We start from the raw sequence: 72089 nt of genomic DNA, 5'->3' as shown, positions 1-72089 counted from the left end.
AGGCACTCAAGGCAGTAAGTAAGTTTTTCAAATATTGCTAATTACATTCTCAACCCACCCTCTCTCGGGACAGCAGACTTAGAAGCCTCTGCTGAAATGGGAGGTAGAAGCCCTTTAAATAAATGGCTAGCCTCACAACAACTTTGTGAGGTAGGCCAGGTTGATAAATAGCAACAGGCCCAAGCTTACTCAGCAGATTTGCAGCCGAGTGGGAATGTGAACGTGATCTCCATAGTTTAAACCTAGCACTGCAACTCAGCCTCCCTCAGCCTGGTGCCCTCTGGATGTTTTGGGCTACAACTCTCATCATCTCTGACCATTGGGCATGATGGCTGGGGCTTATGCAGTGCAAACCATCAGAAAGGCATGCAGTTGGGGCGGCAGCTCTAGCCTCTATACCACATTGGCTCTGGGTTGGGCTTGATCACTTGCATGGGTGTATTTTGTGGTCCTTTGTCACAGTTACCAGTGTGGTGTAGTGGTTAAGAGTGGTAGACTTGTAATCTGGTGAACCGAGTTCGCGTCTCCGCTCCTCCACATGCAGCTGCTGGGTGACCTTGGGCTAGTCACACTTCTTTGAAGTCTCTCAGCCCCACTCACCTCACAGAGTGTTTGTTGTGGGGGAGGAAGGGAAAGGAGAATGTTAGCCGCTTTGAGACTCCTTTGGGTAGTGATAAAGCAGGATATCAAATCCAAACTCCTCCTCCTCCTCCTCCTCCTCCTCTTCTTCTTCTTCTTCTTCTTCTTCTTCTTCTTCTTCTTCTTCTTCTTCTTCTTCTTCTTCTTCTTCTTCTTCTTTGCCTTGTTCTTATTCCTTCCTCCCCTCTTTCTTCCCCCTTCCCCCTTTCTCTCCTTTGTTGTTAAACCAACCACCCAAAGTAAACCAACAGCACTCCTTCTGCTCTGGCATTGGCTGGCTGAGGCTTAAGATGGGCACAAACTCAAATTTTCTGTGCTCGTATCTTGGCCCAAAGGGGCAGCTGCTACCAACTGTCCACATTTCTAGTTCCAAGAGGGGACAACTCTGGGTCCGGATCCAACAGATTCAGATCACGCGCACCTCTTAAAAAAAAAAAGGGAATGGCCAAATTATCATGTGTGCCCACCTTTCTCCAGTCGCCAGACCCTGCAAGTTCACATGTGGCATCTAGCCTGCTGCCAGCCACCAGGGGCTTCTTCTAGAGAACTGGCTTGGCAAGTGATGCTGCTGCTGCCCAGGCCCACAGCTGAGCATCAGGAACTGCTCCTGAGCCATCTGGCAACACCATCTCAGCCCCACCACCATTACTGGAAAAATGCCCCAGAGGCCTAAACACTGGTGCCTCTCCACTGACAGAGGTTCTGCCAGCCATACCGGAAGGCGTGCACAACTCCGAGGCTATAACAATAGACCACATACAACAGTGGAACGGCAACAGTATGCTCCATGATATTTGAGGCACTGACAGTTTTGTGCAGGTCAAAACCAACTGCTAATGGAAGGGTTAGAAATAAAATTAGAATGATGTACATGCCAAGAAGCAAATAAATAAATAAATGCAAAACTGAACAACTGAGCGGCAGTATTTCTGTGCTGCGGTGTGAGTTAATAGCAGAAAGCCTCTCCAGTTAAGACAGGGTGGTGTGTAATGTTATGAGTTTGTGGGTGCTAGGCTCCCCTGAATCTGTGTGTCCAGGAGGTGTTAGAATTTAACCAAGGCTTGGAGAGTTAAACTGGTGCCTGGGTCCTAATCCCTGGACACAGTTTATTGTGTTCAGGAAATTGCCTGAGGTGCTGGGCCATTGGGAGAAGAAAAGGAAGGTGATGAGCCATTAGCAAAGCCAAAAAGAGGGGTCTCTGTGCCAGACAGCAAATGGGAGGAGCCCCTCCCTCATCTCAGGGTTAGTTAGAATAAAAGGGCAGAATTTGAAGTAGAGTTGAGAGTTGGGTGGGATGTGATGTGATGTAGAGAAAAAAAGGTTGCAGGCTGGTAAATGCGGCAGACTGGAGGAAGAGAGCACAAAGATTGATTTCTGTTTGAACCTAAGGCTGCAGCTATGGGAGAAACTAGACTCTCTTGGGGGTGATTATGCAGCGAAACCCTCCATCACAGGCTTAGGTTGTAGATATGTGTAAATAAACCATATATCATAAAGACACCACAGTCTCCAGTGTGCCTCATTCCAAAAGGAAACATGAACCCTGGGTAAAGCTCCTTGTGCCCCTGGAATCTCACACTTCTCAGAGATTGGGGTGGTGTGCAACAGTACGAAACACCTGCATTTGAAATTAGTTTTGTATTTTGCCTCAGGTGCCAAAATGTATTGGGCCGGCCCTGCCTGGCAGCTATTGCTAATGTGTAATAAGTTTTGTTTGAGTGGGATCCCTTCCAGCTTCAGGGCTGAGTGCAGGAGTGCCAACTTGAATAAAATATTGGGGGGGGGGGGTTCCAGGTAAGCCCTGCCCTGCATAATCAATCACAAAATGTGGCGCATGAACCTTGCATTTCCAGTTGCAGGGCCATTTTGTGTTGGGCTTGCAACTCAACTCTTTCCCCTCTAGTGTCCTACCCTTTCCACAAATCTGATTTAATAAAATCATGTTAGAACTGTAATTGTTTTTACATATGCAGTTGTCTGGTTTTTATGTATGCAATTGTTTTTATGTATGCAATTGTTTTTATTGTTTTTATACATATATGGAATTGTTATTGTTTGTACTAAATGTTGAGAGATTTTTACACAGCCACATTTTGAACATGCGTAGGTTCTGGCTGCAGGTTGCAATCCTCATGTCCCCCCCCAAAATTTTTTTTTTATTGCAATAACAATGTATCCAATGCTAGTCCTACTCAGATTATTATTATTATTATTATTATTATTATTATTATTATTATTACTACTACTACTGTATTGTTGTTGTTGTTATTATTATTATTATAATTATTATTATTATTATTAACAGAGATAACCAATTATACAGCCTCCCATAGACATCTGAAGGCAACCCTGGATTGGCAAGCTTTTAATTTCTGATGTGTAGTTTTTAATAATCTGTTGGTACAAGAAATAAATTATTATTATTATAGACTCATTGAAGAAGAGTTTGGATTTGATATCCCGCTTTATCACTACCCGAAGGAGTCTCAAAGCGGCTAGCATTCTCCTTTCCCTTCCTCCCCCACAACAAACACTCTGTGAGGTGAGTGGGGCTGAGAGACTTCAGAGAAGTGTGACTAGCCCAAGGTCACCCAGCAGCTGCATGTGGAGGAGCGGAGACGCGAACCCGGTTCCCCAGATTACGAGTCTACCGCTCTTAACCACTACACCACACCGGCTCTCACTGGTGTTCATTGGCATAATTTATGTTTAGTTGCGGTTCCTGCATTGCAGGAGGGTTAGTCGAGATGACCCTTCCAACTCTACTAGTCCAGTGTTTTTCAACCTTTTTTGGGCAAAGGCACACTTGTTTCATGGAAAAAATCACGAGGCACACCACCATTAGAAAATTTTAAAAAATTTAACTCTGTGCCTATATTGACTATATATAAAGTAATTCTCTTGAATTTTTCAATTTTTCCCACGGCACACCAGGCAACATCTCGCGGCACACTAGTGTGCCGCGGAACAGTGGTTGAAAAACACTGTACTAGTCTATGAGTCTATGTTTCTGTGACAACAACTGTAATAACGTAGGTGACTTAAATATTTGCTGGTGTCTGGGTAAAAGAAAAGAAAAAGGCAGCATGATTTGCAAGCCAGGAGGCTGCATTACTTGGGGAGGTGGCAAAAAATTGCTGGGCAAGGCAGGGAAGCTGCGCCTGAAGGCTGGCCCAATGGGCTGGGTTTACCCCTGAGCCACAATGCCTATTTCTCCAGGGATGTGCACTGCTACGTAAGGAAAGGAGCCAATACTGTAGGTGTATTTCTGCACCTGCACACATTGCTTGGGTGCAGGGAACGAGGTGGCAGGAGTCAGCAGGCAAGGCAAGGCAAGGGAGGGAGGGAGGGACAACCAAGTTCATTCCTGGCTTACATCCCATCGTGCCGCACCCGACATGGAGAGAACATAGCGGGACGTGTTGTTGTTGTTCAGTCGTTCAGTCGTGTCCGACTCTTCGTGACCCCATGGACCAGAGCACGCCAGGCACGCCTATCCTTCACTGCCTCTCGCAGTTTGGCCAAACTCATGTTAGTAGCTTCAAGAACACTGTCCAACCATCTCATCCTCTGTCGTCCCCTTCTCCTTGTGCCCTCAATCTTTTCCAGCATGAGGGTCTTTTCTAGGGATTCTTCTCTTCTCATGAGGTGGCCAAAGTACTGGAGCCTCAACTTCAGGATCTGTCCTTCTAGTGAGCACTCAGGGCTGATTTCTTTGAGAATGGATAGGTTTGATCTTCTTGCAGTCCATGGGACTCTCAAGAGTCTCCTCCAGCACCATAATTCAAAAGCATCAATTCTACGGCGATCAGCCTTCTTTATGGTCCAGCTCTCACTTCCGTACATTACTACTGGGAAAACCATAGCTTTAACTATACGGACCTTTGTCGGCAAGGTGATGTCTTTGCTTTTTAAGATGCTGTCTAGGTTTGTCATTGCTTTTCTCCCAAGAAGCAGGCGTCTTCTAATTTCGTGACTGCTGTCACCATCTGCAGTGATCATGGAACCCAAGAAAGTGAAATCTCTCACTGCCTCCATTTCTTCCCCTTCTATTTGCCAGGAGGTGATGGGACCAGTGGCCATGATCTTAGTTTTTTTGATGTTGAGCTTCAGACCATATTTTGCGCTCTCCTCTTTCACCCTCATTAAAAGGTTCTTCAATTCTTCCTCACTTTCTGCCATCAAGGTAGTATCATCAGCATATCTGAGGTTGTTGATATTTTTTCCGGCAATCTTAATTCCGGTTGGGGACGTACACAGAGATAAATGGCATTGTTGCCCAACAGTGTGGGAAGTCAACAGCAATTATGCATGTAGCTCTCCCCCCCCCCCGGGAAACGATGACTGGAGAGTGCTAGGAGCTGTTCCTCTAGAGGCACCCACCAGTTTGGGCTGCGTCCCTAGTCCAGCAGCATCTACCACTAGTGACATTTTTGACACAGTTGCAGACAGGCTTCCTGGAGGATTGTAATAGCTTCTGACACCAAAGCTTCCCAGTGTTTCATGACACTTCTCCTGTATCATCTGAATATATTACCGCATGGTTAATGTAAAATGGTGGTGCCCTGTTAAAATAAAATGTTGCCAGAACTAATCCTTTTGTCCCTGCGAGGTTTCTGTTTTCATTTTGTGCTAGTTTGCTTTGCCTCTTCATTAGACTGGTGAAAACTTGGTTGACGTAGCTATGAAATGGAATGAGATATTTTGCAAAGCATCGGCATCTGTTTAATTCCTAAAGACAGTATAATTGAGCTGGAAATATAAGAACAACAAAAACAACTAGGGGCGATGCATCTGTTTGTCAAGGCCCATAGTTTCTCCTTCCCACCCCATGTAACTACTGAGCTCGCTTTTCACCTCCCCAGCTCCATTTCTGAAGCCACCTCTCTCTTCTATTCTGCAACCCACTTTGCACCCCTGTTTTCACCTCCGCCCTGTGTTCATGCCCCTTCCTCCTTTTGTGCAATCCCCCCTTGCACACAAACAACCCCCATGGCAACTTCATGGATCTTCCTCCTCCCACATAGTGCAACTGTTCAGCGCTAGGGCTGGGCAATACTGTATCTGGTTTTCAACATCGTGATAACTCCCCGATGGCTGAAATAAGGATGGAGCTATGTGGCTTCACGGTTTTTCCTGCATCGCGATTTTTGCATAGCACACACACACACACACACACACACACACACACACACCATGATTCGCGATATATTGCCAGGTGAAAAATTATGAAACCTCTATCACAAAATGGACTTCAAACTGATTTTGGACAATATATCGATATATCGCCCAGCCCAAGGGCCGGATTTAGGTTTGACGAGGCTCTAAGCTACTGAATGTAGCAGGGCCCTTTATAAGTCCAGCTATCAACAACAAATTGTCACTGTCTTTTTGTGCTGAATATATGCTATAAGGCAATTTATGGACCTAATAGGTATCTCAAGCCATTTGCACATGTTGTCACGCAACCAGTCCATGCAGAATGTAGGCACCCTATATGTAGAAATGAGCAAACCAGTGATATTTTAGGGAGCAGGCTAGCAGGCGGGGCCCATTACGTACATCATAGGGGCCTACACAACACAAAACACTGTTGCTGTATGTAGGTTTTATTTTATTTGTTTTTTTATCTTATGTTTTGGAAATGTACATCCAGGTTTTTCCCCTTAAAATTTTTGGGGAGCCCCAAGACAGTGGCACACTAAGCTATAGCTTGTTTAGCTTATATGTAAATCCAGCACTGCCCAGCCCTACTCAGCACCTTTTTCACCTTTTGCCCAACTATGAAGACACCCCCTTTTATTCTTCAGATCCTTTCATGCCCCTGCTTTCATCTTCACCCTAATTCCCATACCTCCTACTCTCTCCATCTTTGCAACCTCATTTGCACCCCCATTTTCATCTCACTCCTTCCCCCCATCTTTCTTACTTTTCTCAACACTCCCTTGTACACAGGCAGTACATAGGCACCTCCAAGGAGGTGACGGATCCAGCCTCCATGGAGAATGCCACAGCTGTCAATGGTACCACTACAGCAGTAGCGGATGAGGCTTCCCTTGGAAGCCAGATCTGCTGCCCCTGTGGATCCTGCCACCTGAGACAGTTGCCTAATGCCTCAGCTTACCTAATGGGTGAGCCGGCCCTGCTTCTGGACCACTTTTTTTTTCCAACTACGGGATGTTTTTCCTCCATGTGCTTTTGATATGGGATTCTGAGCAATATATTTTTTATTTAAATTGAAATCTTAAGGCTATGTCAGATCTTGGAAGCCTACATCCTTCTTGATAATCTATACCTCCTGACATGTCCTACCTTTCTATTTTGGGTTCTGTTGCTTATTTTGCCTTCTGAAAGGCAGTCTATAAACCTGTTAAACAAACAAACAAACAAACAAACAAACAATAAATGAAAGGAACCATGAGAATAATTACTTTTGCCCAAAGAAAAATGACCCACGTGATCACAACTCTCACGGCAGCAATCCAGCTTGTTTTGGAAATGATATTGATTGGACCCTCTTGAATGAAGTTCCGAATTGCTGTAACTGAAAATCCACATGAAATGGAATAAAATAATTACATTAAGAATTAAAAATGTGCTGGAAGGAAAAGGAACAGCTGTTTTATGCCATAATGACATCTGCATTCCAGATGTTCTTTCCAAGCACCAGTGTTTGCAAGTATCCATCGTATCCATGCTTAGCCCACTCCTCTCTTGCAAGGGCTCCGCTCCTTCCACCCTTCTCCTGCTGCCTGCTACCCAGCGTACTTTTCCAGATGCCTCTCTTGACTTTATAAACTTGGGACTGGCAGCTAAGAGAGCCACCAACCACTGTTCTTTCCAGCTGGGAAACAATGCACAGTTGTAGCTCTGCATGCATTCTTTTCCCCTTGCCTGTGGGAAATACTCTCTGTGTTTATCAGCGGACACATACCCATAGCTGTCAAGTCTCCCTTTTTTGGCGGGAAACTCCCTTATTCCAAGCCGTTTCCCACTGCTATCCCTTATTGTTGATATCCCTTAAATTCCCCTTATTTCCAGGAAGGAGAGTTGGAGTCCGGAGACTCCTTGGGTCCCTGCATTTCTCAGCCCTGCCTGCCTACCTCACAGGACTGTTGTGGGGATTAAATGAGGACTAGGACCAGGGAGCTCCTTGGAGAAAAAGGTGGAATATAAATACCTAATAACAGACAGACAGATATATACAGAAGAAGAAGATAAAATAGACGAATGTTTCTCTGCAACAGGTGCTCAGATTAAGCATTGCTGCCCCTAACTGAAGGCAGAGCAGAGCCAACCTGGCCAGAATCCATCAGTGGTCCTCTCCTCCTGCATGAATTTGCCTAATCCTTTTCTAAAGCCATCCAAGTTGGTGGCCATCGCTGCTCCCTGCGGCAGGGAGTTCCAGAGGTTAACCCTGTGTTGCGTGAATAAGTGCTTTCTTTTCTCTGCCCTGATTTCTCTTTCCTGGTGTAAATTAATTTGTAGCCTGGGGGGATTACCGCGGCGTGGACTGTCCCTGAGAACCGTAGACTGTCCCTGGGATGGGTGAGGGTGCTGATCCCTTATTTTCAAATCCGAAACTTGACAGCTATGCACATACCAATGTATATAATTTGAGCAGCGGGACTCCTGTGCAAGTGCACACACCTCATTTTGCTCAGTTGCACAACATTCTCTTCAAGTTTGTTTGGGCTCTGGAGAAATTGGTTCCAGCATCGATGTGATGTCGGGAAGCTGCCTCTCTCTTCCCTCCTGGAGCAAGTTTTCCACTCAGGAAGAGTTACGACGACGTGTGTAGCTTGCAAGCAAACCTGGCATTCTCGCGTTCAATCCCGAGACACTGTTCTGTGGAACTTTTGATGCCGAGAGCTGGACGCACTCCAGAAGTTGGCACCCCCAAGGATCAACATACCCAGAGATCCAGAAAATTTATTATATCGAAAAGGGAGCTAGCGTACGTATTAAATACCTTGATCAGAATCCGTAAAAGAGTTTAACAGGACAAAGGGTTTAAAACTAATTATTCGAAACTTTCCTTAGAATACAGGAAAACAAGTACGTGATCAGGGAAAGGGTGTTTGTGAATGTGCTGTTGGCTGAATAAGGAGAAGGAGGAGATGGAGCCAGAGATCTCCTTGTGCTTACATTACCCGGTTTAGCATCATGTACCTTTATTCTTCTATATGAGTAAAAAACAAAAGACATAGTACTCTATGGAATAATAATAATAATAATAATAATAATAATAATAATAATGCCTGTCAACTGAATAAAGAAATCTTACTACTAATTGTATCAGTTTTAGTTAATAAATAGATGGCATCTGCATGCATGTTCTTTTGAATACAAAAGTTCTAAAGAGAGAAAAAACATTATTTCATTTATTGTAAATATGATAGCAAGCAGCATCTTAGAACAGGCATTCCCCACTATGGGCAAGAGAAGTAGCGATGCCTCTTCCACGATGTCACCTGTTTCCTACAGTTTTTGTAATTTTTAAAACAGAAAATCATTTGTCTGCTGTATGATTAATTGGGGTACCTTTGAAAATGTTAAATCTAAATACTGCAGTTTTTAACCAGAAATTAATGGAACATTGCTGCCATTAGTATTATTATGCACCTAAACTAAACCCAGCAGGTGTTTCAGAAAGAAAAATAATAAAATGGTAAAAGCACCCTGCATGCATTGAAAAAAACTGTATAGAAATATTCTTTTTCCGAAATTATCTGTGCTTCAAAGGGAGGGGAGTTAACCTGAATTCTTTAAAGCTGTCAAGTTTCATTAGGCGTTTTGCCTGTAACCCCATGAAGCATGAGGATCTTGAGATGTGTGGTGGTGAGTTGTTTTCTTCCTCTGGACACAGCTGGACACGACACCACTCACACAATTAGCATTTGCGTTTTTAAAAAGTATTTTTAGAGTAAATAGCAGGCATGGGACTCTGGACCTGGGACCTTGGAGAGGAGTAGTAGTGAAGATTTATTTGGCATCTACAACAATCCTGATCCAGATTGCAGAAGGGTGGGGTGTGGGGTGACATCTGTTATCTGCAATGCAAAGAAAGATGGTGTCTACTTTGTGTTTTTTTTAAAAAATATATTTTTATTTGATTTTACAAATATAAAATTATAACAACACAACCATACACATCCATATTTAAAGATTCCTCCGAATCTCTGGACTTCCCACCTTCCACTCCATGGGTCCTATTATTAACCTTTTCAACTGCATATTATTCAATTGTCCATATTTTATGTCACTCCATTTTCTCCATAATATTTGGTACATTACAAGAGTTGTTGCAATCCTGCTAATGTTTTCATCTGCTTATAGTGGTCTCCAAGATAAATTATAATTTTCCCCATTCTTTTTTAAAGTTTTGGTCTTCTTGGTTCCTGAGCTTTCTGTTCAGTTTTGCCATTTTGGCATAGTCCAACGGTTTACTTTGCCATTCTTCCCTGGTCTTCTTTCCCTCTCTGGGCTAATAGCATCTGTGCGGCTGTCGTCACATACATAAAAAGTATTTCCTGCTCCCTTGGAATATCCACACCTAGAATTCCTAATAGAAAAGCCTCGAGATGATGTCCACTTTGGCCCCCAAATTAAAGAAAGCTCACTAAGAGTGAAGGCACACATTCCAGATGTGGTGGAAGTGGTTCAAAAACATGCTCTGTACTGAAATCAGTTGTTTCAGAATGCAGTGAATGTGTCTCCAGAGCACTTCTGTCACACTTCGTGACAATTAAGTGCTCTTCTCTCTCTCCACATGCTCCAATGGCTCTGTGACAGTGGGCTGCAGGGTTCTAAATGACTTGGGGTGACAGGTGTAAAGCAAGCTCCCATTTTCAGATCTCCCCCCTATACCGGTCTCATGTGGATGGTGGTGACCAGGAGTGGCAGGGGACAGGCAACAGGGATGGTTAGGGAGCGAGGAGGACAGTTGCCATTCCCATAGCAACCAGATTCCTAGGTTTCCTTTAAAAGCAAAGGGTGTTTCTTGTATTTGGAGATATGAGACAAAAAGTGCAGGCACTATTCACCTCAGGTTTTTTCCTGAGACATTAGTCTGCTTCTCCTTTAGTGTTCTACTTTAGGTAAAGGTACCCCTGACCGTTAGGTTCAGTCGTGGACGAATCTGGGGTTGTGGCGCTCATCTCACTCTATAGGCCAGGGGAGCCGGCGTTTGTCCACAGACAGCTTCCAGGTCATGTGGCCAGCATGACTAAGCCGCTTCTGGTGAACCAGAACAGAGCACAGAAACGCCGTTTACCTTCCCGCTGGAGCAGTACCTATTTATCTACTTGCACTTTGACATGCTTTCAAACTGCTAGGTGGGCAGGAGCTGGGACCGAGCAATGGGAGCTCACCCCCGTTGTGGGGATTTGAACCACCAACCTTCTGATCAGCAAGCCCCAGGCTCAGTGGTTTAGACCACAGCGCCACCCACATGGACGAATTCCTGCGGACAGAGGTCTCTACCCTAAGGATTATGGCCATTGGCCCAGATCGAAAAGTGCCAGATAACCTGCAGTGATGTACACATTCCAGAGATGTGTTCTTCTTTTACTTTTACCTGTCTCGTGTCCTTCTGTCCTGGGGTGTGGAACCTTTTTTGGCTGGGTGTGCTAGATCTTTCTCTCTCCTTCCCCCACAGGCCAACTTTATTTATTAACATTTTTTTATTAAAGATTTCTTTGTTTACAAAAGTATGTGCAATGTCTCTTTTTTTTCAAAACAAAATAGAAAATTCTTTCCAGTAGCACCTTAGAGACCAACTTAGTTTGTTCTTGGTATGAGCTTTCGTGTGCATGCACACTTCTTCAGATACACAAACTTTTTTCAAGATACACAAACTTTTTTCAAGTTACATTTAGAATCATAGAATCCTAGAGTTGGAAGAGACCACAAGGGCCATCCAGTCCAACCCCCTGCCAAGCAGGAAACACCATCAAAGCATTCCTGACAGATGGCTGTCATGCCTCTGCTTAAAGACCTCCAAAGGAGGAGACTCCACCACACTCCTTGGCAGCAAATTCCACTGTCGAACAGCTCTTACTGTCAGGAAGTTCTTTCTAATGTTTAGGTGGAATCTTCTTTCTTGTAGTTTTCTACAGATCGGTTTCATTTGTTGAGACATTAGTGTTACATTAGGAAGAAAAGGGGGGAAGAGGTGGAGGGGGGGCATGGTGAGTTGGGGGTGGGGTGGGGTGGCAATGCTTCTATTCTACTTAGTGTATGTGTGGGGTTCACAGGCCAACTTTAGTGGCAGCAGCGCCGCTCACTTGCCAATTGTCTGACATCACAAGTGGGGTGGCAGTCTGCTTCACGAGCGCAACCCCATAAGGTACACGCTGGTGAAGCAGCACCCAGGGTGCTGGTCCCGAGAGTAATGCAAGAGGCGAGGTCCAAGTCCGGTCTGAAGTCCAAGGATTCAACGAGGGGTCAGTCCGATGAAGTCGAGGCAGGGTGCAGGACAGGAATCCAGGCAGGGTCAGGAACACAGGCAGGATCTGGCAAGCAGCAATGTTGGTCCTGCAACCTGGGACAGGGTCTGACCGCCCTTTTATCTCTGGTGAGGTAATGGCCGGTCCCGATCCCCCGATGACTCACCACCCTGTCTCACCTGAAGGCGAGCACTCCTCCTGTGAGTACTCAGGTCCCTCCTTCTCTCAACCCTGAGTCTCTGCAGCTCGGGAGACGCCGGAGGGTTACTAGACCCAGGGGTCGCCTCAGCCTCTGATGGCCCAGCTGCTGGCAATGAGGTATCCTTCATAGCTGTCAAGTTTCGGATTTGAAAATAAGGGATCAGCAGTCTCACCTATCCTGGGGACAGTCACATGTCAGTGGTGGGCGGAGCCAGAAGCAAAAGTGGGCGGAGCAGCAATGTAAACTTCAAGCAGGCTTGAGCTCAGAGCGGAGCAGAGAGGAGGGCAGCCAGCAAAGAGGAGGGCAGCCATGTGCTCCGCGCAATGGAGCCCCATCGTCTTCTTGTCTGATCCCATCAAAACAGGACAGGAAGCAGCAGCTGCTCAAAGGCAGCCAGGCTCCGCCCGCCAGCTAACCTTATTGGCCGGCTGAGGGGCTCAGCGGCAACGGATAGGGGCTGATGCAGGGGGAGGAATACACCCCCCTGTAAGCACAGGAAACGGCTCCCACTTGCTTTGAGGGCTGAGGCTTTTCTCTCCAAGTAGGCGAAGTCTTCCCACCCAGTCCCTGGCCAGCAGGGGAGGAGCTGCTTTCATTAAAAACGGGAAATTTAAGGGAAATAAAAAATAAGGGAAAGCAGCGGGAAACTGCTTGAAATAAGGGAGAATCCCAGGGAAAACGGGATACTTGACAGCACTGGTATCCTCACTCTCAGCACCTGGGGCCAGGGCAGGCTCAGGCCCCTGACTCGGCCCAGCTGGTGCTTGTTACAGGGGAACCTGACCAGACTGAGGCTCTTCGGGAACAGGCCCCAGACTAGGTTCAGCTGATGTCTGCGGCAGAGGATCCGGTGTGGACTGAGACTCCTCTGGTTCTGAGTCCGAGCCCGAGTCCCAGGCCATTACACCCAGCTTAGTTGCACCCTCTTCCCGCCACCCTTCAGCTGACATCACCCAGTGATGCCAGGTGATTGACAGGTGGGCGTGGTTGTGAGCTTTGCAGGCCAAGTTGGGCACCCTGGCAGACCAAGGCTGGCCTGAGACCCAGATGCTCCCCACCTCTCTTCTATCCTAATATTCCTTTGTGGTTGTTGTTTCTTCTCCTCTCCCCTTCTCCCCTCCACCCCACCCTTCTCTTTGTTTGTTCTCTGCTCCTTCCTTCTTCTCCTCTCCCCTTCTCCCTGCCACAGGCTCATGATCTTTGCTTCTCCCCATCTCCCCCTCCCTCCTCCGTCTCTGGAGATGGGCCTAGTGGCCTGGCTGCCATCTGCTGCCTGTTTTGTGTGTGCATGTGGCTCGTGTTTTTTTTTTTTTTTTTTTACAAGGCCGAGATCAGATGGCATCTAATCGATCGTCATGGTCTCCATGGTTACCAGGGTGACAGAGTAGTTGGGAAGAGAGACACATGCTCGGGCCTGGGGCTGTCAGACGGTTCCTGGGAGGAATGAAGAGAAATCAAACCTCTGCCATCACATTTTTACACATTAATGTCTTCCTCAAAATCACAGGCGTGGAGCCGTGACAATGGCTAAGGGTTTGAAACGCACGCTTCTACCGATGTTCCACATCCTTTGCCATTGTCATGGCTCCAGGAGATGTACGAAAAAGGAGACACAAGGGACACAGAGCCCTGAGGACAAGAGAATAATCTACCGTATTTTCCAGACCTGGTGGAAGGTTTTTTTTTTGCAAATTGCGTGTGACTACAGTAAACATTTTCATGCCTCCAGATCAAGAGAGCGGAATCCTAGAATGATTAGAGGGAAATTATCAACATTGGGAAGGGGGAGAAAACCTAGCACTTCCTATTGCCCTTCATTAACTACTAGCAAATTGTCCATGGGACAGATCAGAGGGAGGGGGCCATTTTTCAACACTGTCCCCCACCCCCACCACCCAACCCCAGCTTCTCAGGTGGGAGCCTGAAGGCAACAGAATGACTAGACCACACTATGAAAGGATTCCTCTGCTAATTTGTGCTCTCTGACATCCGTGCAGCAACAGCTTGACAAGATTGCAATTGCAATTGCATCTCTTAGGAAAGCTCGCTGCTTGACCCGACGTTTCAAGGATTTCGCTTCCTTGTGCTTTTCAGGAGAAGGAATTAAATCTCAAGATGAGAAGCTAGAAGCCAATGGGGGCAGTCTTGTTTTCCTCTCGGCCTTCTCGCCCAAAATCACCCCCCCTTTCCCAGCAAAAGTTCTCATTGCATTAGGTATCTTTCTGCTGGAGGAGGACAGAGGAGCAGACCTCAATACAGGGATAAAGAATAAAATATATTGAGAATGTTAAGGGGGAAGAGCAATGTTTTGTGCTGGATATAAGAGATATTTGGGCTGGACCTAGACACATCAAAGAAGCGTAGAGAAAAGAAGGTAGAGAAAAACGGGACTCCATGTCGCCATCTGATGGCACAATGCTATACCACACATACAATGCATATAAATCAGGCATAGGCAAACTCGGCCCTCCAGATGTTTTGGGACTACAACTCCCATCATCCCTAGCTAATAGGACCAGTAGTCAGGGATGAGGGGAGTTGTAGTCCCAAAACATCTGGAGGGACGAGTTTGCCTATGCCTGATATAAATAACTTTTTCTTTATCAGTCTAGCTGAGTCCTTGCTCTCTGACGCCAAGCACAGCCCTTTTCTTCAAAGGGCACTTACTGAGCTCCCAATCTCCAAACCTTACCTCTACTGTTTACTAGGTGTAGATGGTGACAGCAGCCACAAAATTAAAAGACACCTGCTTCTTGGTAGAAAAGCGATGACAAACCTAAACAGCAACTTAAAAAGCAGAGACATCACCTTGCCGACAAAGGTCCGTATAGTTAAAGCTATGGTTTTCCCAGTAGTGATGTATGGAAGTGAGAGCTGGACCATAAAGAAGGCTGATCGCTGAAGAATTGATGCTTTTGAATTATGGTGCTGGAGGAGACTCTTGAGAGTCCCATGGACTGCAAGAAGATCAAACCTATCCATTCTGAAGGAAATCAGCCCTGAGTGCTAACTGGAAGGACAGATCCTGAAGCTGAGGCTCCAATACTTTGGCCACCTCTTGAGAAGAGAAGACTCCCTGGAAAAGACCCTGATGTTGGGAAAGATTGAGGGCACAAGGAGAAGGGGACGACGGAGGACAAAATGGTTGGACAGTGTTCTTGAAGCTACTAACATGAGTTTGAGCAAACTGCGGGAGGCAGTGGAAGACAGGAGTGCTCTGGTCCATGGGGTCACGAAGAGTCGGACACGACTAAATGAGTAAACATCAAATATGTTCAAAAACAAATCATCTGTCTAACTTGGGACCTAACTACAAGGTTTTATCAAAAACGCCTGACGATGACCAACCTGCATTCTCCCTAACCCCACCTCCATCCATCTCCCTGGTAATATCCCCCTAGTAAAAGAAACAAATGACACAATGTCATTCCGTGCTATGTTTATCTGCTCTCTCAAAGGAGATGCCAAATAAATTGAAGCAGTTTCAGAGGAAACACCAAATGCAATGATATCATGTTATGCATTGCCTTTTATGTTGCTGGGGAAATGGAGACACAGGTCAGCAGGGCCGGCCCACACATGAGGTAAGTTGAGGCAACCGCCTCAGGCGGCAGGGTCCACCTGGGGCAGCAGATCCCTATGTCAATGTTCCTTCTCTCTCCACCCACCTTGTTCCTGATGTAAATACTCCCTGAGGCCTTCTTCACTGGCTTGTGACTGGTGGAAATGGGGATGGGACTGTATTTTGCACAAACTCCTGGCATCAGTGCCTGGAGGCAAAGGGCTGGTTTGCCCCCTTGACTGTGTCCCATGTTACAGCCCATTCACCTTCTCCAATACAATTGAAACCACCCGGAACAAACTCTGCATCTTTCTGCAGAGCTTTGCCCCCTTAAACAACAAAGCCTCACCTTGGGTTCTATTTCTTGGACATAAAAGAGTGTGTCAAAGTGAAGGAGCTGGGTGCTATTTATAAAAGCAATAAAAGGGACATTTTACTCATATGCTGAGGGCTAGAGATGGAGGAATGATTCTGCTGAAGCCAGTGAATTGTACATAAAGAGTAGAAGAGGGATCAGAGGAGGAAATTTCTCTTCGGTGTCACTTTGTTCAGCAGATACCAGAACCGTCAACATTCTCTTTTTTAAAAATTACCGGTACATTCTGTTTAGAAAACAAACATAGAACTATTATCTGCAAAGGAACAGGAACCTAAAATAATGAATATGTTGTGGAGGGGAACCAGCCTCATATAAACAACATGCTTAAATCTAATTAATTAATGAAGAGGTTAATGCCATAGAGTATGCTGTTCTGCCAGGCTTAGCTTTGTCCACTTTACCTCACCTGTTGTTCTCTCCCAGACCACCTGAGCTCAATGTGTGAAGAGGCTTGAGCTGGTTGCTCCAGATCAGACCACAAGTCGTCCTTGAGTTCCTGTACCAAAGTTTTACTGCCTGTGCAACTTTTTGTGAATGCTGTATGGAAAAGTGCATGAATCTGACCTTTGAAGAGTTTGTAAGTAAACCATTTTTAGCTTACTAAATGTGTGGTCATTTTCTTTGCCGGGGAAGAGGGAAACTTTGGAAGGAACTTGGAAGAGCATATTTTAAATATCTAACAGTATTTTTCCATGCTATGCTTTGCTGCACATTTTGGGACTTTAAATCTCTACTGGGGTTCTCTCACCAAAGAGCACTTGCCACAAACTTGGACCTTGGCATCTAGGAAGGCTCTTTTTATACTTATTTTTTCATTGAACCAACATATTGCTCATTGTATTCCTTTACACCTTTTTTGTGAAATTGTGGCATTACATGAAAATCAGGCTAATTTCCTACTCAGTCTTCTTTCAGTTACATAGCAGGTGTGTTAACCCAAGGTACATGAACCCAAAGCTATTTGTCCATGTCAAAGTCATGGACAAACTGCACCAGCTCATTGTGCTCATTGTGCCTCTTGCAAATTGAGTTTGTCAGTGCTCAGCCACAGAGGCAGACAAAATGCTACATGATGCTTTTGCCTCTCCTGGGAGAAGCAAACTAGTAAGCCACCTCATAATGGGATCAAGAAACAAAGGAGCGTGAATGAAGAGCTAATTGCATTCATAAAGACATTAACAAAGGAAAGGAAGGCGCTTCTGGCCTCCCTCTCTCTAGATTTATATGAATAAGCAAAAATATATTAAGAATAATTGAAGGTTAAACATTGTCAGGGCAGCTTCGTAGCTATCCTTTGCGTGGAACCTGAAAGACAAAAGGTTTCTCCTTCTGGGATTTTCGCTTTGTATTATTTACTCTTCAGAAGAATGAGAACAAAGGAGGTCAGGTAGATTCACCAGGCTTGTTAACCGGTAAAAGCTGCAATTTGGTACACATAGTCCGGGGCACACAGACCTTTTTATGTGTCTAAAAATATTGGCATGGCGTATGAAGTCTGCTTCACAATAGCAGCCAGTAAGCCAAGACACATACATCTAGTAGAAAATGCAGGATTGTGGCTCTTCCACCTTTACATACCTCAACAGATGAGCAATGGGATTGTGGGCAATGCGTTGAGGAGACAGAAGCAGAGGAAGGGGGAAAGGGCCATTTTCTGCTGAGGATAGGACTGAATTGCTGAAAAAAATTAATCTATTAGTTGGTTGATTCAGTTACAGCAGAAGAGTTAATCTACTCAGTAAACTCAAATACATTTGATAATTCAGCTGCTCTCATTTCACCTTCCAAGCTTACTTCCCTGCATTTCAGCAGTCCTCCTTTCACCCCATCAGGAGAATGAGATAGGCAATTTATTTGAAGGAAGCAAACAGGCGCTGCTGTCAATGTCATCGTATTGAGCCCGAACGTGGCAAGTTTGGGAAGACCCAGCTAGAGCTTTGATTCTCATTGAATAAAATGTGTGTCTTCCGTGTCACGAGCTGACGGAGAGAAGCCCCCAGTCAGGAGGGAAAGAGAGCAGGTGCTGCTAAACCCATTTCCATTTTCCAGACTTGCAACCTTAGGAACCTCTTTAATTCCAGTCATGTGTCATTGGCAGCAAATAGCAGCTTTTGGGGGGGGGGATTTTCCGCAGGAAAATGGCACTGGGAGAAAAAGAGCCAAACGTTCTCTCCAGGCCTGTTATGAACTGACACCCATATGAGACAGGGAGTCAAAGATGCATTTGAAGCAATGTCTAATTTGGCCCTCACTTGGAATCATTTCTACATATATTGAGGTTTCTGTAATGTGCCGAAATATATTTAAGAGCTTTCGTGCTCTCTGCCTTGGTATTATGAAGCGAGCAGTTTGAGTATACATGTTTTTGTGTAGCCTGTACATGGAACACTTGGAACTGAACCCCCACCTAAGATAAGACCATATCATAGTTCTCAATAAACTGCATCATACATATGTGTAGGATGTAACATCACTGAAGCAGTCAAATACAACATTTCCTGTTTGCCCAGAGTTGGCACACAGGGGAATGTTGCTCCAGCCAGGAGGACTTCCTGTCACACCTGTCTGGAGCATCCTCCCCCTGCATGTGACCAGGTAGATGGGCGTGACCCTGCCAACCCTATAAAGGGGCTAGTCATACAGCCATCTTCTTCTTTCTTTTGATTTTCTTGGTGCTCTCTTGGTGCTCTTCTGCCGCTCTCTTGATGCCTTCCCTACATTTTGCCTTTTGCTGTCTGCTGGCTCTCATGAGCTCATCCCTCACAGATGAACCCACACTTTTCTCTGTAACAATAACAACAAGATAAAGCCTGCCTTCAGGACCATACTGTGAACTGAATGTAAGTAAACTTTACCATTACTTTTAAAAGAAAACTATTTTTAAGAGGGAACTAAAGGGGATTTACCAGGAACAATCCAATCTGGACAAGAGAGGCTGAATTGCTTAACTGAAATGATTCTCACGAACCCATCAACTAGCTTCCTGCAATGTACAAGGAAATCTGCTTTGCTACATGACTCACTAGCGTGAGTGAGGAAGGATAATATTCCATCAATATATCCTTTCCTACTATCTTCAACATTCCCACAATATGGACTGTGGCTAATGTCATGTGTAAACAGCTTCAAACACCAACGGTGGAAGCACACAGCAGTCAGAGTAACTACTAATGTGTGTGCAGCCTAAGCCTTTGTTATCTGGCTTGTTTATTTGTAATTGTCTCTAGAAATGGGCAACAAGGCCTGCTGTCAGGTTCAGCCCAGTGTCCTGTAAGGTTGGTGCTCGAGTCTTCTCAGATCTGTGTCTTTTCTGTCCCGCAGTTTGTAGCCTGCTATCAAGGTGAGTGTGCAATTTCCATGACCTCCATGGACCTCGAGTACTACAAAGAGCTTCTCCGTCTGTCACCTGCCACCCTCTTCCCTTTCAAGGTCACATTCCATTCAACAAGGAGATCCCTTCTGTTGGCATCCATTGTTCTTGGGAGACAATGGAGGAGTGCACCTTTGGGGGCAAAGCCAAACCGTTGGAGAGTACCCTCTGCAAATGGAAAGCCTAATTTGCTTTTGCAGCCACATCTTCTGGCTGGGCTCCTCTCTTCTTGTTAAGAGCTCAGGTGGTTCTGGGCTCCAGCAGCATCTCCCTGCCAATCTCCATAACGAACACCTGCTTGGCACAGAGTGCTGTTCTTCACTTAGCCCACCAGCTGGCCTGTTCCAGGCCCAAGCCTTTATAGGAGGCCAAAAGCATCTTTGCACTCACTCCACAGAGTTTGATGGGCACTACGCTACTGGGAGAACCTTTCCGTGCTAACTTTCCATCTGTCCTGCCTTTACATGTCCAAAATCCCAGGTCACAGCTTGCCTGGTGTATTTGGGATTTAGCTTCTCTCTTCTCGGCCCCATGCATCTGCCTTCATTGCACTATGCCAGGTTGTTAGTATTTTGAAAAGAGGGATTGGTTTGTAATTAAACTCCTTGCAAAGAAAACAAGAATATTCCTGCTGACACAAGGCAGGTTCCCAGTCACCTACCCACATGCACACAAAACAAAATGCCACACAATTTTGCACAGATTTATTAATATCAGGGACTACAGAACTCAAGCCAAGAGTCTCGTGGTCCCAAGCTTGGCAAACTACCTGGGACTGTGCATGCTGAAGCCTTCAGCTGCATATGTGCCTAGGGTTGCACAACATCAGCTGCTGAGAGATGACCTGGTGGTATGAGACCAGGCCTGGTATGACTAATGGGAGCCTAGCCTTCTCAGTCAGCAAGCAGAAGAGCAGTCCCTCCTCTTGCAGAACAGGACCAGCAGGGGGAATATCTCAGTACTATATCCCTCTGAAGATGAGAACTTGCTTTATTCAGACCTAATGAAACTCAGGATTACGAGTGTCATATGAAATGGTGCAAGAATGTTGGGACTATTGTGAATGTTGGTACTTTTAAGGGGCCATGAATTCAGTTCAAGATATAATATGTGCACTCTTAAATATATTTGTTGGAACATTCAGACATCATTTTAAATAACTGTTCTAAGAAATATGATGAAATAAAAAACAAACAAACTCTGGTTTTAATTTTTTCCCCACTGAAAGTATTAAATATTTATTCATTCTGCAATGAACACCAGCAAAGCTACATTAATCATTTCGCAGATATCCTATATCAGAAAAAATTATTGGAAGTGATAGTGGGTGGGTATTTAAACAGGCAAGTGAGAAGAATAGAGCTGTGGGCCTGGTTACACCCTAGGCAAAGTTCCTTCACTTCCTTGTTCCTTTGTTGTATTTCCCCCTAGCAGTCCACATGTATACTTTATGAAGTATGTCCTTCTTCCCAAATGCAATATAAGACCCCCCCAATACCAAAAGTTATTTTGGAAAGGGTCTTTAAAGGCCAAATTATAATTATTCCAATTAAAGCAATTTCCTTTGACTAAACTAATATTCCTGTTTCTGCCTTACTGTCCCCAAAGAGCTCTGTAACTGTTGTTCGACTTTGTTTACAGATAATTGGAAAGCAAAACTCGCTTAATTTGGGACAGCAATTAGAACGCCGAAGCAACGAACAACCAAGGAGTGCTTATTTCTGCTATTCATGTCATGTGAGGAACATATACGAGTGGCGTAGTGACATTATTGCCAAGTACTAGCAAAAAAAAAGGAGCTGGAGAGATGCCCATAATTCTTCTTCTCCAAAGACTTTCTATTTTCATGTAATGGCTTCCAAAAGATTCTCCCCCCGCCCCCCGTATTAAATATGTTAAACTTCAGAAATTGAATTGGAGAGAGGGTGTCTTTTTCAGAATGTTCCTTTGCGTGACATGCCTGAAAATTGCGTCCTGTCAGGGGGCTGTCAGTGGCTCCCAGCTGGTGGCCCAGGAAATTATGAAGCCAAGGAAAACTTTCTTACAGTTCTTTTTTATTTCAAACTTTACAGAGAGAGGCTATAGAACCCAGCCTCTTGGATAATGGCGCCGTCCCAAGTGAATCTCCACCGCTCTTTTCTCCCTCTCCCTCTTCCCTGGAAGGGTCAGGATGGGGAGGCGGTCTCCACCCAGAGCCGTCCTTCCCATAGGGCTTAGTGGTGCATCGTGCTAGGGTGCTGGCCTCTCAGGGGCACCCCAGCAAGTGGGGGAGCTGCGCAGCTTTGCCAGCGGCCTCCCCTTTCCCTGCCCACCTGCCAGCTGCGCCCCGCCAACCATATGGCTGGTGGTCGCACAGCTTCCCTCCCAAGCCTCCCAGGGGATCGCTCTCCTCCCGAGGAGGCTTGGGAGGGAAGCTGTGCTCTCCTCCCATGGAGGCTTGGGAGGGGCGCAACTTCACTCCCAAGCCTCTGTGAGGATCACTCTCCCACAGCGGCATCACTACACGATTTCTGTTCTTAACCTGAGATACTATTTCTGGGTTAGCAGAGTCTGTAACCTGAAACGTCTGTAACCTGAAACGTCTGTAACCCGAGGTACCACTGTACTAGTAAAGGTAAACGTAAAGGATCCCTGGACAGTTAAGTCCAGTCAAAGGTGACTATGGGGTTGCGGTGCTCATCTTGCTTTCAGGCTGAGGGGGCCGGTGTTTGTCCACAGACAGCTTTCCAGGTCATGTGACCAGCACGACTAAACTGCTTCTGGTGCAATGGAACACCATGACGGAAACCAGAGTGCACGGAAATGCCGTTTACTTTCCTGCCACAGCGGTACCTATTTATCTACTTGCACGGGCGTGCTTTTGAACTGCTAGGTTGGCAGGAACTGGGACAGAGCAACGGGAGCTCACTCCGTCGCGGGGATTCGAACCACCAACCTTCCAATCAGCAAGCCCAAGAGGCTCAGTGGTTTAGACCACAGCGCCACCCGTGTCCCTAGTAGTAGGTTCCCCAGCCAGCAAATGAATAGTTTTCTCTTCCCCTACCCTCACCCACTAAAAACCTCCCAATTGTGGGGTGCTTTTCTGACCAAAGGATGCCTACCCATCCAGGAATCCATAGGGAGAGACCATTTATCAGTGCTGCAGTACTACAGCCAGCTTCAGCCTTTCATGCAACATTAACCCCCCTCCAAAGGTTCATCCAGCTGTGCCCAGTTGTGTTTACTAACCTCAATTAATTCCAGGGCCTTGATTTTTGATCCATTGTAATCTTAGCACCCCTGAGCAGCAGCCCTGCCCTGTGCTTGTGAGCATATATGAGACACATTCTCGAAACTAGTGGGGGCCGTAGTAATGGTGGAGATATTTTTATAAGAGCATGGTCAAACCACAGCAATGGCCATGGGGAATGGTCTCTCCCCACTGTGCATGCAACGTAGCCCTGTAAGCCTTAATCATTACCCTTTTGTCACTCTGAGAATTATTTTTGCCTGTCTTGCCCCTGCAATCACCCAAAGGCCACGCTGCATGTGTTAGTTACCAGGAGGCTCAAGGGAACTCAGCTGCATCTCTTCACACCTCTGCTTCCCTCATCTCTCCTAAAGCATCTTTTTGCCTCATCAACACAATTCAGCCTAATAAATACAATCGTTAAAGGCATCCGAGATGCACTCTCTGAAACTCCTGCTTTCGCCGAGCCTCAGGTGCTGAGCCCAATGAACCAGTTACAAATGCCAAATCCTTTTAGAATGTCAGGCGCTGAATTTATATCCTACAGCAAATTTATGACATAGTCAGGAGTAGGGCATGTTAATATTATTGAAGCATGCAGGTTTACTTCGCTCATGAAACTCGACTTGATGGCTGTTCTGTGCCCCATATTAAATCAGTGGATTGTCCTAAACTAGTGTCTAGGAGCCGGTGTGAGGAATGCTGTTCATCACATAAAACACTCTACGTTTGAAGGTGAGTCTGATGAATTTAGAAAGCAAAAAAGCAAAGCATCACTAATATGAGGTATGGTCTTACGATGGAGGAGAAAGAGGGGTGGCGTATTAAGTATTTATTTGTCTGGGGGCAGGTGGAGTTTGAAAAAGCAACCCCCACTGCCATATGGAAATGAGCTATCAGTACAATCCAAACCTCCAATATGCTGGAGGTTTAAGAAGAAGAAGAAGAAGAAGAAGAAGAAGAAGAAGAAGAAGAAGAAGAAGAAGAAGAAGAAGAAACCCCTCACCGTTTAAACCCATCTGCTAGCCCAAGGACTGCCTGGAGAGTACAAGTTACATCAACAAGTTACTTCTGCCTGGCAGAAGGACCCCAAACAGGACAGAGACAAGGGCAGTGGTGGAGGAAGCCTCTTGGCCGCCCGGGGCGGCGTGTGGAGGCACCCCCCCTGGGGGCGGGGCGTCATGATGTCACGATGCATGTCGGACGGGTTGCGCATGCGCAGTCCATCCGGCCCAGCCCTGCTGCTCCTGCAGCGACCTGCCAAGCGGGCGGCGGGTTGTGGGGCTGCCCCGTCCGTGCTGCCTGGATAGCTCCATTGGTTAGAGTGTGGTGCTGATAATGCCAAGGTGGCAGGTTTGATCCCCATATGGGTCAGATGCATATTCCTGCATTACAGGGGTTGGACTAGATGATCCCCAGTGTCCCTTCCAACTCTACAATTCTATGATCCTAGGACTTCCTGGGGCTGGTTCACTGAATATAGATTGGGCTCCCTGCATTCCCTCCTCCAACCTATTGACAAGAACTGCTTTTTATGTACCTATATTAACTTAACCAAGCCTACCATGCTGGAAGGGACGTGGGTGGCACTGTGGGTTAAACCACAGAGCCTAGGGCTTGCCGATCAGAAGGTCAGAGGTTTGAATCCCCGCGACAGGGTGAGCTTCTGTTGCTCAGTCCTTGCTCCTGCCAACCTAGCAGTTCGAAAGCACAAAGTGTAAGTAGGTAAATAGGTACCACTCCAGTGGGAAGGTAAACGGCATTTCCGTGCACTGCTCTGGTTCACCAGAAGCGGCTTGGTCATGCTGGCCACATGACCCGGAAGCTGTACGCCAGCTCCCTCGGCCAGTAAAGCGAGATGAGCACCGCAACCATAGAGTCGTCCGCAACTGCATCTAACGGTCAGGGGTCCCTTTACCTTAACCATACTGGAAGTGCCATTTGTAGTAGGCCGAAACCCTTGAAAAAGTCGCAATTGCTACCTGTGAATGATGTGATGAGTAATGAATTCAAAATGCATTTTGTTGTACTAATAGCTGGCCTGCGCCTCAAAAAGAGATATTGTAGAACCGGAAAAGGTTAAGAAAAGGACAACCAAAATGGTCAAGGGACTGAAGCAAATCTCCTTTCAGGAAAGGTCACATTTGGGGCTTTTTAGTTTAGAAAAAAAAGGTGAGTAAGAGGACACATGTTAAACAATTGTGCAGTGTGGATAAAGTGACAAGAGAGAGGTTTTATTTCCTTTCATGTAATACTAGAACTTGGGGGGGGGGGCATCCAGTGATTCAGGACAGATTAAAGAAAGTACATCTCCATATAGAGCATAATTAAACTTTGAAATTTGCTCCCACAGGAGGCAGGACCCAGGTGGCGCTGTGGGTTAAACCACAGAGTCTAGGGCTTGCTGATCAGAAGGTCGGCGGTTCGAATCCCTGCCACGGGGTGAGCTCCCGTTGCTCGGTCCCAGCTCCTGCCAACCTAGCAGTTCGAAAGCACATCAAAGTGCAAGTAGATAAATAGGGACCGCTCCAGCGGGAAGGTAAACGGCGTTTCCGTGCGCTGCTCTGGTTCGCCAGAAAGCGGCTTTGTCATGCTGGCCACATGACCCGGAAGCTGTCTGCGGACAAACGCCGGCTCCCTTGGCCTATAAAGCGAGATGAGCGCCGCAACCCCAGAGTCGGACACGACTGGACCTGATGGTCAGGGGTCCCTTTACCTTTACCTTTACCCACAGGAGGCAGTGATGACCACCAACCTGGAGGCCTTTAAAAGAGGATTAGACAAATTAACGGAGGATAAAGCTATCAGGAGTTACTAGCCATGAGGACTATGTTTAACCTTCACTATCACTGGCACTATGCCACTGAATACCAGTTGCTGGAGATCCCAGGTGAGGAGACTGCCATTGCACCCAGGTCGTGCGAGCCGGCTTTGCACAGGAACTTGGTTGGCCAGTGTGAGTACGGATGCTGCTGTTTTTATCATATGTGGTGGTCTTGTAGTAAGGTTAAAGCTTACTGGGAAATGATATATAATGAAATGAAAAGGATGTTTAAAATAACCTTTGTAAGAAAACCCAGAAGCTTTTCTTTTGGGAAATATAGGGACAGAACTACCTAAACTGTATAGAAACTTATTCATGTATGCTACTACAGCGGCAAGAATGTTACCTGCCCCAAAACGGAAAGAAGTCCTAGTAAAGGAAGAATGGATACAAAAACTTATGGAATATGCAGAAATGGCGAAACTTACCAGAAGAATAAGAAATAAAGATAACTATTTTTTAATATAAAAGAATGCAAATGGTTTATTGAATATTTACTGATAGATTGTAAATAGATAACAAATATTGGCAGGATTATTGTAATAACCTGTGTGGGATGTGAAACACAGAGCAGTTAAGTACAACATTCCTAGAGTGGACATAAAAGGGGATGTCTGGACCAGCCAGTCGGAACTTCCTATTTCCTCCTGGGCTGGGACAGACTTCCTCTGCATGTGACTAGAGGTGGGCGGGCCTCACCTGTGTTGGTAACAAAATACCTCAGGGGAGTTGGTATCTCTCTCTCTCTCTGACTCCATTTGTCGAAGAAGCAACATCTGCTTAGTCTGAGATGCTCTCTTGGCTTACAGGACAAAGGAACTATCTCTTTATGGGATAGATTCCAGGTGTATATATTTTGTAACTTAAGTCTGCCTTCTGGGATTCATTTGTGAACAGAATGTGAGTAAACTATTTTATATACTTTTATACAAGACTGTGTCGTGTCTATTCTTTTTATGAGGGACTAAAGGGGAAATTACCAGGAAACTTATTTTAGAGGCTTATACAAGCCTGGCAAACGTTATCCGCTGCACAAGTTTAAAAGGGGAATGTTACTCTGCTAAATTGTAGAACTTGTTAACACAAGTTGGAAAGGATATAATTAAACAATATATCCTCTCCTGCCTCCCTGAACATTCTCACAACCCGCTGTTTCATCAGAGTATATATTTAAAGAAGATGAATAAATGAGCAAATTAAATTAATTTGGATATGCAGACGATATTAAAAATAAATTTAATGAACTGCATCAAGAGGGGAAAGGAAGTCAAGTTTTGAAATGTTAAAATGATTGTAAAATTAGTGAAATGTATAAACTTGAAAAGTATACACACACACACACGCACACATATATATGTATATGAACAGGAGGCTGCACTAGATGAGCCTTTGGTATGATCCTTCTTATGCTGTTAATTCCAAGTGATGCTGCATGCTATAACATCACCAAAATGCCACCACTTTCTAATTTCTACAAATACGTGATATTTCGATTAAAAAACACAGAGTCCCCACACAGAGCTACAGTTCCCAGCACCTGTAAGAAACTAAGGATTATTTGGGGGAAGGTCTCATTACTGTCAAAATGGAGTACAGAACTTCAAATGTATGGTCTGGATGTGACCTGTAGATGTTTCCAGATGGGGGTTTAAGATATCACAAAAAGGTTATTGGTGGCAGATGTCCACACAACTATACCTTTAAAACACATTCCTTCCCCTCATAAGAGGCTTTGTAGTCTGTGAAGGGTTACTGGGAACTGTGTGTCTCTAAAGGGGAAACTACAGCACTCAGAAATCTTTGAGGGAAAGGATGTGCTTCTAATGCACTTTAAAGGAACATGCGCACAGTCGGGTTTTCCTGTGGAAAAAGTAAATATGGATTAAGGGGATGTTGAGGAATACAGGCTGACATTTTGATGCCAGCACTGATCCTACAATGAACATTCATCTAAGGTGCACCGCTAAATCAGTCAGCTGAAATGAAAAACAAAACAAAAGTATCAGGAATGAACCTGGATGTGCGGGGGGAAAGACTGGAAGTCTACTTCAGTTCTGAAACAGAAAACAGATTCGTAGTCTCAGAATGAGGTGAGAAATGAGCCCCCTTCTTTATTTCCAGTTGCATGCCTTTTGCATCTGGCTCTGGCTGGCAGTAGGAAAACATGATCATCTGACAATCCTGAAGTCTTTCCCAGCCCTTGTTCCAAATAGAGCCAGTTACAAACTCCCTTCTTTGTGGCTAAGTTTGTTTACAGGGCGAGGGAAACCCTGCTGCGCTGCCCAGTCCATTTGTTGTTGTTGTTCAGTCGTTCAGTCGTGTCCGACTCTTCGTGATCCCATGGACCAGAGCACGCCAGGCACGCCATTCCAGGTTCCTATGCAATACTTTTCTTTACAGCATTGGACTTTCCTTACGCTTCCAGGCATATCCGCAACTGAGCGTCCTTTCGGCTTTGGCCCAGCCGCTTCATCAGCTCTGAATCTACTTGTACTTGTCCTCCGCTCTTCCCCAGTAGCATGTTGGACGCCTTCCGACCTGAGGGGCTCATCTTCCAGCATCATATCTTTTATATGCCTGTTGTCTTTGTCCATGGAGTTTTCTTGGCAGGGATACTGGAGGGGCTTGCCAGTTCCTCCTCCAGGTGGATCACGTTTGGTCCAAACTCTCCACTATGACCTGTCCATAGCTTCCCTGAGTAATTCAAGCCCCTTCGCCACGACAAGGCAGTGATCCATGAAGGATCCCAGTCCATAGCTACGCTTAAAGCATGGATTCCCATATCTACCGTATTTACATTATTATTATTATTATTATTATTATTATTATTAGAAAGGTTAGCATTTTTAATGGTTTGTTTTTTAATGATGGAGACAAAAGGGCTTCTGAATGGAGCTATGAATTTGAGCTCTATAATTTTATTGGTAAGCCGCCTTGAGTCCCTGTCTGAGAAAAAGGTGGGGTATAAAGATATATTTTATGTATTATTAAAAAAACTGCACACAGAGATATATAATTATTGTGTATATGGATATATAGAATTAAAATGAGTCTGCGGAATATTTTTGCCTGCCCTGTTTCGCCTCCGTCTCCGATTGCCCCGCCAAAACCTAGACCTACGAACACTTGCTGCGTCTTCCGGGTCCAATTAGAACTTTAACTCAACTCAGCTTGAAGAGAAGACGCCAATACGCAAACTGATTCCCGTGGGCGGGGACTTGCGTTTAAGCGCTGCTGTCTGTTTTGGGAGGAGGGAGGGAGCATCTCGCGGCGTTGCCCAATCACAGCTACGCCTTAAAGCCCCGGATGTCGAAATGGGGCAGTTTGTGCGCACGCGAAGGAGACGGCGCCGGCAGTAACCAGGAAGTCCCGTCTCCAGGCGGACGTCGCGCTACCTTCCTTGGACATGCGCACTCGTGCCACTCTGTGGAGCTGCGGTGCTTCTCCTGTCAGCGCGGCCGGCGAGCTCTCCGCAGGGTAGCAGCGCAGCGCCGGCGAGTGGGATGCGCTTCCCGCCGCGAGGAGAGCCGCCGCCGCCTCCCAGGCCGCCGACCCGGTCATGGACGTGGAGGAGGCTTTCTCTCAGGTGGGCCAGATGGGGCCCTTCCAGGTCTGGCTCTGCGTCTTGCTCGCCGCGCTGCTCCAGGTGAAGAAGCGGGACAGGGATCTTCCTCGCCCTGGGTGGCGACTGCGGGCCGAGGGAGGGAGGGAGGTGCCGGCCCACCCACGAGGAAAGGCGAGGCCACTGCCTCAGGCGGCAGGATCTACAGGGGCGGCAGAACCCGCCTCCAAGGAATTTGAAACCAGAGAATCCTAGAATGGAAAGGGACCTCCAGAGTCATCTAGTCCAACCCCCTGCAACGCAGGAATTCGCTGCTCTTGCAGCGTAGTAGTAGTAGTAGTAATTTATTTATACCCTGCCCATCCAGCTGGGCCTCCCGATAATAATAAGAAAAAGAAATAAGAAATAGTAATATTTATTATTTATACCCCACCCATCTGGCTGTGCCTCCCTAGCCACTCTGGGTGGCTCCCAACAGAATATGAAAAACAGGATAAAACATCAAACATTAAAAGCTTCCCTAAACAGGGTTTCCTTCTGAAGTCTTCTAAAAGTCAGATAGTTGTTCATTTCCTTGACATCTGATGGGAGGGCGTTCCACAGGGCGGGCGCCACTACCGAAAAGGCCCTCTGCCTGGTTCCCTGTAGCTTCACTTCTTGCAGTGAGGGAACCGCCAGAAGGCCCTTGGAGCTGGACCTCAGTGTCTGGGCTGAACGATGATGGTGCAGATGCTCCTTCAGGATCTGCTGCCTGCTTGGTGCCTCCCCCCCCATGCTTTCCCCAGGGAGGCTGACCTGGCACCTTTATTGCCTGTCTTTAGGTGCCAAGTGGAAACGTTTCTCTTCAACCAGATGTTGGACTGCAGTGGCCTTTTGAATGTCTCTGGGGTGGTGGTGGTGGTGATTAGTTTGTCTTGCTTTTGCCTGTGTTTTATTATGTGCCCTGTGTTTTCGTTTTGTCTTTTTATGATGTGAACCACCTTGTGATCTTCAGAGGAAGGGTGGTGTGCAAATTTAGTAAGGAATAATAACAACAATAACGCCCACCTCTACAGTGGCCTCTTGGTGAAAAGCAGGTGTTGCTGGTCTCCTCCCACCCCTAAGCCAGTGTGGTGTAGTGGTTAAGAGCGGTGGACTCGTAGTCTGGTGAACCGGGTTCGCGTCTCTGCTCCTCCATTTGCAGCTGCTGGGTGACCTTGGGCTAGTCACACTTCTTTGAAGTCTCTCATCCCCACTCACCTCACGGAGTGTTTGTTGTGGGGGAGGAAGGGAAAGGAGAATGTTAGCCGCTTTGAGACTCCTTTGGGTAGTGATAAAGCAGGATATCAAATCCAAACTCTTCTTCTTCTTCTAAGCCCAAAATGGTTAGAGTGTTGGGCTACATCCTTGGAGACCGGGGTTGGAATTTCCTGTTCCGCCATGAAGCTCGATGGGTGGCCTTGGGCCAGTCACCGTGTCTCAGCCTAACCTGCCTCACAGGATTGTTTGTTGCAAGGGTGAAATGGGGAGGAGGAGAGCCATGTGCGCCACCTTGAGCTCCTTGGGGGAAAAGGTGGTATATAAATGTAAGGAATAAATAAATAAATAGTGGGGGCTGCTCTCTGGGGTCTCCTGGGCTTTGCACCTACCTGGCATGATTCAGAGCACCCCCTTCCAACAATGGCCTTTGATTGCGACTTCAACCTTCAGGTGAGGTTGATTTGACACCCCCCTCTTTTTCTCTAATGTAGATCTTCACTCACCCCTTCTTCCCTGGTGTGTGTGTGTGGGGTGTGTGTGTGTGTGAGTACTATTTTGTGGTTTGCTGTGGTGCCAAAATGTATTGGGCTGGCCCTGCACCAAGTAGATGGGTAACAGAAGGGCAACAGTCGCTTGGACGGTATAGCCTCAAGAAGAGTCGCTTTGGTGGTGGTGGGTGTTGCAGTGTAGTTTATGGCTGTCACACAAAGACCAAAGGTGAATTGGAAACTACCCTGTAAAACTGTAATTGGAAACAGACAGGCACCTCCATTTATTTTTTATTTTTATTTTTTATTTTTGCTGCCCATGGTAAGCCTTTCTCCAACCTTGCAGCTGCAGATTGGATTTGGCCAACAGTGTAGAGATCCCTTCTCTCTCTCCTTCTCTTTCCCTGCCTCCCCCTTGGGTAAGGAAAGCTAAAGATGCTGTGGCTATTGTAGGCTGAGGTGTGCCAAACCCAACAGCCGTACCCAGGAAGCCTCCATATACTGAGTGTTGAGCTAAGCTCTGCTGCTAAGCAGCCAAACCAATAAAACACTGCCAACTGTGCTAGCTCTGGAGCTGGGAAGTGAGGTGGTGGCTGCCGTAGGTGCCCTGGAGCAGCTTGTACTATTTTAGTGTACTCACAAAAATCTTTGTTCACAAGAAACAAGTTTGTTTAGCTTATAACTCATCTTGACATGTTTTTTTTTCTTGGAAAAAACTTATTTTGTATGAAATAACTTTGAATTACCGGTATGTGAGCTTGAAGTCTGAAGTAGTACCTTTGAGAACTTGGCTGCTCAAATGTAGGTTGTAGTGGTAGAGAAATTCCTATAAGCAAAGGGGACCATTGGTTCTTCAGGTGGCATGATCTAAATTTCACAGATAAGTGTACAGTGGTACAGAGGCTAAGATGCTGGGCTGTGAATCAGGAAGCCCCTGTTTCATAGCTCTACTAGACAGATTTACTGGGTGCAAGCAGGGCAATGCATTACTTTGGCAAATGCGTATTTAGAGAGGAGGACTGGAATGTGTGCACTTAACACTTTCTTCACCATAGTTTGCAGTTGGTTTCATATCCTGACTTGTTTTGAAGCTGGTAACAATAGTTTCATGGTTTGGATGAAACTGGGGGGGGGGGCTATCCACATTTCTGTTCCATGATTTTAAGAGGTTCTTCTTTTCCCCACTACGTCCCCCAGGAAAACCTGTTGTTTACTGCTGAATCGGAACAAGCATCAATTGGGTTTGTTCCTATTTAGTAGTAAAACAGCAGGTTTTCCTGGAAAAGGCAGCAGAACAAATAAAAACCCCTCTTGGACCTGTGACTTGAAATTACAGGACAAATCGAAGTGTAGATGGGCACTGGAATTGTGGTTACTGCAAATGGGTTGTACAGCCTAGCAAAAAGAGCATTCATAGGATTGCTATGAATTGACAAGGTGGGAGGAACATTTCCAAAGCTGAAGAATGTAAAGATAAACCTGAAATACTGACAATTCTAAATCTAAAAGACAAATAACCTCTGAGTTATCGTGTAGGTATGATCAAGGATATTTGTTATTTAAATGTCTGGAAGTTGTTGTTTGTTCTGGCATTGATTTTGATTCTACTTCTCATTGTTTCAGCTCTATGTGGCCAGTGAAGCAATCCTCATTGCACTAGTGGGGGCAACACCTCCTTACCACTGGGACCTTGAAGGGACCTCTGCAAATAAAAGCCATAGTAATGAGTCTGCTAGTGAAGAAAGAACTTTTGGAAAGTGGCTCCTGACGGCCAATGGGAGTGAAGTTCAGAAACACATACACTTTAGCAGCAACTTTACATCAATAGCCTCTGAGGTAATTGAGCCAAGATTGCTGTGGGGATTTTGGCACTTAACCTTCTAAATTATTGCTACAAAATTGTAGGTGATCCATTAGAGAGAGAAAATCCAAATTCTACAGTAATGTAAGATTCACCAAGTAAGATGCCCCAAAACAGTGAACAAGCTTTTCTGCAGCTCTCATAATCAGGCTGAACAACAAGCAGAATAGGAAGGAAGAGGTCAGACAATATGGTGCAACCAAAATTCTGTGCTCCTAGCAGAGACTAATTAAGTCTGTGAACCTGGGCTCAAATCCTACTTAGCCAAGAAATTCCCTGGGTGACCTTGGGCCAGCCACTGTCAGCCTAGCCTACCTCACAGGGTTGTTCTGAGGATAAAATATGGGAGTATACAACACTGAGTTCCTTGGGGAAAGGTGGGATATAAATGTGATAAACAAATGAATTTCCTGCAATCCCAAATTGAGATTGCTACAGACCACAGCCTTTTGGGCTCCAATATTAATCTCTTCCCCCCATTGCCCTGCCATTTTGCTTAGGGTCAAGGCAAAAGAAGAGTTAAAGGTTTGCTCACTATTTTTGTCACATTCTAGTTGGTTCAAAGTACAGTCATACCTCGTGTTGCGTACGCTCCGTGTTGCATATGTTCGAGTTACGCACTTCCACAACCCGGAAGTCCTACATGGAGTGTGTGCGGTGCGCAGAAGTGCAAAACCCCACAAACTTCCGGGTTTTTTCTTTCTTTTTTGTTCGTTCACGTTACGTACACCCGGGTTACATGGTGCGACCTGGAACGGATCGCGTATGTAACACGGGGTACCACTGTAAAGCCTTACCCAGATGTAGCTGTGATCAGATGAACATACTCAGTCCTGTGGATATTGGCATCTGGAACTTTTCAAAAAACCACCAGATTAATTCATTTGATGAAGTGGACTGGAGTCCATATAAGCTTATACCACAATAAATGTGCTAGCCTTTAAGGTTGTTACTGCAAAAAAACACCTAGCATGACTACCTCTCTGGAAATTTTGTGTGTGTGCTTAAAGGGGAGTAACTAGTTTATGACTCCATAAAGAAGAATAAGATCATTTCTTTACTGGGTTCATAAACAGTGCTATGCTTGAATGGTAACCTGAGTGTAGCACAGTCTGCTTCCTTGCCAAGTCTGCCTCAAAACGAGCATTGCATAAGCTCATTCCATACTTCAAAGGATATGGTCTGTAGCATTTGGTGCAATTGTGAAGTATTAATTTCTAAGAAGAACTGTGGCTGAAACATATCACTGTTTCTGAGAAGATCAGCACTGAAGCTAAATTATGAAGTATATGTCTATATGCAGGTTTTGGCAATGGAGGTGCTAAACATACTCATTCTCAAAAGTTATGTCCTATTAACAAGATTGCAAACCCCCCACCTTAATGGATTAAGTTCATACATTGGAATTGTCATATCCAGTAACAAGTCAACAAAATAATGAGTATGCCTTCAGGAAATGCTTTTGTCAACTACCCCAGAGTGTTACATTTGCCATTTATCCATTGTACAGAAATAACCTAATATGTGCTCCTGTGATCTTTTAAGAGATGCGTTTTAAACTTGAAGCATCTCAATATTGGCCTATCTCCGGAAGTCTTGCTACTTGTGTCTAGCTTCTGTATGTGGTACATGGACAATAAATATGCAATGTTACCTATAGATATAAATCAGTAAGGAGAGAAAAGTACTTTTTATTTGCACTAGAAAATACAGTAACTTTTTGTCGGGTGCTAGTTGTTAGGTGCATGATAATGTTAAAGATAATTTATGGATTTTAAAAAGAAGCTCTTACCTTCTGTTGGATTCTGCCAAACTCTGCTTTTTTCTCCCCCTAGTGGTTTTTAATTGGCAACACATCATACAAGATCAGCGCTGCTAGTTCGTTTTTCTTCAGTGGTGTGTTTGTTGGAGTGATTACTTTTGGACAGCTCTCAGATCGTTTTGGACGGAAGAAAGTCTACCTTGTAGGTAAGCTGTCATCAGAAAAAGATGAAGGAAAAACCCTCTGTCTTTCTTAGCACAGTTGTATTCTCTGCCCTGTCCAGGTATTTTAAAGAAAAGCCATGAATTTGAGTACAGTCGTACCTCGGGTTACAAACACTCCGGTTTGCGTACTTTTCAGGTTACGAACTCCGCTAACCCGGAAGCGCAACCCAACGCGTGTGTGATTTGCGCATGCGCAGAGCGTTTTTTGCGGGGGTTTTGGGTTTTTCGGTCTGGGCATGCGCAGAACAAATTGTTCAGGTTATGTCCTTTTCGGGTTACGTACTGTAACCCGGAACGGATTTAGTATGTAACCCAGGGTACCACTGTACTCTATAGACTACACTTCAGATGTTGGGGATCTCATCATAGCTTTCTCTTTTCACAATTTGTAGTCATCTTCTGGGACATTGGAGACTCTTGAAGAGAGAAGGGGGAGTATGGGTTGATTATAAGAGTTTTTAAAATTTCTTGTGAAAATAATCCATGGATGGTTTTTAATTTGGGCCCAATTGTCCCATTTGGATTTTGGGGGATTCTCCTTTGTGTCAAATTGGCTAGTGACCTTGTGCTTTGCGCTGTGCTGCTTTTCTCTTCCAATAATTGTGTGCTCCTTACTTCAAGAACAAGGTGGTGGTGGTTATCTGCAGGATTTTGTTGCAGTTTCTTTTGTGGCTCAGTCTGATCTGTATTGTGTAGAGAAACTGCAAAGCTGTCCATATACTTGCAGCCCTATAGTTCTAACCTATTTGTTGGAAGCAAATAAAGCAGCTACATTGCTGTTACTCAAATATTCTGGATATTTATTTGTTATCCAAAATATTTGTAGCTTGCCTTCTTACTCATACATAGATCCAAGAAATTTAAATGATAACATGGGGTTACCGGGTAGCCCACCCTCTCTAACTGAAGGCTCACAAACATAGTTACCAGTTCTCTTTTGGGATAACACACACCCTGGCACCAGGAAAATCTAACAACAGATGACAGTTACAAGAGGCAAGTTACAGGTGGGTAGCCGTGTTGGTCTGCCATATCTGAAGAAGTGTGCATGCACACGAAAGCTCATACCAGGAACAAACTCAGTTGGTCTCTAAGGTGCTACTAAAAAGAATTTTCGATTTTGTTTTGACAAGAGGCAAGGTTTACCTTTGCCTGGGCTGCTGATCTTAAGTGTTGCCTCAGCTGCTCCATCTTTCTCTCCTTAGCAGCCCCCAAGCAGCAAAAAAGGCTGCGGGGACAAGATGGCAACATTCCTCACCCTGGCTCAGATATTTTGGCTGTTGCTGCCAGCTCTTAAAGCCCTGGCAAGCCCAATGTAAATAGTTGCCTTTAAAATGTCCACCAGGAAAGCCTGATAGCAGCTGGCTATTAAAATGGGATAATCATATGCGCTATTCATTGCAGAATTAGAAGCCATTTAAAGATATGGGAGCTGCTGATTTTTAAAAAGAGAGAGGATAATTGTAAAACATGATTCCCTCCATTGGGTGCTTTTCCATAAAGCGAACCAGACAACGAATCCTATCATATGTAGAAAACTTTTGTGTAAGATACGCTCAGCTATATTTTTCATTAACAAACACTACATGTACTTTCTTGAGCAACCAAGCAGAACTGCATTAAAATATTGCACTGTGTCCACAATGGCTAACTTTGGAAAAAGGGGAAAAAACAACAACCATTCTTTACTTCTTGGGAGATGTTCTGAAGGAAATTTTTGTTTGCCTTCCAGGTTTTGCCCTTGACATTTTGTTTGCTGTTGCTAATGGATTCTCCCCTTCGTACGAGTTCTTTGCAGTCTCCCGCTTCTTGGTGGGAGTAATGAATGGTGGGATGTCATTAGTGGCTTTTGTCCTCCTGAACGAATGTGTGGGCACTGCTTATTGGGCTTTGGCAGGTACAACATCTAATTACTGATCTTTTTATTAAAAGCTTAAAAAAAATTCTGGCAGCAAATCCAAATTTTAATTCATGTTTGAGAATGCTTTATACATTATGAGATTGACGGGCACATCCAGGTAATCTGTATGCACCCAGCCATTGATTGATTGATTGATTGATTGATTACCATGTGCACACATACTGTTGGAAGCTGAGACTTGCTCTTGCTTCCATCAGTTTGTAGACAGGGTAAAAAAATAAATAGCTTGCATGTTATGCTCATGGTGTATCCTCCAACTGTAACGTGTGGAGCAGTTTGTGTTCCCTGTATGCATACGATTGATCCTTCAGCCAGAAAGCTCTGCAAATTTTCTGTTGTAAAATGCTGAGCATTCTGATTCTTACACATTTAAAATACTAGCACAAACTTTAGACTCTGTATGATGAGAATAACATACCTAATATATGACGTATTGCACTGCCCAAAATTCTCAGTCCAGTTCTGCTGATGCCATTTCACCTGCAAAGCTGTTGACACCCCCCCCCCTTTTTAGGAAGACCTCACAAATAGTGATTTTAGGAACAGGTTGTAGCATAATTTGTCTTCTCTTCCCATCATAAATTATCTTTATCTTTGCATCTTTGTTCAGGTAGCCTTCTTTGCCTGTCTGTTTTGTGTTAGCAAACATCATTAAATGGTCAATAACACTTTTTTCCCTGTCTGCCTTATGATAGGATCAGTTGGTGGCCTCTTCTTTGCTGTGGGAATTGCCCAGTATGCTTTGTTAGGATATCTCATTCGCTCCTGGAGAATGCTAGCAGTTGTGGTTAACCTGGAGGGAACAGTAGTCTTCCTCCTGTCTCTGTAAGTTACCTACCTTAAAATTGTTCTGGTGGTATTCATGAAAAGGTGTGAAAATCACTTATCGCTGAATAGAAGTAGTAGTTATCTCTCTTTCTTGCACCCCTTTAAAGTATTTAAAACTGTTTGATTCCTACTTTCCCTGATCCTACTTTCTCTAAGCCTGGACATAGATTTGGCCTCTTCTCAAAGGATATTTCTAGACTCTTTCATCTTAACAGTCCTCCTTAGAATCCTTTTCAGTGTCTGTCTTGAAGTGTGCTCCCCAGAACTGAACACAAAGATTCAGGATGTGGTTTTAGCAGTGCTAAAGGGAAAAGAAATACTACAGAATTGTGCTAGCACTGCTCCTGTTCACACAGCTTAGGGTTGTGCCACAGCATCAATTTTTGTCTTGTTAGCTTTATCCACTGTGCTCCCTAAATCTATCTTTGAAGTTTTGCTGCCTTTCCAGATTCCCACCATTTTAAGAGCCATTGTGTGGCTTTTTCCTGCTTTGTCTTCCTTTTATGTTCTGGTAAACTTTGCCAAGTTCTGATCATCCAAGTTAGTTGTCACCTGTCCCAAGATTTCATAAGCTGTACGCTTCAGACTACTTTCCCCTAATGTCACATGTAGCCACTGCTTTAGAGGTAGGCTTTCAGCTACATATAGGCGGACACCTATTAGGATGAAGACAGATGTAGGATTTGAGGGGCATTTGCAAGAGGCATTTCATCTACATTATAAACTGGCATTGACATTTGTAATATACAGACACACACATTAAGTTGAACACTGCATCAGCCTTCAGTCTTGCCTCTCCTCTTGTGCTTCTAGCAAGTTGCTTATTTCTTTCCTTTTTTTGATGATGCATATGTTTGCTTATTCATTCAAACAAGAAGAGAAGAAGTTTGAAAATCAGTTGGAAAACTGCTCTGGAATTTTGGGTGGTAGGGAAGGTGCTTGATTGATATAGGAAGTACATGTCCACCAAAACTGACTTTACCTTGTTGAAGGTAAATTACTTTTTTTTTTTAGAGTTCAACTGAAAGGGTACATGTGTGAGAGAGACAGAGAGTGAGTGACTGGATGTGTTTAGCAAACGGTCTTGGTTGCATTGGTGTTACATATGAAATTGCCTGACCAGGTGGGGAACAGGATTCAGCCTGCAAGCTAGATCTTGAGTTCCTCCATGGGCCATGATGATGGATGTGGGAGGCCGATCCCAGTTGAGTTTGCACTTGACAGCAAATTTAAAAGGCACGGGGATTGCACTTGAAGGCCGCTCACTGTTCCTTTGCAAAGGCATCTTTACCTGTGGCTGCCCCACACCTGATGGCAAGTGGGCATGGCTTGGGGAAATGGCTTCGCGGGCCAAATTAGGACCTCCATCTGTCTAATTTGGCCCATGGGCTGGAAGTGTTTCCCATGCTTGTCTTGTACAAATTGAAAACTTCAAAAACTTCAAACAGCAATGAAAAATGGATGATTTCAATAAGACTGCAAAAACTTTATCTGGAGAAGCCCAAATCTGTTTTGGGGGGGTGCTAGTGCACATCCGCCATTCAGTTATACGCTGATGGCAGGATAGAGAATTGTCAAGCAATGCATAATCTTTGAGCACAATGTGATTTCTAGTACTGTAGAAGACCCAAGTTTTACATTTGTCCATTGTGGTTTTGCTTTACTTTATTTTACATAGCATTATTTGGTTGATTGCAGGAGGCTTTAGGCAATTCATACCTGGTGAATTGAAGTTGCTCCCTTGCTTATGATTACGCAATGGATAGAAGACATAGGCACCTATAATCTTCAAAAATTAGCAGCAGTCTGATTGCTAAACGCAAATAATATGAAGGCCTTTCCCAAGATACATCTGTGCAATCCAGACTCTAGTTGAAATGTCATAATTTCTTCTTCTAGTCTTATTGGGTGCAGAGTAGCTTGAAAAATTAAAGGTTCAGTGAGAATGTATTTCCCAAATAATTATGTGATTAATCATTTCAAAGACCATATTTAAGGTTTTCAATACAGTGCAATTTTGTACACACTTACTCAGAAATAAGTTCAACGATGTCCAGCAGGGTTTCCTCCAAGGTACGGTAAGTATGCAGAGGGTTGCAGTCTGAATTAGATTAGAATTGTAGAGTTGGAAGGGGCAATGGGGGTCATCTAGTCCACCCCCTGCAGTGCAGGAATCTTTCACCCAATGTGAGGTTCGAACTCATGACCCTGGGATTAAGAGTCTCATGCTCCACTGCAGATAGAAGTAATTACAAGCATAGTTTAATTCATAAATACTATAAGTAGGTCAAAATAAAAGGTTATGAGATAAAGAAGTACTTGAAAAGGGAAGGAAGTAATCTTTTAAATCTAAAAGTATAATAAAATAATTATCATTTTACAATAATGTAAATAAATTGTACATATGCATATTCTACTGAAACTTGTTCTAAAACACAATCGCCATTACCTAGCACTCTAAAAAAATCTATATAGTGTTGCTTCTCTTATGTAGTATGTTGACACTTTTGACACATTCTGAAATGGAAGGAACTGAGGGGGGCCCCTGACTTTTGCAATATTTATCTTTGCTGCAAATAATAAATTTACTGTTATTTCCATATTGTCTTCAAGAATTACATCCCTTAAATAACTTGCCTACTAATCCAAAAACTTTATTGTTATCTGATATTCTAATACTTCTGAAATGACATTAAAATTGTTTTCCAGTATACCTGAATTGTTGTGCAACTCCAAAATATATGAAAAATCCACTTGTGACATATTATATCACTAACTCTTGTCCTGAACTGAAGGATATATTTTGTTCAGTCTATATATGGCCAAATACCACTGATAATAAAAGGGAAGAAAGGAATCTTAGCATCTGACTGAGACTGTTGATATATGTGATCTACAATTTTTAAATAAAAATATTCTAGAAATACATGTTCACCAATCAGTTTTGCTATGTTCATTACAGAATATGATGATGATAATTTATTATTTGTATCATTATTACAGCATATGCATATTTTGAATAATAGGGAGATGAACTGTGTCAGTGTCAAGTGCTATTCTCAATACTTTTCCATACCACTGCTTTCACACTTTTCCAAGTTCTGTATTAAATTTGCATTTGTACACTCAGAATTTTCCTAAATCAGCTTAACTTGGCTGCATTCAGTGCGTAGTTGTGAGCCGCAATCCTACAAAATTGGTCTTGTTTATCCCTGTGCAAGGCAGCAAAGATTGAAGTCTATTTGCAGTATAAAACTTGTTAACGATTGTACTTTTTTTTTTTTTACCGGAAGTTCCAATATTGAGCAGTAAAACGACTCTAACGCCATCTATGGAATGTTTTCTCTCTTTTTTGTTCTTTGTAGATTCATTCCTGAATCACCTCGTTGGTTGTATTCACAAGGACGGCTGAGTGAAGCTGAAGATTCCCTCTACCTCATTGCAAAGAGGAACCGCAAACCAAAGTGCACTTTTTCACTTAAACTCCCTACTGAACGGAGCTATAGAGAGACTAGTAGCATCCTGGACCTGTTCCGGTACAAGATCCTTTTGGGACGTACTCTGATTATGATGTTCATCTGGTACTTACACTATCTTTTGATCTGATTTTTAAATTGCTACTACTGTACTGTAATAATAATAATAATAATAATAATAATAATTGTACCCCGCCCATCTGGCTGGGTCTCCCCAGCCACTCTGGGCAGCTTCCAACAAATATTAATACATTAAAATATCACGGATTAAAAACTTCCCTAAACAGGGCTGCCTTCAGATATTTTCTGAATGTCAAGTAGTTGCTTATCTCTTTGACCTCTGGTGGGAGGGCGTTCCACAGGGCGGGTGCCACTACCGAGATGGCCCTCTGTCTGGTTCCCTGTAGTTTTGCTTCTAGCAGTGAGGGAACCGCCAGAAGGCCCTCAGCGCTGGATCTCAGTGTCCGGGCTGAATGATGGGGGTGGAGACGCTCCTTCAGGTATACAGGACCAAGGCCGTTTAGGGCTTTAAAGGTCAGCACCAACACTTTGAATTGTGCTCAGAAACATACAACAAGATAGGCATGTTCTGTCTTTCTGGGGGGAAATATGTGGCTGTTACAGCCCCAAACTCTTAAAAAAAGAACAGGCTGCAAAATCCATTTGGAAAAAAACTGTAGAATATCCAAGATCTGAGCTTGTGGGATTATTTTAGCACATAATTACACAAAGATCAAGTGGTCCTTGAATGGTAGAGTAAAAATCATTTTGTGGGCACATTTTCCACGTGGCTTGACATTTTAATACAAATCTTACAAGACAGTTTGAGTAATGTCTCTTTATTAAATAGCTGGAAGACCACTGTCATGTACAAATGTGGTTTATGTTGTCTGGATCAAAGCAGAACCTTTTTTGTATTGTTTAATGGAAGAAATAAGACTTGGAGGTTCAGTGATCTGAATGGAAAGGTTGGATTTAGGAGCTTGTAAAGAAAGCAGTTTCTCCCATGGAAGGCAACTGGAGAACACCGAAGGAAGGAGGTGCCAGGGAGTGTGGATGTTTACTGTGCTTTTTCTGGACTTTTAGCTGCACTGGTCTGCTATTTTCAAGCCTGTCATTTAGACTAGCAAGGATTGCTCAAGGGTCCCCGGGTGCTGATTCAGTGTACCTGATAATTAAAAAAAAATACCCTGCCTGGAAATGCTTTAGATACTCAATGCCAAGGGACGTGGGTGGCGCTGTGGTTTAAACCACAGAGCCTAGGGCTTGCCGATCAGAAGGTCGGCGGTTCGAATCCCCGCGACAGGGTGAGCTCCCGTTGTTCGGTCCCAGCTCCTGCCCACCTAGCAGTTCGAAAGCACGTCAAGTGCAAGTAGATAAATAGGTACCACTCCAGCAGGAAGGTAAACAGCGTTTCCATGCGCTGTTCTAGTTTGCCAGAAGTGGCTTAGTCATGCTGGCTGCGGACAAACGCCGGCTCCCATAGCCTATAGAGCAAGATGAGCATGCAACCCCAGAGTCGTCCGCGACTGGACCTAACGGTCAGGGGTACCTTTACCTTTACCTTTTCCCAATTCCAAAATGTAATTCCTATTTACATTGCCCTCATCATGCATTTGTTATGCTGATATTATGCTGGTATAGTGCTATCGAGAAACCCTAGTCAATAAGTTCCATGCCTAAAGCTTAACATCCTTCTCTGAGTTCAAGGTTACAGCTACTCCATAGGCAGAAATCTAGAAAAAGCAACTTTGCATTTTACATCTCTTCCTCTTTACTCACTACAGGTTCGTATGCAGCTTGGTTTATTATGGTCTTACTCTCAATGTGGGTGACCTGGGTGGAAGTGTCTATGCCAACCTGGCTCTTTCTGGGCTAATAGAGATTCCGGCATACCCTCTCTGCATCTACTTGATTGGCCAAAAATGGTGAGTGTTGGAATGCTAGATACATTTCTTTCCCCCCTTTTTCTTTCTTTCTTTTGAGTGGCAGCAACAGCAGTGGGTAAGGTTGTGCTACCTCCTAGTAAGAAGGGGGAAGGGAGGGAATTAGAAAAAGCAGGAGGCAGGAAGAGATCTTAAAAGATCCTGTCCCATCCAGAGGAAGGGGGAGGCAAGATATCATCTCAAGAGATTCCTTCTTGAGAATCTGCACATGCAAGCCCCTTCTCCTAGGTAGACTTTATTCATGTAATCAGCCCTCTAGGCTGGTCATCTTTCTCATGATTATCAGTTTCATTGCTGTGTGCTACTTAGCCTGAATCTGTTCTTCTGCAGTAAGCAATACTATACTATTTTACTCTAGCATGGGAGATGCTTGTATTTCTTCATTTGAAAATAATTGAGATTGATCCCGAAGGAAAGGTGAATAAGAAGATACTGGCATAAAAGATACTGGGCATAAAAAAATTAAACCAATACATGTGGGAATGCAATGTACATGAAAAAAGCTTTTTTTTTCAAGCTCCGGAGGGGTAGCCTTGTTAGTCCATTGCAGGAAACACTACAAAGGGTTTTGTAGCACTTGAAGAAGAAGAAGAAGAGTTTGGATTTGATATCCCGCTTTTCACTACCCGAAGGAGTCTCCTTTCCCTTCCTCCCCCACAACAAACACTCTGTGAGGTGAGTGGGGCTGAGAGACTTCAGAGAAGTGTGACTAGCCCAAGGTCACCCAGCAGCTGCATGTGGAGGAGCGGAGACGCGAACCCGGTTCCCCAGATAACGAGTCTACCGCTCTTAACCACTACACCACACTGGCTTTAAAGACTGAAATATTGTGTATGTGGCATGCATATATCACAACATGAGGTGGTGTGCAGCATTGTGTGGTGTGTCTCGTCACATGAGGTATATTGCAAGACCTGGCATCATGTGATGAATCTCACGCTGTGACATGACATGGTGTTTCACATCACTTGGCATTATGTGGCACATGATGTGACAACCTGACATGATGGTGCGTGAAGTAGTATATCTCATGAAGCGTGAAGTAGTATATCTCATGAAGCATTCATGCACGGGTATAGAGGAAGTATTATAAATGGGCCCCAAAGGGAATGGAATATAGGAGATCTAGTAGGTTTATGCTGACTCCCAACGATAGTAATTGGTGACAGCACAAATCTTCCTAGGTTTGCTCTGCTAATTTAACACCTGTAGTGGGTGTTTCAAGTTAAGACCTAAACAAAACAAAACCTACTAATAAATCCTAGTTCAGTTTTCTTTCCTGGTGACTCCTTTTAAAGTTTTTGTTGATGATGATGGTGACAAGTGGTAATTAGGAATTTGGGTTAGTAATAGGTGCCTGAGATGATTTTGACATTCTAAGAGATATTTGTTTTTATCTCTGCTTAAAATCTGGAATAACTTTGTTGACTGAAGAGTAATAGGCTTCCTGCACTGAAGCCCAGGATGTAAAAGGAGCTTGTTTTCTACTTGCTTTGCATTTTCATTGTTCTCTATTTTTCCGGTTCTTCAGGTTTGGCCGTAAACGGACGCTTGCAGCATTTTTGTTCCTGGGAGGACTAGCCTCTCTCATCGTCATGTTTCTTCCAGAAAAGAAAGGTAAAAGTGTTATTCTTTTAACTATGGAGCAGACTGCAGGAGGCCAACATCTTGTAGTGAAGGCTTTCTCAAATCTATATGGGATCAGCAATCTCCAGCTGCTTATATGGAGAGTTTTGCCTTGGGCAGCTGGAACCAGACATGCAAGAAATAACTGATCTTAGAAGTTTGAGAAGTAGTTAAAAATGTAACCCACCTAATTGCCAAGTCCAGCCTCTCTAAGAACACTCCGTAGTGTCTCCTTTTGAGCCCGCAGAAGACTTGGTCATGTTCACTGGGTCTCTTCTGAGTAAATATTAGTTGGACACCATGAATAGAACTGTTCCTCTTCTGTGAAAAATAAACATAAAGGTACCCCTGACAGTTAAGTCCAGTTGTGAACGACTCTGGGGTTGCGGCGCTCATCTCGCTTTACTGGCCGAGGGAGCTGACATTTGTCTGCAGACAGTTTTTCTGGGTCATGTGGCCAGCATGACAAAGCTGCTTCTGGCGAACCAGAGCAGCACATGGAAACACTTGTTTACCTTCCTGCCATTGCGGTACCTGTTTATCTACTTGCACTTTGACGTGCTTTCAAACTGCTAGGTGGGCAAGAGCTGGGACCGAACAATGGGAGCTCACCCCGTCACAGGGATTCAAACCGCCGACCTTCTGATCGGCAGGCCCTAGGCTCTGTGGTTTAGACCACAGCGCCACCCGCGTCCCAGGTTGGACACCATGAATGGAACTGTTCCTCTTCTGTGAACACAACATTAAATGGTGCTTCTCTTCAGTTCCCCAGTACAACTCGAGGTGGCAGTTTGACCAGAGTGTGCTTTCTGTCAGAAACAGGGCAAACAAACAAGCTCCCTGAAACTCCTCCTCCTCTGATAAAATGGGAACAGGCTGGTCTTCCTGTTGCCTAGCAAGGGGGCGGCGGGTGGGGGGTCAACTTTCAACCTAAAGCCAAAAGGCCATCCTTGCTTCCTACAGCATCTTTACAAGCTTTGCATTTCTCCCCCAACAGCTACAGGAGTGTTTGCCATTGTAAACAGCCGCTCATTGTCTTTACTGGGAAAACTGACAATCAGTGCAGCATTTAACATTGTCTATATCTACACATCAGAACTTTATCCTACAGTGATCAGGTAAGACAGGTTCAGTTTGGCGGCTTCTGTTGTCTATATGAGACCACCTGACTTTTCTTCTTCTTGGGAGGCACCGTTCAGTTTAAATTCATAGGTCCTTGTTTTTAGGGTGGGTTGCAGTATCTCTCTGTAGCTGCGGGTCCTTTCCCCGAGGGGCTTGCAGATGGGAATTCGACTTCTCCCCATTCCCAAATGCAAAATTAAAATGTGAACATTCCTGTTTAGCCAAAGAATTCAGTTCACATAGGAAATGCGCAGTGCTATAAATCCACTTGAATGTTAGCTTCGTTTTGTGGGAATGTTGAGGAAAGTAGGAGAGGATATATTGATTGAATATTATCCTTCCTCACTCATGCTAGTCAACAAGTAGCAGAGCACCTTCCCCTGCACATTGCTGGAAGCAAGTTATATGGATTCATTATAATCATTTAAGTTAAGCAATCCAGTCTGGCTTGTCCAGACTGGATTGTTCTTGGTAAATTTCCCATTTATTTCCCTCTTAAAAAGAATAATAACACGACAATCTTCTTTAAAAAATAATGGTACTTTCGGTTCACAGTAGTATCCTGAAGGCAGGCTTTATCTTGTGGTTACAGTTACATTTGTAGAAAAAAGAAGTCTGAGCTAGGCCTCAGACTTTCTGCCTTGTGGCTTCCATCCTCTGTATGGATGAGCCATGTGCTGCTGGCTAAGAGCCAGCAGAGGAGTCCGAAAGGAGAAAATGGAAAAAGGCGAAAAGAGGAAGATTGCTGCGTGGCTAGCCCTTTTGTAGGGTCTGCTAGGGTCCCACCCATCTACCTGGTCACACACAGGGGGAGGAGGCTCCAGAGCAGGTATGACAGGAAGTCCTCCCTGCCTGGAGCAACATTCCCCTGTGTGTCCACTCTAGGCAACAGGAAATGTTGTATTTGACTGCTTCAGTGATGAATATATCCCACACCTTTGTTATTCAGTCCAAGGAGTCCATACAGAAATACTAAAGGAGTTTGTTGTTTCTCTGGGGTTAAGAAGGCATTCAGAAAGGAATGGGTTAAGCCCTTCTGCTGCCCAGGAAGGCAAGGAACATGTGACTAACTCTTCCTGCTGTATCCTATCCTCTAGGCTTCTCCCAAGTATGTTCCTTTGCCTTTGCCTGGGATTGAGCTTCTGTTCAACCTCTCTTAGAACTCAGTTTCCCTCCTCATTTTAACATTGACTATTCTTCCTTAAAAAGCGACAAACTACATTCTCTTTCTGTTTTACTGCCTTCTCCTTTTTTTTATTATAAAAAGGCTTCTTTTTTCCTTGTGGCTTAGTTGGTCACACACAAAAAAAGCCGCCGCCAGTTCTATGGCTGAGCCATCCACTGGCAGCTTCCACTACAGACTCATTCATTCTGCTCCAGACCAGGTGGAGCTGCTTCAGCTTCCACTGTACAGTACTGGGAAGCCAATTCCTGCTGCCATCAGGGGTGTATCTCTTATCAGGTCTACTTTTGAGTCCTTCCATGCCAGGGAACGTGCAAAACTCAAGCAAAACATCTGAAAGCTAGCAGCATTCAAATGAGAACAATGCTTATCTCCCCTGTGTGGTGACTTGGGAGTAACTGATGTGGAAGTGGGAGGCGTTCTGTGTACCATTTTCTGTGCTAGGAACCATCTTCAGAGGCAAAGGATTCAGGCAGAGCATAATTGCTCTACCAGGAGGTTGAACAGCCATCTAAAGCAGATTTTTCATTAGAAAACAGGCAACATTCTACCCCTGCACAAAATTATTCATTCTATTTCTCCTTCAGCCTCCCTTGAATCCACCTCAGTCAATAATATATACTTTTATTTAGGTGATTTATAGCCCAATCTCCATTAAAATTATCCCAGAGCAGGATGTAAAAATTGGTAACACATAATAATACAGTATAAAAAACTAAATCACAGCAATAAATCAAAAGTACATCATAGAACCACAAGAGTGACAGAGCATTGCCTCCAGTCAGTTAACCAAATGCTTTACTAAGTTGCCTAAAGCCCTTTAGGGTTGTTAACCAAATTAGCGAGGGGAAGATATTTCACCATTGAAATGTACCACTACAATAGGGGTGAGGAGGACTGTAGCCTCATAGAGAACCACCTGGGGCCAGGCAGTGTCCGTCATTGCTGAGTATTGTCAGGCTTATTAAATAGATATTTTCAGCAATCTGCAGATACTCTTCAGGACTTGGAAGTGTAGTTCTGAGCTTACATTAGTTAAGGAAAAATGCTTCATGTAAATGTAACTGTTTTATTTCCCGCAGGAATGTTGGAATGGGAGCCTGCTCCATGTTCTCCCGAATTGGTGGGATCATCGCTCCTTTCGTTCCGTCTTTGGTTTGTACCGATTTTTCCTTCTCTTACCCACGCCTTCCCCCAAACTGGACAGTAGCAAAATGTAAAGTACATTTTGCGTGGGTTCAGTTTGTCTTTGACTCCGACGTTCAGAATTCTTGAAAATTGCCAGGTGTGTGGGACCAATTGACAGTTGGCTTTGGGGTAAGCACAACTTTTGCTGGCTGATGCAACTTTGAAGAGTCCTAAACTCCCCTTGCACACGATAAAGCTCTAGTGATAGTTTCCTGTGAATAAAGGTTTGTGTGTGAGAAAGGGATAGGGGAGGGAAAAGGCAATGCAGAGCTGCCTAAGCATTCAGGTGGGCCACCTGCAGCTGGTGGACCTGTTGAAAATAGATGGACAAAGCCACCTTGTAATGGCTCAGTCCGTTGGCCTATTTAGTCAAGTTCTCCCTGCTGTGCTTGGCAGCAGCTCTTCCAAGAATGTTGCCATCTGAGATCCTTTAAAACCGGAAATATTGGTGAGAGTGTGTGCTCTCAGTTGAGCCCCGCACCCTCCCCAATGTGGCTGCTGCATTGACTGCTCTACTGCCTCTTTGGCAGCTCTCCCTGTGCGACGAACCTCCACTTCACACTCTCCCCTTGTTACTAAGTGAATTTTTAATCAGGTGTTCTGAGTCAAATTACAATGCACCCCACCTGTCCCTCTGAGGTCCGTCTGTTATTTCAATCCCCTTTTATCTATAATCTGGGGATCCCTTAGTAACAGGAGTTTTCCTGTCCAGCGGCCGTGGCCGGTTATATCTTCCGCTCTGGGCTTCAGGGGTTAAACTCTTCTTTGTCTACAGTTCGGGGTCTCTTTTTATTAGATTCCCTCACTATATCAGTTAGCTAAGCCCTCTTAGCAACTCTGTGGCAATACCAGGGTTTCCGCCCGCTAGCCCCTCCTGAGGGAACTCCAAGACACAAACTATCCCCCTTCAGGTTAGTTTTGTCCTTTCCCTGAGTTCACCTCCTCAAGAGCCTATATAACTCGCTGGACCAAAAGAACGACGATATTTTCTGAGCTCAACAATAAGAGGTCTTTATTTCTTACAGAACATAACGGTTTCAGCAATGGTTCATAAGTTTAGTTTCATAACAGTGTAAACTCTTTCTTTCAGCAACATATACACATCTTCAACGATCCTAACCTAACCTAACCTAACCTAAACCTAAACCTAACCTGGCCCCACACCCTCCTTCCAGTCACCACTCTCCTCTCACACTAACGGCTGCTCCTTCCTTTTAAAGAGCGGAATGTCCCACCTCCCAAGGGGTATCTGCCACTCAAACTGGGGTGCCCATTAACTCCTAAAACACCGTGGGTTTCTGAACATCCCCTAACTTAGATCTGATTCATTACACCCTGTTCCTATTTGTGAGAGTAGAGGGGGAGCCAGAGCTCCTTGAGAGATTTTTTGGTAATAGTCTGTCATGAGAGTTGTTCTGTTCCTTCCACCCTTGACCCTGACAGGCGTAGCTAGGGCATAGATGTCTGAGTCTGGTTCTTCTGTCTCCCCTCTCTTCCATACTATCCCTCTCTCCAGGCTCTGTTTTTGTAACTGTGCTCTTGCACTACCCAATTTTTGTTGTCTCTGCATGCATAATTTGGGGTCAGTTCACATGACCAATAGGGATGCGGGTGGCGCTGTGGTCTAAACCACTGAGCCTCTTGGGCTTGCCGATCAGAATGTGGGCAGTTCGAATCCCCGTGGCGGGGTGAGCTCCCATTGCTCGGTCCCAGCTCCTGCCAACCTGGCAGTTCAAAAGCACACCAAAAAATGCAAGTAGGGAAACAGGTACTGCTCTGGTGGGAAGGTAAATGGCGTTTCCGTGCACTCCTCTGGTTTTGCCAGAAGCGGTTTAGTCATGCTGGCCACATGACCCGGAAAAATTGTCTGCAGACAAACGCCGGCTCCCTTGGCCTGTAAAGCGAGATGAGCGCCGCAACCCCAGAGTCGTCTGCAACTGGACTTAACTGTTGGATCCTTTACCTCTACCTTTTTCACATGACCAAGAGATGTGTCGAAGATGTGACTCCTTGATTGGGTCGCTGCAAATTCTCATGCTGTTTTGTATGCTTGTTTCACCACAGTTGCAGCCTGTAACTGGCCCAATGTGTGCTTTGCCAGTGCAGAACAGCTGAAAGAAGGTTGAATAGCTGTTAGGTCCTTGCACCGTCATTTCACAATTAACATGAACATATTTGAGCCCTAGCTACTACTACTGCTGCTGTTTATTATATTTGTTCTTTCTTTCCTTTCCTTTTTTTTTTTACAGAAATCTGTGCAAGGGTCTCTGCCATATATTGTGTTTGGTGTGGCGGGCTTGTTTGCTGGTCTTCTGAGTCTGTTATTGCCAGAAACCCTAAATAGCCCCCTGCTGGAGACGATATCTGATCTACAGGTTTGCTCATATCGGCGGCTAGGAGATGAAGCTGTGTCGCTACAAACAATGGAAGGCTCACGGGTATGAACCTTTGCCAGTCCCCTCCTGTGACAAAAGCTGTCAAATTGAATAGGAAGTCCCACTTTCTTTAGGGTTATGTAGTGCCAGCCTCTGCATATGGGCTCCAAGGAGAAGATATTAAATATTTATTTGTGCCTTTTAGATATGTTAACTGCTAGGCAACAGACTACATCCCAAATAGCCAGTTCTTCTCTGGCTGCCAGCTTTAGACCAGAGCCTGCTTCCTTCTTTATTTCAAAGGATAGCAACTGTTACCCATTCCTTCTTATCATTGCCCCCCCAGAAGAATATTGAGTTGGAGAGAAACAACAGGAGGCCCTCATGCTATTGAACACGTGAAGACAGTATTTCCTAGAGGAAAAACAGCCACCATGAAGGAACAGTGTTCTGGCATGCTTATTTTGTCTACAAATGTCCTGTCCTCGGCAACAAGAAACAGAAAGGTCGAGCCCAAATCCCTCTGTCAGTGATGAAGGAAGCAAAATTGACTGGCAGCAGGGTTTGGCTGCCATTTGTCGATCATAGCTGTGGAGGTTTTGAAAGGGGAAATCAGTGGTGCCGGATAGGTTGAGCGCCTGTCTCCCTTGACTTAAGAGTACAAAGTGATAACCAGTTCAGGTAGAATTGCAGTCACTTGCCTGCTCTGTGCTTTGTAAAAGTCAGTGGCTTCTTATTCTTGATTATAAGAGGCGAGCCTCAAATATGCCATAATCGTGTATCCAAAGTTGCCCTGGTTGTCCTGTTTGCACCGATAGTAATGACATTTTAATGTTCTTTATAGAGTGCTGAAAATACTCACTATGCTTTATTTCGTAAGATTTATACACTCCTTGATGGGGGGTGGGCAGCTTCAAAACAGTTTACAAAGAGAATGATCCACTTTAGTATTATCCCATATGGAGGTGTGGGTTGAAGCTGGGTTATAAACGCCTGGTGGAAACTGAAAATGACCTAGTCCTGCAAGGCTGAGATTAATCATATGAAACATTTTACTCTAAACTTGGTGAAGGTTATCTCTGATACCAGAATCTCATTTTCCTTCTAGTCTGACCACGATAGTTCAGCGGGGAGTGGAAGTGAAGATGAAGAGTTCTATGATGCTGATGAAGAGACTCAAATGATCAAGTGATGGATAAAACACTTCTGTTAAATGCTATGTCCTTTGTGAATTATCCAGTCAGCTTTATCTGAACAAACCTAAAAGCCAGGAGCAATCAGTGAGCAGAAGAACCGTACTATTGTGTCTGCTTTTAGGAGAAAAGTAGGACACCGTTGACAGCTCTTGCAAATAGGATGACTGCTTGTCAGTGACAGCTCTGGCAGATGTAGACTGCTCCTGATTTATAGACAAGTAAGGCATTTGCAGGATACGCATTGTCTGACAGCACTTGTGAATCCTTTTCCTTGACTTATTGGAAGTGATCTGTTTGTAAAGCTTGGATTTTATGCTACCCTGGTGAAACTTGATTGTGGAGAGGCATTGTTAACGACTTAGTGGGGGAAATGTGAAATACTGCAAGATGTGGCATTTTTTGCTGTCGATGCAATTCCTGGTGGTTCTGCATTGTGTGTGATTTTAATCTTGGGGTGATGCAGAAAGGTGATCAGGCATGGTTCAATATACCGGTAACAGAGCAAGACTGCAGAGACCTGTAATACAGACCAACTGATTTAAAAGGCAACTGAATCACAGTAATGGTGGATTCACAACTTCATTTTTAAAGTTTTTATTTTAACTTGCCTTTGTCGACCTATTACGTTGCCTCTTTTGGATATTTCAGTGCCATTTGTCATGTTTACCTTTGGTGAAGGAGTCATCAAGCTGAGATAACTCATTCTGCTTTGGGCTTATCCTTGCCTTACAAAAACAGTAGGAGCAATTGCATCTTGCTGGTTAAATGGAAGGGAAGTCTAGCAGGCGTTCCTAATTCAGATTCAATCTGTTTTGTTTCTGCTTGTCAAGGGACTACAGCTTCGTGTTTACAAGGAAGCTTTTCCTTTTTCAGAAGTGTGTGGCTGTGCGTAACGTTAGACATTTCTTCCTCCCCTTTAGAAAGGAGCAATTTGAGCTGCACAATAATCCACCCAGTACCATCTCCTCCGTGCTTCAAGCATACTGATACTTACATCCGCTCACTTTTCCCTCCTGTATTTAAATGGGAGAGAAGAGACTTGAGGCCTGAGATGGGATCTCCTGAAAGCTTTTCCAATCACTGCCTATGATTGCAAGACAAAGATGGTTGTGTGTCCATTGAAAGGGTTCCTACTGCTCATGCAGTCACCGTATTCAGTGGGTTCAGTCTTAACGGATTCAAGATTACACCTAGATATGAAGCGTGTATCGTTGCCTCTCTCAACTTGCTGAAGATCTGATAGCTTCCGTTTTGAACCGAGCTCCACATTTGAAACAGATATGTGTCTAACACTAACTAGGTAACATGGTAAATGGCATCTGGGCCAGCAGTTCTTGGTGCTTTAAATACTTCTTTGGTTTCCTATCTTGAGGCAGAAAACTGGAAGATGTGGTCTAGGTTAGGAGATCTCTTCCAACCACAGTAGTTGCTCCAAATCGTTTTTATCAAAACTAAAACAGCAGTAGGAAGGCCTATCTGTGCTGGCAGGTTTCTACAAGACTAACTGCAGCTCATGCTCAACTTTATATAGGGACCAACCTTCACAGGATCAGCTTCTTTTTAATCAATCTAGACTCGCAGACTAGAAGGCATTTTTCTGCTACTTGTTGTGTCTAAAAGATATTCATGTTCCTAGGCAGGGACTTGATGTTTGGTTTTTTCACTTTTTACTCAAGTCGCAGAAGATCTGCTAGCATTTTGTTTTTCCCGGGGTAGCATTTTAGTTACGAGAGAAGCACATTTTCCTGGCTGCTGTTGAGAAAGCAATACTCTTGCCTAGGACTTAGCTCCAGTTACGAAGGCTAGGCTGAGCTTGTATGTGTTTCATGGGCACCTATTGACAAGTGATCAGCAACGCATTCCACTTTCCTTTTACCCACCCTGCTCACAATATTTTATATATTAGCATTTTTCATCATGGTTTCCTTTTAGTGGGGAGGTCTATGTCTGAGCTTTATATACCTCCCAATATGCAAGCACACTGTAAGGAAAGGGTGAAGGAGCAGGACGTTGGCACAACACAGCTCTCCTCCCTCCCACCCCTACTGAAAACATGTAGCTTCCCTTCTATAGCTGATGGGCTTTGGTTCATTCAAAACCATTTGCTCCTAACAAATGCAGGAGGGCAGGGGAGACTGGGGAAAAATGATGTTGGAAAAGTAGAAAGGCTTATGAAAGTTGTCCCTTTTTTCAGGGACAGAAGCTCAGTCAGAGTGAGAAACTGCTTTGAGGTTGTAGTGTCTTTCGGAAAATCCCTCCTCCTGAAATTGAAAAGTGGTGCTATCCTGCTTAGAAGGCCCCAAGTACTTGGAAACTTTTTGTCTTTTCATTAAGATAAGCTGCATTAAGAGTGCAGTGACTGCTAGGGTCAGACTACACCAGAAAGGAGAGAACTTGGAAGTCTGTATGCTTACTAGGGATAAAATCCTGTTGAAATTAGAGGGACACACCTTGGTAAGTGTGCATAGAATTGCACTAGGGAAAATGCTTTTGCAGATTCAAATAAAAATCTGGATTCACAGGTTTTCCTGCTTGTGTGCAGATCCTCTTTTAACTGGCTTGTCCTTTGACCTTTCCTCATCAGTTCAAACAGACAGTATGCTTAAAGAAGTTATTGGGAGCCTAAAATAGGTCCAATATATAAAAACCCTTTAAAATGGGTAAATCATGATCAGTGAAGTAGTGATGCTACTATTGAGCGCTTTGAAATCCTCAAATGATATGTTTTTTGCTTCATTTAGTAGTTAAAGAAAATGCTTGCGTTGCCGTATAATACATCTTTAAATACTAAATTCGTGTGTGTGTATAAGCACACACACACACACACACACACACATATATCTGGATTAGTAAATGAGCTGACACATTGGAAATGGAATGCCTTGCCTGGAAGCCAGAAAGGAATGTCTTGGTGGAAGAAGGCAGGTCACTTGCAGGTGGGTAGTTTTCTGTTAGTTTTTCAAAGCCCAGGAAGGAAAACCTTAGTAGAAAGGAGCACACTCAGGCCAAACAAGAGTATGTGCTCACTTTCCTCGCTTTGAGTGTCTTGAGAGGAGCACTTTTGGATGACGTTAAACCTTTTCATTGGAGGCATTGTTACAAAGCAATAAAGTACTGTATATGAGAATGTATCGGAACACACCTGCTTTCATCATCTGAATGGGAGATCCAGGTAGGACCACATCCTAAGCCTATTCACCTGTGTCTTCTCCTAGCCTAACTATTTTTAGACCGCTGTTCCAATTCATTAACTCTAACATAAGAAAATGAACTTTGGCTTCTCTTGCTTCAAAAGCGAAACTGTACTCAATGTTTAGGACTTCATAAGCCCTGATGTAGGTAAACTGTTGTAGAGTCCCATTGAATGGAGTTCTGATGACTGCGGTCCCAGTGTATATATGAGCCAGTCCTTGAGGTGAGAAATCTCTGGGAGGAATGAGAAGGTTTGTTTTTTTCCTCCTAAGCACTTTAATGTCTCTGAAAGGATTTATTACTTTGCAGATAGCACCTAGCCAAAGAAATAAATGTAGAGATCTCGAAAAAGTTACATTTTTATTGTGTGGATATCTAATATAGGCACGGCTTCATATGAGCCAAATCTGGAGCAGGATAGTTGACTGGAAGAGCAAGGTGCAGAGCTGGCTCTTGAGGTGAAGCCCAAACTGGTTATAGCCAAACCAATCCTGGGAATGTATGCTTTAATCAGTCACTGATAAATTTGCTCCTTTGGGGGCATGTTCAGTATGCGGCTAAAAGGAAAACTCATTTAGGAGCTCACAGCTCCTTCAAGTTACATAAAGACATACATACATACATTATATATATATATATAGAGAGAGAGAGAGAGAGAGAGAGAGAGATGATCAATTTAAGGAACTTGATGCATTAAATGATGCTCCTTTTGTAATCCTTGCTGCTGCTATATCTACCATTTATTTTCTGTATTGTAACTTGTATTACAATAATTTATTTGTATTCCTTCCCTTGCCTAGAATTCAAATCCTGCTCGCGATTTCATTTGACTGTGATTTTTCCTTAAATAGTCCAAAAAGAATCTCCACTCTTTGGCAAAAATTTCATCTTTTGTATCTCTTTATTTTTGCTGTCAACTTTGCCATCTCAGCATAGTCCAATAACTTCCAAATCCATTCTTCTTCTTTTTTGGAACTTCTGCTTCTTTCCACTTCAGAAATGTTAATTGTAACTCATTCAAAGATGTCTGTGGAGCCAGTGCAGAGATTTTATCCTGAAGGTGCTTTTATGGACAGTAAATGCTGTTATGTTTCTTAATACAGAATTTGGGGCAGTCTGAATACAGGAAACATGGGCATGTACACTTCTCAACACATGTGAAAAGAGACTCTTGCTATCAAATGTATTTTGTGTGTTGCTAAAATCAGTGTCTTGTTCTACAATGGTAAAGGTGTACGGTAACTTCCTGTGTACTGCATTCCTCCTATACATGCTAGTCCTGTCCTTTTAAATATGTTTGTGTCACAGTTGAATGTGCTCTTGGTTCAGATGTGTTTTGATTCCCCAGCTCCCCATCCTTACATTTGCCAGATTAATTGCTGAATTTTAAAAACTAAGAGGCAGGGTTTAGACAAAGTTTAAGAAAGTTGAACGCAATCTCTGAGAGATTTGTTTCCAAAGAACTGTACATACTTTATTCCATTGCATTCAACAGGTTTTTGACCCAGAGACAAAAATTAACACCACGAGCAGCAACCCCGTTTTCAAGTCAGCTTCTGCTCTCTCAGAAAGGCGACACTCTTGCCTGAAAAGATTTATTCGCATCTTTTGGCTTCAGCCCCCAGATAATAACAGTATATAGTAGAATTAAAACAGAAATTGACTAGGGAAACCTTTGCCCCATTGGAAATATTAATGATCTTTGTATGATTATCATTTTACATACCTATGTCAACTCATTAGGACAATTTTACTTGTGTAGGATTTGGCTTGTAGCCTGAGGGTTTAAGATATTCGCCTGTATTGGGCAACACATTGCCAATTTAAAGCTGTAAAACTGCCTTTGATTTGCACAATCTGTGTAACGTGTTTTTGACTTACTTTGTGCCTTTTCCCACTTCCAAAACCTCAATAAAAACAAGGCCATCTGCAATATTGCCTACCCAGTTTTATGCTGATTTATCCACCTGCCTGCTGCTAGCACAAGGAGTGATTTCTTTGAAACCAGATATTTATACCCATCCCTGCAAGGAATGACAAGGTAGAAAGCAGTTCCATTTAGAGTGACACCATCCCAAAGGGTTTGGGAAGCTAGAACTGTCAGTGTGAATCAATACCTTCCCTTCGATATGCGGCAAACTGCTGCTAACAACAGCCTGGAGCCACTGAAATGAGAAAATTGGCTTAGCATCAGCTGGAGTGGGGATGAGCAGGGCTAGAACTACTTTGGAACATACAGCTAGGAACTTGCTGGTATACTTTAGAATTTAGATATTATAGGGAGAAGATGGAGCTTGACTGCAGGTTTAAAAATGCACTAAAACTCTGAAATCATAAGAATCTTAATGTTGCTAACATTAACTGATCATCAGGTAAGGCACAAGTTCTGCCATAAGCAGAATAGGGATTGATAAGGGGGTGAATCAATACTAATAGACAAAATAAAAACCAACAAATTGCCACCTGAGAGTTCTCAAAGAATGCAAATGTGAAATTGCTGAGCTAGCAACTTGTGTGTCAAGTCAGCCTCCATACCTGTGGACTCCAGAGTCACCAATGTAACACAGTTTTTTCAAATGGGATCTGCCTGAGGGGATCCTGTATATTATAGGCTGGTTAGTTTGACGTCTGTCCTAGGAAAGCAGGTGGAGAGGATTGTTAAAGATAAAACAACCAAGCATATAGAAGAATAAGCCTGACTGAAGCTGTGCTTGCCCATCTCCATCTTTGTCCTCGGTATCTGACACTGTTTTGATGACCCAAAAACTCCGAGAGCCCACTTTGTTGTCCCATGGTAGTTTGCAACACCACCTCTGGCAGCCATGTGTCGTGCAGTGACAACATCCTTACAATTTTATTGTATGTATGTATTATTTTCTCCCAAAGCAGTTCCCATCAGCGGAAGAGAGAAGCCCTGCCATCAGGCTTACAAAAGACACACAAGGAAAGAATGGTTCTCAAAAAGCAAGTTACAATTATATGGGAAAGGAGGGAGATCAGTTCTATAAGGCCAGTACACAAGAGCTAGGTTATAAGAGAGCATTTATATTTAGTTCAGGCCGGTCTGCCCTTTCCTTGTTTACATGGCAGCTTATAGCTCTTGTTCCTTTGGCTAATGGATGGGTCCAGGGTGTTCCTTCCCGTTGCTTATGGAGTCCAAGGACAGCAGACAATTGGAGCAGACTGTCGTTTTAGGCAAGGGGGTTCCCTACACCCATTTCTCAGATGGGTGAGGCCAGATGAGTCTCCTTGTCTTAAAGTTATTCCTGGGAAGCAGGATGTGTGTGTTCAGCCCCAGTAGTCCTGGGTCCCTTGGCAAGTGGCAGTTCCAAGGCAACAGGTTTGGTGTTAACGGTGGTTAGCTCTGTGTTTGTGTGAGAGAGTGAGTGGCATTAGCTTTTTAAAAAAGTAAAGAACGGGGCTTTTTTCAGCTGGAACTCACTAGAACTCAGTTCCAGCACCATTGCCATTATAAGAGAACAAGGGAGGCGCTCAGGATGAGTTCTGGGACCTGTTTTTCTAGAAAAATTGCACTGGAAACGAATGATTTTCACTTTTAATTTTTGACAAGAGAGATTCAGTAGTGGGCACCTTCTCTGCCAACTTTTAAACAGCTGCTGAAAACTTCTATATGCAGGCAATTAAGAGTACAACTCGCAACACTGGGTTACAGATCTCGGTTTATAACTTTGTTGTTTTTATGCTTTTGTTGTATGCGTTTTATCTATTTTCAACTGCTGCAAACAATTTTGATACATTTGGGTGATAGAGTGGTGTATGAATATTGTTTAGAAATATATACTCTTTACTTTTGTAAAAACATATGTACCACTCAATTGTAAAACGAAAACAAAACCTCAAAGCACTTTACAAAAAGATAAGACAAGAAAATCAAGGGGGGAAATCAACCCTACTTTAAAACATACAGAAGTTAAAATATGAAAATCACCTCAACTTTCTAAGCAACATCGTAAATGTTAGTAAGCTTCTTATTACTCACTGAACAGTTCTTCCCTTTAGGTTTTTTTCCTGAACAACAACAACACATATTATGCTCATAGACCAGCATAAGGAGGGAGAGGTACATTCATTAAAAATCATTTAAAATCTAACAAAAAATGTAAAATAAAAAACCCCCTAAAAGGAATTAAAACAGAAAATATATAAAAAGTCCATAAGAATCCAAAAAAAGCTAAGCAAGTCTAAAACAAGGGTTAGGAACATCACACGAGTGGAAGAGTGCAAAAGGCTAGTATATATAAGTATATATAAGACCACAGCTATCAGTCTACAGAACACTCCAATACGAGTGCTCATTATACAGTGGTACCTTAGTTCTCAAACTTAATCGGTTCTGGAAGTCTGTTCCAAAACCAAAGCGTTCAAAAACCAAGCCGCACTTTCCCACAGAAAGTAATGTAAAACAGATTAATCTGTTCCAGACTTTTAAAAACAACCCCTAAAACAGCAATTTAACATGAATTTTACTATCTAACAAGACCATTGATCCATAAAATGAAAGCAATAGACAATGTTCTGTACTATAAAATAAATAAAACAGTAGTCATTGTTTGGATGGGGGGCCTTTTATCCATTTCCACAGTCAATCAATCAATCAATCAATCATAAAATGAAAAACAAGTCACAGGTACAAAAATGAAAAAGACACACAAAAACACAAAAAATAGCAAAAACAAAAGCACCAAATGTCAGCTCAGAACACTGCAATCAGAAACGGAAGGCTTTAATTACAATTGGGGGGGGGTGGACTCTAATAAGCTGTGCAACAGTGAAAATGGAAGCTCAGGACCACATTCGGCTTCCGAGGCAAAGTTCAAAAACCGGAACACCTACTTCCGGGTATGCAGCGTTCCGGTTATGAGTTGTTCAGGAACTAAGTGGTTGAAAACAGAGGTACCACTGTAGTTTGTGGCACAGGTCATCATCCGTCAAATCTCGAGCGCTGCTGTGCAGAATCTGGCAGCGTGTGTTGTAGCAGGGTTGGTATCTGAAAGCAGCAGGCAGGTATAGAATTGTCCTGTGCACCCTGGGTACTTAGGCAGTGATGGTAAGATGAGGCTAGTACAAATGTCTCCATAATAAAGACACTGGAGAAGCACATGTTCTGTTGTTTCTCTTTGTCCAGAGTCACAGGGGCATTGCATCTTCAGATAGGCAATCTTCCTGTATCTGCCTTCAAGGACAGAGGAGGGCATGACATTGAGCCAAGGCCCTCTGGTGCTTAGGGACTTTGAGTTTAGCTACCGGTAGATATGCCTCCTCCTCCTCCTCCTTTGGTGATCACTCGTAGCCGAGTAAGATCGTCTTCCATGAACACGGTTTTAACAATGAGTCCGTAAGTGACTGTGGAGGCCAATTCTGGATCCACAAATCCTTCCACATTGGGGACATTGGTTTCTGGGCGGGAGTTGAGTACCTGGAGGATTCATTGGCAATAAAAGTTGGGGTCCTGGCTAGATCCAACTGGCACTCAGTGAAACCTGAACAACCTCTCTGCTGCAATAATTCATGCACAGCACATACTCTTAGTCTGTTATGTTGCACTTGCAGACCCTTGCAAAGTGGTGTAGTCTCCGGCAAACATTTTCCATAGTGTGGCCATTGCATGAGTTCATGAAAGCAGTTCATTTATTGCACAAATTTCTGCTTTCTCCCAACTATTGCCCTGTTCTGTTGCATTTGTCTGCCCCCATCAAGAGCTTTAAGTTTTTGTTTGTTTTTTGCATTGTCTTGTGAGCTGGTGCTTAAAGAATTCCTTGGGTTTCTATTGGGTAATATTTGCATACTGCTGTGTAATATTTGCATACTCCGCTCTGTTGACTCAGCTGTTTTGAAAATTCCAAGGACCTTTTCCAAGGTGAGCTCACAATCTTCTAGCAAACTTCTCTTGATGCTATTGTCTTTGATTCCAAATACCAGCTGGTCATCTAGGGTTGCCATATTCCCAAAAGCTTTGGTGGGGGACACCCCCCCCAAACCAAATTATTGGCCCACTGAGGAGGGCATCTTGTCAAAAGACCCTCCCAAACTGGGAGATGCCCTTCTTGTGATGATGCCCATAAGGCGAGCCATTTCCCTCAAAGCCTTAAGGTGGCCCTGAGGACAACCTTTAAAAATTAATCTAACCATGATATGGTTCCCTATGTTTCTAAATTTTGAGGGATAGCAAAAGGAGCAGAATGAAGAAAGAATTAGAAACCCTACTTACACTTTAGAGGAAGAAAGTCTCTTCATTGCGCTGGAAAACATCTTGGCTTTCTCACAAACTAACTAGCTCCTCAAACTAACTTTCCTCAGCCAAGTCACTCAGCAGGGGGGCAGGTCACAATGGAGAACATGACACCGTTACTTTAGCTACCCTGCTTGACAATAGGCATGGCTCCCCTTAATATTCATTTTTTTAAAAATATTTATTTTAGTGGGTTAAGCTGTTTTATTTAATTTATTTTTGAAAGACCCCTTTTCATGCAGCGCAGTGATTTTCTGGAAAGGACAGGAAACGTCACACAAACACACACGCTTTTTAATATGGCGGGGTCACCAAAGGAAAACACTTCTGGCCTAGACTACGGCTGCTGTTTCTCACTTAATAGTTAAAAATAACCCCTCTCAACACCCTGTAGTAATCGTCCAGTATTATGATGGACAGGAGCAAGACTTCACCCTTAGACCTCCTCACCCCCATTTCTGCCCTGTGTGTTCTGCCAATAAACAACTTTCCTTAGACTGCAAGGAAGTGAAATGTTATGAGTTTGTGGGTGCCAGACTCCCCTGTGTCATGAGTTTGTGGGTGCCAGGCACTGAACCTCTGGATTAAGCAAATTGCTTTATTTCAAAGATTCTGGAGCAGGAGGTCATGCAAGTTCAGCTCTTTGTACTGTATGTGCCCAGCAAAATATGTTTTATCATGTTATTTTGTTGGAGTCACCCAGAGTTGCTGGGGAAATAATAATAACAATAATAATAATTAGAATTAGAATTTTTAAATGATTTTTTTTAAAAAAATATTAACCCCCTTGCCATTTGTCTGGGTTTTCCAGGACAAACGAGTAACCAGTAATCTGCCCGGATGCCACTTTCCTGCCCAATTCCCAGATGTGTCTGAGAAAGCCCAGACTTATGGCAGCCCTATGCAGGACTCACTTGTTGTTGTTCAGTCGTTCAGTCGTGTCCGACTCTTCGTGACCCCATGGACCAGAGCACGCCAGGCACGCCTATCCTTCACTGCCTCTCGCAGTTTGGCCAAACTCATGTTAGTCACGTCGAGAACACTGTCCAACCATCTCATCCTCTGTCGTCCCCTTCTCCTTGTGCCCTCCATCTTTCCCAACATCAGGGTCTTTTCCAGGGAGTCTTCTCTTCTCATGAGGTGGCCAAAGTACTGGAGCCTCAACTTCAGGATCTGTCCTTCTAGTGAGCACTCAGGGCTGATTTCTTTGAGAATGGATAGGTTTGATCTTCTTGCAGTCCATGGGACTCTCAAGAGTCTCCTCCAGCACCATAATTCAAAAGCATCAAGGACTCACTTAAGGACTCACTTAACTCTCCTTAATAACATGTATTGCTTAGTGGCCTGAGATCAGTCAAAAAAACTCTAAAGAGGTTCTTTCTCTGCAATAGCATTCTGAACATGCAGCATTCAAATGTTCAAATTCTATGTCCTTTTCAAGGTGTTTCTGGGAGGAAGTTATTGGTTTGGTTCTTGTTTTTATTATGTATTTTTTGCTTTTATGCCGTGAACGCCATGAGATCTTCTGATGAAGGCAAATTTAATAAATAACAAGAGACCGGTCCTAAAAGACCTACATTGGCTCCCAGTACGTTTCCAAGCACAGGGACGCGGGTGGCGCTGTGGTCTAAACCACTGAGCCTCTTGGGTTTGCCAATCAGAAGGTCGGCGATTTGAATCCCCGTGATGGGGTGAGCTCCCGTTGCTCAGTCCCAGCTCCTGCAACCTAGCAGTTAGAAAGCACGCCAAAAAGTGCAAGTGGTGTTTCCGTGTGCTGCTCTGGTTTTGCCAGAAGCGGCTTAGTCATGCTGGCCACATGACCCGGAAAAGCTGTCTGTGGACAAATGCCGGCTCCCTCGGCCTGTAAAGCGAGATGAGCGCCACAACCTCAGAGTCGTCTGCGAATGGACTTAACTGTCAGGGGTCCTTTACCTTTACTTTTTTTTTAAGTTTCCGAGCAAAATTCAAAGTGTTGGTGCTGACCTTTAAGGCCTCAGCCCAGTATACCTGAAGGAGCATCTCCACCCCCATCGTTCAGCCCGAACACTGAGGTCCAGCTCCGAGGGTCTTCTGGTGGTTCCCTCCCTGCAAGAAGTGAGGTTACAGGGAACCAGGCAGAGGGCCTTCTCGGTAGTGGCACTCGCCCTGTGGAACGCCCTCCCACCAGATGTGAAGGAAATAAACAACTATCTGACTTTTATAAGACATCTGACAGTAGCCCTGTTTAGGGAAGTTTTTAATGTTTGTTGTTTTATCGTGTTTTCAATATTCTGTTCGGAGCTGCCCAGAGTGGCTGGGGAAACCCAGCCAGATGGGTGGAGTATAAGTAATAAATTATTATTATTATTATTATTATTATTATTATTTCTTATTAACAACAACCAACAACCCTCCAGTTCTACATTTAGGTGGCAAGAAATCATGCTCTCTCTCTGAGTACAGATTTAGGATTAACTCATTTTATTTTATATCTAAGCTCGCTTTCCCATTTAGCTTTATCGTTCTGCCCGAAGATAAATTTTGCAACCTCCAAAATATGTGCAGGGCTCCCAGGAGAAGTCTTACTCCAAAGAAGAAACCACCTTTTTATAGTGGTTGAGACTGACATAGCAGTAACAATCTATAGGGCAGATTTAGGTGTGTCGTTTAAACAAACAAACAAACAGACAAAAAAGCAATGGAGGCACAGCTGATGGAGCTGACAAATATTGAACTACCGTCGTCCGCAGCAATGAAGAAGCGGCGCTAGTCGGCCTTGGTACATGACTTTGCTGCTGTCACAACGAATTAGCGACAACAGTGTAAAGCTCTTTCTGTTTGCAAGCCTCCATCCCATGACTCACCCAATAATTAAAAAGAAAAAATGATGTGCGGAACATCCTCAAAATAGCCAGGTCAAACATGCTCGTTTGCTATTTATATAAAGCAGTGCGTAACTCTGTGATGGAAGGCTGCACGGTGTAGCAAAAGTGAAGCGTAGAACCTTTGGTTACAGAACCCGGTCTTTGGTAAGGTGTGGGCAGATCCCCAAAATTCAAGTTGCGTATCGAGGACCTCAAGCCACCCCCCATTGACTTGACACAGGAGACATAATTATTGTTTGGGTTTTTGGCAATAATTTAGGGCCACAACTTTATTTAAATACAAATTCAGTGAGTGGTTGCGTAGACATTGGTTCAGACTACTGTCACACCGGGACAGAGGCTGGCCTAGAACCAGCGATTGGGAGAATGCCGCTGAGGAGAGTTAAGGAACGGGGGGTAACACGCTTCCCTCTCCCCATGGTCCCAGGGACTCGGCCACGGCCCTAACCCCTACCGGGGGCTTTGGACAAAGCATAAGAGTCGCCGGATTCCTTTAACGGAATTCCCAGCATCATCATGATTCTGGATGGGTACCGCCCAATCCAGCAATCCACACAGGAACCAATGCCTAACCGCCAACCTTACAAGTTGTGACAAGTTGCTACTGCAGTAGGCGAAACCAAATGGCAACAGCCAATCAGCCAGATGGACAAATTCCTACTGGGCCCCTGCTCCAAAGCAGACGACCCCATGACAGGCAGTTGCAAGGTCAAGCACAGAGGCCTAAGAAAAAGAGGGGGGGCGGGATGGGTGATCAGAAGCCGAAGCCAAGAGAAGGATCACCCTGCGTGCAGAGGATTATATAGGACGCTAAGCTGTCCATCACAAGTTGCAACATTTACTTTTGCCCAGTAACTCTTCACTGCCCTATAGCTGCTAAGACCGGCTACCGGCCCCACCCCCACAGGAAGGGATGTGTCTTGCCAGGTCCCGATCGCAACACGTGCTCTTACTCATGGTAGAACCCGATTTATTAAAATAGCCTGTAGGCTTTAAAATTCAGTACCCTAACAACTAAAAGAAGCAAAGTATAGTGGTACCTCTGGTTAAGAACTTAATTCATTCCGGACGCCTGTTCTTAACCTGAAAACGTTCTTAACCTGAGGTACCACTTTAGCTAATGGGCCCTCCCGCTGCCACCGCTGTGCAATTTCTGTTGCGTATCGAGGACCTCAATCCACCCCCCATTGACTTGACACAGGAGACAGATTTTTGGTTTGGGTTTTTGGCAAATAATTTAGGGCCACAACTTTATTTAAATACAAATTCGGTGAGTGGTTGCGTAGGCATTGGTTCAGACTACTGTCACACCGGGACAGAGGCTGGCCTAAAACCAGCGATTGGGAGAATGCGACTGAGGAGAGTTAAGGACGGGGGGGCAGCAACGCGTCCCTCTTCCTCAATGGTCCCGGGGACTCGGCTTATGGCCCTAACCCCTACCGGGGGCATCGGACAAAGCATAAGAGTCGCCGGATTCCTTTAACGGAATTCCCAGCATCAACATGATTCTGGATGGGCAGCGCCCAATCCAGCAATCCACACAGGAACCAATGCCTAACCGCCAACCTTACAAGTTGTGACAAGTTGCTACTGCAGTAGGCAAAACCAAAAGGCACAGCCAATCGGCCAGATGGACAAATTCCTACTGGGCCCCTGCAAAGCAGACGACCCCATGACAGGCAGAGCAAAGTCAAAGCAGAGGCCTAAGAAAAAAGGGGGGGCGGGACGGGTGATCAGCAGCCGAAGCCAAGAGAAAGGAACACCCTACGTGCGGAGGCTTAAATAGGACGCTAAGCTGTCCATCACAAGTTGCAACATTAACTTTTGCCCAGCAACTCCTAACTGACCATTAGCTACTAAGGCCGGCTACCGGCCCCACCCCCACAGGAAGGGAATGTGTCTTGCCAGGTCCCGATCGCAACACGTGCTCTTACTCATGGTAGAACCCGATTTGCGTATCGAGGACCTCAATCCACCCCCCATTGACTTGACACAGGAGACAGATTTTTGGTTTGGGTTTTTGGCAAATAATTTAGGGCCACAACTTTATTTAAATACAAATTCGGTGAGTGGTTGCGTAGGCATTGGTTCAGACTACTGTCACACCGGGACAGAGGCTGGCCTAAAACCAGCGATTGGGAGAATGCGACTGAGGAGAGTTAAGGACGGGGGGGCAGCAACGCGTCCCTCTTCCTCAATGGTCCCGGGGACTCGGCTTATGGCCCTAACCCCTACCGGGGGCATCGGACAAAGCATAAGAGTCGCCGGATTCCTTTAACGGAATTCCCAGCATCAACATGATTCTGGATGGGCAGCGCCCAATCCAGCAATCCACACAGGAACCAATGCCTAACCGCCAACCTTACAAGTTGTGACAAGTTGCTACTGCAGTAGGCAAAACCAAAAGGCACAGCCAATCGGCCAGATGGACAAATTCCTACTGGGCCCCTGCAAAGCAGACGACCCCATGACAGGCAGAGCAAAGTCAAAGCAGAGGCCTAAGAAAAAAGGGGGGGCGGGACGGGTGATCAGCAGCCGAAGCCAAGAGAAAGGAACACCCTACGTGCGGAGGCTTAAATAGGACGCTAAGCTGTCCATCACAAGTTGCAACATTAACTTTTGCCCAGCAACTCCTAACTGACCATTAGCTACTAAGGCCGGCTACCGGCCCCACCCCCACAGGAAGGGAATGTGTCTTGCCAGGTCCCGATCGCAACACGTGCTCTTACTCATGGTAGAACCCGATTTGCGTATCGAGGACCTCAATCCACCCCCCATTGACTTGACACAGGAGACAGATTTTTGGTTTGGGTTTTTGGCAAATAATTTAGGGCCACAACTTTATTTAAATACAAATTCGGTGAGTGGTTGCGTAGGCATTGGTTCAGACTACTGTCACACCGGGACAGAGGCTGGCCTAAAACCAGCGATTGGGAGAATGCGACTGAGGAGAGTTAAGGACGGGGGGGCAGCAACGCGTCCCTCTTCCTCAATGGTCCCGGGGACTCGGCTTATGGCCCTAACCCCTACCGGGGGCATCGGACAAAGCATAAGAGTCGCCGGATTCCTTTAACGGAATTCCCAGCATCAACATGATTCTGGATGGGCAGCGCCCAATCCAGCAATCCACACAGGAACCAATGCCTAACCGCCACCAGAGCCAACTGGCTCCCGCCAAAACCACTCACCCTGCAAGCCAAACCCTAATACCACGAGCTATCGCCCCCAGCCATAAGTCATTCCCATCAGGGGACAAGTGAACTCCATCCCTTCGAAACAGGGAGGTGGCAAGGAAGGTGATGCCGGGGTGCGGAATATCAGTACCCCCCAAGGCTCGCACTGTATTCACTGCAACGCCATTAATTCGTCTCCTCGCATTATTGACCGCTGCCATGGATCGAGCTCCCCGCCAGGAAGCTCGCTGCAGCAAATGTGACCAGATAAGCATTGTGTTGGGCAGGCTGGCCCCCCAAAATTTTCAATTCTCTACGAATCCAGAAGCGCAAAGCGCGACAACCAGTTCGGGGCAAGTCATTCTCCCCCAATTGAATCACAAGATATCCGGGGGACCCACCCAAAAAACCCGGTTTTTAACCAGAGGGACAAGCTCATCCCACAGCATGCCCCGTTTGCCCAACCAAGTAACTCTCAAATTTGGGAAAAGTCCAAGAGTAGCACCAAGCCCCAATTCCCATGCCTTGGCGCTGGCCCAGTGCACGATGCTGTGCCCGACAATCCAAATGCAGCTGGGCTCGGGACCTGAAAGCAGAAAACAGGCAGTATCAATTCAGGAATCAAGACCGAAGTCTCACAAACCCCTTATGAGCAGCGGGCTTCCACCTTCCCAGTCCCAACATTCCATCTGCCGGCAAACCCCAAAGCGCCACCGTCCTGGCGGGCCAATTGGGAAGTGTGAGGGGGGCAATTACCAGCCGAAGAGCCATAGGCCACTATGGCCTTGCTCATGACCCTGGCAAACTGACACCGGGCAAGGAAGGGCGTTTACATGCACTAAAGTGTGCCCTATCCTAGCGTTCTCAAAGCCCAAATCTTAAACCGTGTCCTTCAACGGGCCAGGGCCTGGCTTCCCCGCTGCCTACGGCCGGATATAGGGCCCCCATTCCAAGAGAGCTGTAATAGAAATTGCAGTGGACTGAGTCTGGATGATATTAGGGCCCGTCCGAACCAGAGCAGGCGAGCCAAGGACTGCAACGCCTGCTCAGAGAATGGGGGCAAGTCCCTCCAAATAGGCAAGACTGCCAGCGAAAGGTTAAGAAGTCACTCCGGAGCTGCTCAAAACCTAAAGTGGCAGAGGGAATGGAAGCTACTCCTCATAATAAATAATTGTCGCTAAATTGCCACAAGGGTTCCAGAAAATTCCGGCTCCAACTAGGCGACCAGAGCCTGGGACCTGGAGGTCCCCGTCTGAAATATGGGAGAGGGCAACATCGAAACCTCAGATGAACCCGTAAGAACATGAGCAGCAAACACCATTTAAACCTTAAGCAGTGCAGCTGACAATGTGTAAAAAAGAGGGCAAAACTCTACAGTAATGTGAGGGCCATTTGCCAGGTCCCCACTGCCTGGTCGCCATACCAAGTACAATTCCAACTGTCGCTGGACTCCTCAATCCAGATGGGCACAGTTACTGCAAAGGGGAAAACTCAAGCAGGTTAAATCACACGATTGCCTTGCTACACCGGACTCGGGGCCATGGCATTGAACAGCTGCCACCCCTGCATTAAAACCCTAAGCAATTCCAGTAGCATCAGAATGCCCGTAAGACAATGTGCAGGTTCACGACTCCTGCCATGGCGAACACTAATGCAGTCGCTTGGAGGTTGTAACCTCCGCCTAAAATCCGTCTGCGGCTTACTTGGAAGCGGGACAGGGAAATGCCTGTGCAACTGCTTTGCCTGCAAAAGTAATTAGATGACCTGTCAACAGGACACACGGTTCCTCCATGAAGGAATAAAGGTGCCCAATAACTAAGCCATGTTGTCCCACGATCCCGCGATAATAAGAATCATGATGACAGGTTACCCGGGTGCACGAGGTTAACCAGACTCAATCTCCAAGACCAATCAAAGAAGGTGCTAAAGGTCTCAAATGCTGCACAGGCTATCTGCGGCCCAAGGCGACTCCTTATCAATAAGATAGGCTCCTTCCGCATAGCTTTGCAAGCATGCCAGCACCTATACTGCTGCCCCACCAAAAGGTGCTCCCGTCATGGCGAATCGCCCCTTGGGCCGAGGTACCTGGAAGAGGCCGTTGAAGGAGAAGAAGAGACTCCCTAGCTCCTTTTGGCTGGCTTTCTGGAACGTCTTTTGTGGCAGCGCTTCCCGCCTGAAGATGCTTGTAACGGCACTGGCAGGCTGACCTCAGCAGAGGACTCAGGCGCAGGATCCTACAGCAAAGTACCTGGGAGAGACTGAGGAAAGGAAACGGGTGAGATACCAACCCCAGAAGAAGGCCCAGGAAAGGACTGAGAAGACCTCCCAGCCCGGGAGGGGGCCTTTTGCTGCCCCCTCCTCCTAGCTGCCCGCTGAGCTGATAGATAGATGTTTATTCGGCATTTGCGCCCATCTTACAATACAAAAACAGAACAAACAGAACAAACAAAGGAGAATCAAATAAAACAAAGGCACCGTACAAGCCGCAAATAAAAACACAACTCACAAGGACCAATATTAACATTTCCATAAAAGCATATCTCGGAGAAATTTTTAAAAAGTTAAAAATTTAAGCATAAAACTAAAATCAGTGACTAATTTCGTTTTGGAAAACATATTTGTAATTTCAATAATCAGCTAACATCCCATTTCGTCTCTTATACGCAATAACAGCTGTTAGGAATCTAGCAACCTGTAGGGTTATGTAAGGGTCCACATCTTGAAGAACCCAAGCAAGACAAAGGTCAACTGGCTTATCCGCAATAGACTGAATTATCGGATTTAATATACTGGCACGGATCGAACTGTACATAGGGCAATTGAACATTACATGCTGTAGAGATTCAATTGATTTATTTTCACAGGCACACATGGGGGAAACTTGGCCCTTAGTAAATCTGTGACTCAGCACGTTTGATGGAAAAGCATTAAACCTAGCTTTAATGAAGGCGTATCGATGAGAAGCAACCGTGAGAGATGTTAAATAAGATGGAACTTGGTAAATAGGGGTAATGCCAATATTTAACGGTGAACAAACTCCCCCACCAGTTAAGAGATTTTGATATAGCTCCACATCTTCCAGACTTTGATTTATGCACCTTTTTGCCGCTGTAAGATCCAATTTGAGCAATTCAGAAGGGGAAATCTCATAAGCCAGCAATTTGGCATGGATTTTTCCAGTCCACACATTTGTGAAATCATCCCGCCACCTGCACCGGGGCCTGCGGGGAGGAAGGAACTGGACTCCGTGAAATTGGGAATCAGAAATTAAAACCCTGATGCCGGGAGCTCCTCTCCCTCCTCGCTTGATGCCAAGGTGGCAGGAGACGAAACCCCATCAGAGGCGATGGCCCTGCTTGAGCGCTGAATTGACGGGTGGAGCATTGAAAGAGACCATCCATTCTGGATGCGATCACTGGCCAAGCTTGCTATGAGGGATTTAATATGGCCCATAGCACAACTAAGATTGGGTGAAAAAGTGACTGGGACGGCCCCTTAATAGCCCTCTTTGCTGGGATAGGAAGCAAGCTGCATAGAAGCCTACTTTGGAGCCATTCCAGCAACAGGTTAAGGAAGAGTTTATTACCCATGGGCCGTGCGGCTGCTGAATGAAATACAGCAACATCGCAGCTGCCGTTAGGGGTTGGTAGTAATACGACAGCTCGAAATGTGACAAGGACTGTGAAATTGGGGGGAGCAGGCTCATTCAAACTCACTGTAAACATGTGGTATAGTGACAATAAATTATTCTTATTTTATTCTACCTACCCAGCAATAGAGTAATCCCCATAAGGAATGCTAAAAGATAGACATCTAAAATGGTGACTGACCTAACAGGGCAAAATATACTTGAAGAAAATAAACTTGCTCAGGAAACAGCAAAGCTAAAGAGCATACACAGAGTGCCCCAGTATAAGAGGCCCCAGGAGCAAACCGGCTCCACCATGTCTGCCTCAGAGATGCAACGGCAAGAACAGCACAAACATTCAGGCAGTCACACCCACACAGAGCTGCTAAGCCTGCAAGAAGACTGATACAATTGTATAGAGAGAGTCACATGTCACAGAGACTCAGCCATTTTCTGTTAACAGTAAAAGGCTTAGGCTTCAATGGTATGAGCAGGCCATATAGGCCTCAATGATTCTGCTCTTAAAGATCTGTGCCATGATGAGGCCCACACAAAATGAAAAAGAAGCAGCCCAAAGCAGTGCTCACATCAAAAGCTAGGAAAGCACGCTCACAATAGCAACAGCTGCAGTATTAAAAGAACCTCCCAATAGTGCTCCTGCCCAAGGCTAGATTAAAAAACGGCCTACAGCACTGCACACCCCCAAATGAAGGCAGCCTGCAGGAATACTAATGAAAGTGATTCCAGCCAATCTAGGAACAGCCCTGACTAACCCCACTATTATAAAGTGGAAGAAATGGGGGGGGGGGGACCTTTTGTGCAAGGAAAGCCCCAATAGGGGCTCTCACTATTGGGAAAGGTAAACCAGGAGGATTATGCATGGGCAGAGCTAATGGGCACAGGGAGAATCTTCCCAAGGAGCAGAGGGAAGAGCCCAAACAGGCCCCTGGTGTGGCGAAGCCCCTGCCAGGGGAGGGGTTGGAAATCAAACAGGAAAAGCAAACCCCTGCTGTTATTATTATTATCTGTTATTATTATTATCCAACCTTTGTGAAATACACACCAAAGCCCAGGGGCTACAGAGTGATTTGCCACCCTCTTAGGCTGCCTAGACACAGACCAGCTGGCAATAAAGATGCCCTATGCCAAAAATAAATGTAGTTTATCCAACAACTGTACAAGAGGACCCCAACAGGCCACCCGAATGGTGGGAGGTGTGTGTGTGGAAAGGCAATCAGGGGGCCTCCTTGTGAGGAAGCGGCATGGGCCTGCAAAAGGGGGATCAGGGACCCCAAGAGGGGAAGGAGGAGGGGGGAAAGGGGGGGTAGGG

General features: G+C 44.7%; 1 protein-coding gene across 2 annotated transcripts; it reads left to right on the top strand.

Annotated features, from left to right (window-relative positions):
* The first annotated feature begins 29187 nt into the window (after positions 1-29187).
* SLC22A15 (solute carrier family 22 member 15) lies at positions 29188-51670 on the top strand. Of its 2 annotated transcripts, XM_033173355.1 has the most exons (12): positions 29188-29301; positions 32568-32780; positions 34641-34773; positions 36524-36688; positions 37408-37537; positions 40906-41121; positions 42804-42944; positions 44494-44579; positions 45586-45706; positions 47976-48048; positions 50331-50519; positions 51565-51670. In XM_033173355.1, exons 1-12 carry the CDS (start codon positions 29215-29217, stop codon positions 51646-51648), a joined length of 1638 nt encoding a protein of 545 aa, XP_033029246.1. In that variant the 5' UTR covers positions 29188-29214; the 3' UTR covers positions 51649-51670. The 2 variants fall into 2 exon arrangements, with proteins under 2 accessions (XP_033029246.1, XP_033029247.1); XM_033173356.1 differs by lacking the exon at positions 36524-36688.
* Positions 51671-72089: the final 20419 nt, after the last annotated feature.

The sequence above is a fragment of the Lacerta agilis genome, chromosome 16 (genome assembly GCF_009819535.1).
Source record: "Lacerta agilis isolate rLacAgi1 chromosome 16, rLacAgi1.pri, whole genome shotgun sequence".
Lineage (NCBI taxonomy): Eukaryota > Metazoa > Chordata > Lepidosauria > Squamata > Lacertidae > Lacerta > Lacerta agilis.
This window is presented reverse-complemented; position numbering and strand designations above follow the sequence as displayed.

What these genes read in the sequence shown, in the direction of transcription:
- SLC22A15 (XM_033173355.1), top strand. Translation starts at nt 29,215, where the DNA reads ATGGACGTGGAGGAGGCTTTCTCTCAGGTGGGCCAGATGGGGCCCTTC. An exon ending in TGCTCGCCGCGCTGCTCCAG is followed by an intron (nt 29,302 to 32,567) that starts GTGAAGAAGCGG and finishes TCATTGTTTCAG; the next exon opens with CTCTATGTGGCCAGTGAAGC. An exon ending in TACTTGATTGGCCAAAAATG is followed by an intron (nt 42,945 to 44,493) that starts GTGAGTGTTGGA and finishes CCGGTTCTTCAG; the next exon opens with GTTTGGCCGTAAACGGACGC.